The 67,791-nt window shown below is 35.6% G+C and overlaps 1 pseudogene; it reads right to left on the bottom strand.

The window, feature by feature from the left end:
• Positions 1-7,426: 7,426 nt before the first annotated feature.
• Positions 7,427-20,963, bottom strand: LOC147381494 (homeobox-leucine zipper protein MERISTEM L1-like; annotated as a pseudogene).
• Positions 20,964-67,791: the final 46,828 nt, after the last annotated feature.

Below are 67,791 nucleotides of genomic sequence, written 5' to 3'. Positions count from 1 at the left end.
ACACTCATTCACAACTCTCAACACCTAATGAAAATTTGACAAAAAATCCTCTAAAAAAGACAACTCACCTTACTACTCTCAACCCTCAACTTTCTACTCTTACTCTACTCTCAACTCATCTCAACCTTCAATCAAACAAGTCAAGAAAAGAAAAGAAGACTCATCAAGGGGACATCTTTGAAGATAAAAGAAGATCAAGATTAGGTTAAAGTGGATTTGAAAAAGGCACACCCCCCAACTTCCCTCTCCTACTCTCCCCTTCTCTACACATTTGCACACACTACGATGATTTAAATCACCAAAGGGCCCCTTCTTCATAAGGGTGCTCTCAATGATTTGAACCAATATTGAAAGTCCCTCACACTTGAGGGCACACATCAAATTTTTTTTCATTTTCATTTTTTTTTATTTCAAAAGATCGAATCCGAGGTTACCACATTACGTGGATGGAGTAGGGTGCCTAACACTTTCCCTACTCCATAAATGGACCCCCTTACCTTGAGTCAAAGGTTGGACCACGTGCATTATCCTACGAGAGTCATCACATAAAAAATGATATGATTTTCAAAAAAATGAGACATCGGGTGACCATTCACACCCTTTTACCAATTTGAATGGTGGCGACTCCAAAACACCCCAAAGTGGAGGGGTGTTTCAAAAGGATGAAAATCCCGTGTCCATAGTCTCCTTCTCCTCCAAGGGCTTCATTACAACACCTTTATCTTATTCCTCAAATCTTTTTTGGTCCCATCTTCTTCTCCCTTACTGTCTTTTCTTTTTCTCTATCAAATCTGCAGCTTCATCGTCTATTATAGCACCCTTGCTGTCCCACTTTCTTTTCCATTAAATCTGCAACCCCATTGTCCATTACAGCCCCCTTGTTATCTCATTCACGTCCTCCCTTTCCTGCACCATTAACAGCCCCAAACCACAACCCTTCTTCACCATTAATAACCACAAATAACACCCCCTTACTGTCCCATTCACGTCCTTCCTTTCCTGCAACATTAACAGTCCCAAACCACAACTCTTCTTCACCATTAACAACCCCAAACAGCACCCTCTTGCTATCCCATTCACGACCTCCCTTTTCTGGAGTATTGGCAGCCCCAAAATACAACCCTTCTTCATCATTAACAACCCAAAATAGCAGCCCTTTGCTGTCCCATTCATGCCCTCCATTTACCTTCTGTTAGCAGCCCCTACAACGGCCCCAAGCATTCTCTTTTAACTCCTTCTAACAGTAGCAACCACCACTCCTTTCACTCTCAGACGTCCTAACAGTAGCCATTACCTCCTTCATCCACTCTCTGACACCTTATAACATGCAGCCCAATACCTTCATCCTTTTCGCAGAGGTAATCGAGTATTTTTGAAGGAACCATCGCAACTACTGTTCATTCATAAGGGTAAATGAATTTTTTTTTATTTTGTTTATCTTTATTGTTATTTCTCTTTCTTTTCTCAAATTTTTATGTCGTGAATGATCATTCGACCTTCATTAGCATGTTTCTAACGTTTGCCGTGTGTCCTACATTTTTCTGAGAAAAAAGTTGCATTTATGTGCGGATGGTCGATTCAATGATTTACCTCGTGATCATGACTTTTATATATATGTGAATAGTTGATTCGCTAACTTGCAATGTGGCCAACTCACTGATTTCTATGCACGTTGAGAGTTTAGAGTCGAATTTTTCAACAAAATAGACATTGAGTTAACTTACTGATTTGTATATGTAGGAAACAAAAATCGATTTTTTGATGAAATGGGTATCGAGTTAACTCATTGATTTTGGTGTACATTGGGAATTTAAAGTTTTTTTACTGAATTGGACATCAAGTTAACTCACTGATTTTGGTGTACATTGGGAATTTAAAGTTTTTTTTTTAAAAACTAAATTGGATATCAAGTCAACTCACTGATTTCTATGTATATGGGAATTAATTTACCAATCAATTTATTAACGTTCGCCACGTGTCCCCTTTTTTAAAAAAGGAAAATTTGCATATATGTGTGAGTGGTTGATTCACTAATTTGCCCCATGTCCCTAATATTTTGATTGTTGAGGCGCCGATTTGTTGATCAACCACGTGTTCGTAATTTGAAAATTTCATGTTCACATTTCCCATTTTTGTAAGATTCACTTTTGGAACATTCTAATTTTGGAATTTTGTCATTTTTTAATTTGAGAAATTTTTTAATCATTAATTTCTTACTTCGAAAAATTCATATTTGTCAATTTCTAATTTAAAAATTCATTAAATTCATGATTTTCTGATTTGGATAATTTTCCGAATTAAAAATCTCATAAAGTGCCAATTTAGAAGTTCCATATTTATGATTTTCCAACTTAGAAAACTTTCACAAATTCCTATTTTAGTCGATTTGGGAAATCTTTGTACATGCGTGTTTGTGATTGAAATATCTTACCATGTGAGCTTTGAAGCATGATCTAGAATTTAGGCTTTTTCAAATATTTCCATTTTGTGCGGAATTCAAGAATCATGTGATATTTGGGAAAATATTGGCCGTAAGATTTGTTTAGCACATTCGATATAATCTGATAATGATGGAACCCTAGCTTGACTTTAGTCTCTACCCGTTGATCGTAGGATAGTTTAGATCGTAGTAGAGACCGATCATTTCGATCAGGTGGTTTCGGTGCCGAACACCTTTCGAAATTCGTAATCTGACCCCTTACCCATTTCTCTGATCCGTTGACCGACCCTATCCATTTTTTAGTTATTTATGGTTCCTAGACCTAAACTAGGTGGCGACTCTTTATTCTTTAGAAATCCCCAATTTATTAATCGGACCCCGATTCGCACTTTAGCGAAAAATGGGTTGAGGCGATTTCTGTGACGACTCTACTGGAGATTTTAGGGTCAAACTTGACCCGATCCAAGACTACCTTTAGGTTGGCTTTTGCTCGAGTCAACCTAGTTGACTCAAAGAGACTCTTAGATTAGGTTAGATTTTGTCTTGTCTTTCATTGGCTAGTGATTGAATGTAATTAATTATTGTATTCATTGTGATTGGTTTGATGATGGGATGTATATGACTTGTATGGTTGGATATTCACGAAAACACCCCAGGCACACTTTGTCCCTACGCACACACTCACGAGCAAGCATATTCATGTTTGCATCATTACATGTCCCTATAAACTTCGTAGTCGGATCCAAGCTAACTTGGTCCTTCTGGACACGGGGGATGACAGTGAACGCTACAATTTCAGTACAGTACCTTCGGGTATATCAAACTGGAGCATCACGTACTGCTTGACCAAGTAAAACTGGGATAGTATATCGGTGTTTCGGGCTGAAGTGACATAAGCTTTATCTTAACCTAGCCTCAATCATATAGTGAGCTTAGAATCATGAACTTAAGCCGATCCCATTAGGCCACGACTCAAATCGACCATGATTGCTCTCGGGTTGCTCTATTTAATTTAACCAAAAGGTAAGTGGGCGGACCGATCCACACCGTTCAAATTCAACCCACAATATCGGTTCGACCCAATTGGTAAAATGCTTCAATCAACTTGAACCAATTAAACCAGTTGGCAAATGGATATAATCGAACAACATCAAATCGATTGGACCAATTGGTTTTTAGGTTTAAAGACTAAACATAATTCACGCTAAGATGATACAATCAGGAGGTCAAATTAACTAATCTAACCCAAGGTTCAACCCCAGTCAAGGGTAAACCTATAATTAACTTCTTTCACCCTTGTGGTCTCTATAGACTTATAGTGCATTTGAACTCAATGTTTGCCACTGGATTTAGGTTAATTTATAAAAAATTTATCATGTGATTAAGAGTCAAACCTTTAGAGTCAATGGTTAATCTTAGTTTACTCTCAATCAGGTAATAATTGTTCCTAAGCGTTCTAAACCATCGTCCGTACCACTTTGGGTCTGTGAAAAGGATCGTCTTGCCAAAGTACCTTTGTCAAACCTAAGTAGTTTACCCTTGCCACAAGAAAAAAATAAGCACAATGGATTAAACAACACTCCATCAGATTTTGGACTCATTTTAAGCGCAGATTATTGCTTCTGTTCAGACACAAATTGAGGCCTTGCAAATTGAAAAGAAAAAGAATAAAGTTATAGAACCTTAGGCCGTGTTTGACCTTATTGAAGACCTAGAAGAGGATCATTTACCCGTCGACCTTGTCTTAGCACACCGAATAACTCAGGTGGAAACTGCATTGAAGAATATCAAGGATCCTGACGATCTCGACCTTGGATTAGGGGCAATGACATTATTTCCTACGGTCCGTCTGCTAGAAAAGTTCACAATGCCAAATATGGAGAAATTTGATGGGACTGGATGCCCTATGACTCACTTAAAAATATATGTCGGCATCATGCAGTCTCAGGGTCTGAGTAAAGAATAGATGGCCCAATTTTTTCAGAGAACCCTTACAGGTCCTGCATTACGCTGGTTAATGTCACTGGACTCGTCTCGGGCAAGAACATGGTACGAATTGATGAAAGAGTTCATTGGTCGATATTCTTTTAACACGGACATTGAACTCAGAGGAAGATATCTAGAAACGACTAAGCATAAGCCCGGTGAAACCTTCACAGAATTCATTGCTCGATGGAGAGATAAGGCCGCTCAGTTATGGGACCGACCTCAAGAAAAAGAGCAAGTTAAGATCATCCTCAGGAATCTTACTCCCAATTACGCCAAGTACTTGATGCCTCAATACTTTCCTACCTTTCAATCCCTTCTTGAAGTTGGAAATCAAGTCGATGATGCCTACTCTTCAGGACTCTTTGACAACTCGTGTGAGTCAAAACCTAAATACTTCTGTAGACACGTGATTTCGTCATTACGACGGCCACATCTACTATGATTTGGAGTCGCCACCATTCATATTGTAAGTGGGTGTGAATGGTCACCCGATATGCATTTTTGAAAAAGTGACATTTTGACATTTTAGTGACTCACGTGGATAAGGTACGGATCAAACCTTAAGATCCGGGGTAAGCGGCTCGGTTGGAGAAAAGGGAAGGTATTAGGCACCCTTTTCTCCCCACTAAATAGTGGTAACCTCAACTCAACTCGGTCATTTGATTAAAAAAATATGAAAAATGATGTGCCACGTGTTGTGCATTTGTACCCTAGATAGGGGTTCATTTTCGGCTTGATCATAGGGTCATTCCATTTATGGAAATGACCCTTATAGTCCTTTAGCCTTGGGGTCCATTCATCCTAAAAAATAAAATGAAGGGGAGAGGGGTGATAGAAGAGGGAGGAGGAGAGGATGTAGAAGAGGGAGGGGGGGGTTGCCTTGAACCCACCTTGTATCTTCTTTCTTTTTTTCTTCTTCTTCTTTGAGTCTTCTTGACTCCTTAGTATTTTAAGCAAATACAACTCTTTTTTTTTTTGGGTTGAAGGAGTAAAGAAGAGATGATGAGTATGTGATTTTTTTTATGAGACTTGGGGAGGATTAGTGTGAGGGAATTGATGAGGATTTTCTTAGTGAGAGGGGTGATAGTTGTTAGTAGAGAGAGAGTTGGGGAGAAACTTTGTGGTGAAAGTTGGGGGCCATTTTTGGGAAGAGGAGGAGGGTATTTATAGATGTTGAGGAGTTATTTTAGGGATATAATGGGGTGAAGTGAAGAAAAAGGGTAGAATGGTTATGAGTTTGAGAGAGAAGTAGGTGTAATTTAGAGGAGATTGGAGGGTATTTAGGGAAGGAGGGTTAAATGGGTAAGTTTTGACCCAATGGTTTGGATCCTACCCCACCAATTTGGGTGGAGTGTTTGGTGAGGTAAGTTTAAGATGGTGGTTGTGATTTGATTTAAGAGCATGGAGGATTTAAAGAGGTGGTTGATGATATTTTGGGAGGGTGAGGGAGATGATGCCATGTGTTAAGGTGGGTGGAAATGAAGGGTTGGGATAGGTTGATGGGAGAGGTTGAGTGTTTGACTTGAGGGGATGGTGTAGGTTTAGGTTGTAGATGTAGGTTTTGTAGGGAATGATGAGGGTAGATTAGGGGAGGTATAGGTTAGGGGTGTGGGTAGATGTGTTTGATTTGAGAGAAAAGGTGATGGGTTGATGTGTGGGTAGATGGGATTTAAAGCAAATTAATGGGGTAGGTAGTTGGGTGAGGGAGGTGAGATGGGGTGATGACATGTGTCATCTTTTGATGATAAAAGAGTGATTGGTTGATGTGGGTTGTGGTTTATGGGTTAGGGTTGTGGGTTGGATAATGAATTGGATATGGTTAATGATTTGTGGACTTTGTAGTGTTGGACTTGGGTTTTTAGAAATGGTTTTGGATTTTAGGGATTGGTTGAGGGTTGTTTTGAAATGGATTTTGAGGGTATAGGTTGGTTTTAGATTTTAGGTGATGTGGGATTAATTTTAGGCTAGGGGTAAGATGAGAAATCGATTTAGGAAAGTGTTGAGGGCTTGTGGGCCTTAGGTGGGCTTATGGTTTTTACGGATACGGAGGCGGAGCGGTGGTAGTAGAAGAGGGGTAGGCATCTCAAGTCTCACCTTTTTAATTTTTAATTTTTTTAGATTTTTGCAATCATTAATTTGATCAAAAATGCCACGTGTTGGCGAATCGGACTTTTTAGGCCCGTTGGTGAAATTTATCCAAAATTTGACGTTTTTTATTTTGGAAGCGGAGCGGTGAATGTTGGGAAAGCGTAAGGTTGGCCGAGTCCTTTTGGTGGCCTCCTAAACCATTGAGAGGTCTTAGGGGCCTCGGTTTGGTCAAAATGTTATTTTCAATGAGTTGGGCCCTTAAGGCCCGTTGGCCCATTTATTTAGAAAATCGATATTTTTGGGCCCTTTCGAGAAGTGGCCCGTTCAAATTGAGGTGTCTACAGCTGCCCTTCTTTGCAGGAATTGCGTGCAAAGAACTGCAAAGAATAGACTAAACCCCTATTTGTACGGGCCAGAAAAATTCTGTAAAAACACGATCTTGAATTATCGATTGTATTGAAGATTTTTGTGAAAAATGGTTACTCAAGCACGGGGTCTGACAGAGTTTTGCCTTATTAATTCATTGATCTCGATGGCGCGGAGCTCGTGTGAGATCTTTGATTTGATGAAAATTTGATGAGTTTTGAAATCCGACTATTTCTTCGATCGTGTTTTGACAAATCGGAATTGAGTGCAACTCGAAAGGTTTTTGAAATTCTTTTATTTATTTATTTATTTATTTTTTTTTGTTACCTTCTTTTGTTGATCTTGCTCTGTTTCTATCATAAGCTAATCTTCTCAATTCATGCATTGTCCTTTGATACCTTTGATCCTTTCAACGGCGTAAGCATTGAGGTTGTTAGCAGTCGCCACAAATCCAAGAGATAGTTTTGCAGTTGGAACACAAGCAATATGATTGTTAACAGCTGTCACAGATCTAAGAGAGTTTTGCAGTTGGAACCGAATCGATCAAGACCTGTTGCATTGGTTCTCTTGTAATATCAACATGTTGTTCTGACTGGAATTTGGAGTATTAACTCGCAGTAGAGAAACACAGTTCCCAGGATCTCTACCATTAGCAATATGTGCCATTTCTTGAACAGTACCGCCTTTAGAAAGAATGTCCCACTCACTTCTAAAGTTCTCATCGCGAAGGAAATTGAAAACTCCCTTTGGTGAGACTGGAAGCCAGAAAGAAGTAGCTGCACTTAGCACAATACCAGGAGGCCTGCCTGGATCATCTATGCTTTTTCCAATCATGGTCCTTACATCTTCAGCGCCACTTCCCGATAATGTTGTCCATGTGTGAGCAGTAGAAGCACTTACAACAGAACAAAAACTCATCACCATTCCTTCAGCTAACTTCAACATACTCTTTCGCCCTTCTTGACTTGTGATCACACCAACATCTCCAGCGGGCATATTACTAGCCATAACACTTGCAAGGCATTCATATTGTTTATCTAGGGTAGCAACCCAACGCTTTGCGCCAAATCCAAGGTCAGAGTTAACCAGTGTTCTATATGTACTGTGAACTGCTTTGTCATCCACTTCTACATGTTCGACCCATATGACCTTGGAGTGACCATTTGGCATTTCTTGGATTAAATAGCATGATGGCCTTCTTCAACATCTCGATATCGGACTAGGACACAAATGATCTAAGGAAACATCGACCACCGTCCAAATCCCCTTGACATGTTGTTTACAATACCTTACAAAGAAATTTTCTCAAGTCAAAATCAGAGGTGAAGGGACTTGAAATTCTGCTGTCATCACTTGAAGGGCTCCATTGTAGTTTTCTACTACGCCTATTGATATGACTTCAAGAGTTGTTGCTTTTGAAACAATGTTAGAGAACACGGTGGACCACTGATTCACATCCATAAGGATCTTAACAAGGTTAATGTGATTCATGATAACAACGGCAGTTTCTCGAGAAGCTTCTGATTTCGATAGTTTTGGTCCAATTCCCCTCGGGAATGTTTGTATGTACTCATCTTCACTTAGAATCTCATAAGCATCGTTAAGGCCACGCATCCATAAGGATTTCCCTAGTTAGGTCATTCTTATAAACTCTTCCATTGCTGCAACTGTAAGTTCGATGATCAATGGTTTATCTACCTCAGTAAGTCCGGAGAGTGATCTTAGGAGGGGCTTTCTTGCGGTCCCTTCTTCGATGCCTTCGCATCTTGTCTAGTGAGTCGTGATGACGAGTCAGGCTGGAAAATTGATGATGAGTCGAGCTGTCCAGATCCGTGCTTTGTAGGAACGCCTTGACTCTTTTTTCATGATGTTTGATTGATTTCTTTTTATTACAAAATGTTTGAAAGATTAATGCAAAGAAAATAGGTTTTGTACTTACTTGGCCTCAGGTGTATCTAATGCTTTGAAAACTTGAAGTTTGAATAAGTCCTAGAATCTTCATCATCGGCCAAAATAGTAGTTTTTCTTTTTTGAAATTTTATGAAATATCTTTATCAAATGAGTACGATAAATTCAAAGTTTGTAAAACCTTTGGTTGCGACGATCTTGGTGTTTTTGCCAATCACCGAGGATATAAATGTCAATTACTCTTTTGATTCCTTTAGAGTCATTCCCAGTGCTATGGTATTGGAAGACTGTTTTGGGTCTCGGGATTTTGGAAAGATTTTGCCGTTCACAGTTTATACTCTTGCGGGCCAGGAGTTGTTTTTTTTTTTTTTTTTTTTTTTTTTTAATAACCTTTATTGCCTCCGATGCCAATTACGGTTTTCATAAGACCCGGTTTCCACATTTTTACGCATCGACGTCCTTTTTGGGATTTTCATCGTGCTGGTGGCTTTGATCTTGCCATAGTCTGATTCTTTTACTCATAGCGCCATTTCAAGTTTTCACTATGCCCTTTCAGACCATGCTTGTATTTTTCTAGATTTTTCATTACAATTCTGCTCGGAATCTCTGTGTCTTTGTGGCTTGGTGACTTAAGTTGAGCTGCAAGATCGACGACTCTACTCTGTAGTAGTACTCTTTCTTGAGTAATAGATCTAGATTCCCCTCTCGAGCTTGCTGACGACTATTCGTAGTTTGACAACTCAAGTTGAGCCGCGAGATCGACTACTCTACACTTCGAGTACTCTTTTTTTTTCGAATAACCGATCTGGATTCCCCTCTCGAGTCTTCCAACGACTAATAAGACTTTGAGGTCCGGACCAAGTTGCAAGATCATTGGTGTTGTCACTGTCGTTATGTTGTCCTAGAACATTTCCTGATCAAAAAGGACTTTAAGTAGGACGAAACGTTGGCTTAGGCTTATGGTAGTGGAAGGTTACAAAAAGGTTAAGGTCTGAATCTTAGTTTATCTAAAGTGGAATAAACATGGGGTTCGTCTATTTTTGTTTCGGAAAAGTGATCTATGTCTCCTCCCAGCGTCTCTCGAACTTGTTTAGGCTGGAGATTTGGGTCGAGCCAAGATCAAGTGTTCGAGTTTTTGACTTTCTTGATTTTTTTGTATTTTTAGTCGTTCACAGTTTATCCTCATGCGGGCCAGGAGTACTTTTGATGCTTTTGATTTTTCTATTTTTTTCTGATCTTTTTTTTTTTTTTTTTGTAGTTGTTGACTTGTCCCAGTCTTAGGTTAAGAAATGAACGTGATGGCTCAAAAGGGTTGACTAGGGTGTGATGGTTTGTTTGGGATAACAAAAATGGCCTTTCGTCATCTCAGGGTCAGGTCTTAAGCGTAATATTTCTTAACAGTGTCGGCATTGATCGGTTGCGGGAAGACTTGAACTTGATAAATATTGGAATAGGAGAGTACACTTAAGAAGTGCAAACTGGTACTACATTATCCTTAAAAGAACATGAAAAAACGATGAATTCATTTAAGAAATTCAGTAGTGTTCTCACATGGTCTCATGAGGATATGTTGAATATGAATACAATTTTATCTTTCATCAGAACGGATTGCACCAAAATAGATCAGGACTTACAGCTGAGAGTGAACTTCAAAGTCAAAGATCATCAATAATGACGTAGTTGAAACCATCGACAAAGGGGCCAAGATTTGTAAGAAGGGATCCATCATAAAAGATAAAAGATTTTCTCCGAGTTCTAGAAGAAGTGAACAGTCGAATACAGAAAACTCAATCATATTCAATATTACAAAAGGAGATTAAAAGCGATTCATTCTCAAAAGAAGATCTCGCTTGACAAAGCAAACAAGACATCGAGTTCCCAAAACCTTGACCAAATCGAATAGCATTTCACCGAAGGAGGCCTTCTTTAAACGAACAATTCTCTCATCTTACCAAGAAAAATGTAATCTTCTTTAGCCCCTCGTAGCTTAAAAAAAAAAATATTTCAGTAGGCTCTTCTTTCTGAACCACACCAACTAACCTTGGGAGGGAAATCTTGTATGAACTACGTTTTGATCTGATCCCAAGAAAGAAAAAAAAGATTTGGGATACGTAGGCAACTTGAGAAGTTACTTCAGGCCCGGTCACAACAAAAAATAAAATATACATTCTCTTAAGAAAAGTGTCAAAAAAAATCTCTCCCAAAGAAAGGATAATGTCGAACTAGGGGCATTAAAAAAATGAGAATAAAAAAAATTGACAAAAAATGCCTAATTAGGGGTATTAGAGAAAAGATAAATTCAAAAGAATTGACGAAAGAAGAATAATGTCAGACTAGGGGCATTTTGGGAAGTTGAGCCTTATACATTTTCTTTTTAAACCATGTCCTAAGCCCACCTACTAAGTCCTCCTGAATGTTAATTGATTTGGTTAAGGTACAGAGAACCAAAGGTTGTCAAGTTGAGTATCTGAGATCATCAAAAAGAAAGAAGCCCGCTAAGTTGAAAACTCGAAAGGATGATTTAGGCAAAAGTTAGGGTATAACAAAAAAAAAAAAAGCAAGCCTGCTAGGTTGAAAACTTGAAAAGGCGACTTAGGCAAAAATCAAGGCATCTTCAGAAAAGAAAAAACAAAGCCCGTTAGATTGAAAACCTGAAGAGGCAATCTAAGCAAAAATTAGGGCATCATCAAATGGAAGGGAAAATCCTACCGAGAAGGAAAATTCAGAAGAAAAGCTTACACAGAAGCTGGAGAATGTAGAAAATCGTTCAAGTCAGAATATTCATTTTTCAGTTGAGAGCTCACATTTGACAATGACAATGTTGAAGTCAAAGGAACTCAGAAGCCTTTCTTTCAAACATTTCAAGATCTTTAGTGGTGTATGTTAATGGGAAATGTAGAATCATTGACCACTTTGAAGAGAAAGATCTTATATTCCAATATTTATCAAAGCCCAGCTCAAACATTTTTCAAAAAAAAAATTCAAAAGAGAATAATCAATTCCTTACTGCACATATGTTAATCTTAAGAGTTTTGAACATTTAGAGGATTGTCGATCTTTCTATCTGTCCAAGTCTGTAGCTTTTCATCCACTTTCCAAGTACAATCCATTCTATCAGTTTCATAGTTAAGTTGCAGATATAAGCCAACCTTGAAACTAGGGGCATTTTTGAGAATAACTTTGATTTTGAAGTTTTCATTCTTGATTCCATGATCAAAAAGTAAAATCTTGTTCAAAAGCTTAAAAGTTTGGCAAAGCTCAATGATAATTATGAATCCAAATGCATGATGAGCCAGTAAAGGCCCAATCTCTCAATCATCGAGCTCGATAATACTGAATCTTTAATTGATCCAAGCCCGAGAAGCGTGGCTCCATTGAGTTCGAGTTTGAGAAACGAGACTCCAACTTCTTTGAATCGTAGAATGAGTTAACAGGATTGTTTAAGCTCCTGCAAACCCAAGCCCGAGAAGCGTGGCTCCAACAAGCTTAAATCTGAAAAATGAGGCTCCAACCTTTTTTGAATTATAAAATGAATTAACAGCATTGTTTAAGTTCCTGCAAACCTTAGCCCGAGAAGCGTGGTTCCAGCAAGTTCGAGTCCGATAAGCGAGACTCCAACTATGACAGGATTGTTTAAGTTTTTGTAAACCTTAGCCAGAGTCCGAGAAACGATACTCCAGCTTTGTTTGAATCATATAATGAATTAACATGATTGTTAAAGTTCCTGTAAACCTCAGCCAGAGTCCCAGAAACAAGATTCCAACTTTGTTTGAATCATATAATGAATTAACAGGTTTGTTTAAGTTCCTATAAACCTTAGTCAGAGTCCAAGAAGCGAGACTCCAGCTTTGTTTAAATCATAGAATGAATTAACGGGATTGTTTAAGTTCCTGTAAACATCAGTTCGAGTCCGAGAAACGAGACTCTAACATTTTGAAATAGGATTTTTTAAGTTCTTATAAACCTCAACCTGAGAAACGTGGCTCCAATAAGCTCGAGTCCGATAAGCGAGACTCAAACTTTTTCGAACTCTAAAAAAAAGAATTTCGATAGGATTTAATGAAGTTCCAACATCACCTGATTTTGATAACATTATGATTTTAAGTATCCCGTTGTTCAGATTGTCATAATTCAATATCATATGAGTGTTTTGATTGCATATGTGCATTTCAATCTGAATCATCATCGTCAACGAGAGAAGATCTCTAGGACCTGATATTTGTTGTTATCGATGATGATTTATTCTCAATGATCCGATAGACTACTCTGTGAGCATCAAACCATTGCACACACGTGCACATTTGCATAAGTTAAGGATAATTTTTCAAAATTCGAGGATTTAACATTTTTAGTCTAAGGAGAACTTACCTTCAAAGATCTGGACGCCTCGACGAAATACCAAATCAGGCTGCTAAAATGACATGTCATTGACTTTGACATTCGGATGTCGCACTATCTATCAAAATAGATTTGCCATCTAGTTTGCTTCCACCCTCTGCCAAAGAGGAGCATCTGTTGACACCCCATTTTTGCATTCGCCTGACTTGACGATCCGTCACCCAGTTGCTGTGAATTCCTAATGATGAGCGCAAAGAACTTGAAAGCTTGTGAGAAGTCTCCTTCCAATTCCCTCTATCTTCTAATTTTACTCTACTCTTTCTCCTTGACACGCGACATAGAATTACGTACGCTTAGGATCGCTACACCATACACTTGACTTAGCAAGTACGAACGATTTGGTTCGCTACACATTTGGATAACTTACAGACCTCACTACGCTAGAAAAACATCACCCCGAGACTTAGAAATAATCACGTTGCGATTGAAAGAAACTTCACGCCAAAATTTACCAAAATTGATAAAATTTGATAAAATGACGAAAATACCACTCATAAATTTCGAAACCCCGAAAGACCTCGAAAATACCTCTATTGCACTCAGAACATGATTTCGAGTCAAAAGGGACCCAAATCGACGAAAACAGAGAAATTTAGAAAAAGTCATAAAAATGACCGAAATGCCCCTCAACCTCCAAATTCAATTTAGAGATCTCGATCCTTAAGAAAATGTAATAAAAATCGAAATCCAGTCAAAAATCCAATCTAAACTAAAAAATAAAACTCAAATTAAAAGTTAAACAATTCAAATTCAAATAATTAAAATTAAAAATAAAACTCAAATTAAAAATTAAACAATTAAAAAATTAAAATTAAAATCAAGCAGTAATTAAAATTAAACAATTAAAATTAAAATCAAGCAACAATTAAAAATTAAAAATTAAAATCAAACAACCGATAAGATTAAAATCAAAATGCAATCAAGAAATTAAATCCTATAAAAAAAATTCAATTAAATAAAAAATTCTAAAATTGATCGATCAAAATTCCAATTAATCAACCATTAAAATTAAAATCAAAATCTAATCAACAAATTTAAAATTCAATTAACTCAATCCAAAATCGAATTAATACTCAACCAATGGAAGTAAAGTTAAGTCAACCAATCACAACTCGGGGGTGGGTAACTATTGATACGCGAGTAGCGTGGGATCCCCACCTACATTCTCCCAAAAGAAAAGGAAAGAAAAAAGAAACGTGTGAGAAGCAAAGAGAAATAAGAATCTTTCAAAATAGAAAATTAGTTTCTATTTAAGCAGAAACGTTAAAACGAGAAGGGGGATCTCTCTCTCGTCTGTTTTGTCTCTCCCTCTTGGACGCTCGATTCCTCTCCTTCGGCTCTTCTCACTCTCACACCATTTTCTCTTTGACCTCCTCTCTTCATTACATACTCATCCTCTCCAGTTCTCTATCCCTGATTCATGTTTGACTGAAGAGAATCTCTACTCTTACACGGCAACAAGAGAGAAAATAAAAGAAAGGATTGAAGGGAGGGGAGTACGGTCTCCTTCTCCTCCAAGGGCTTCACTACAGCACATTTCTCTTATTCCTCAAATCTTTTTCAGTCCCATCTTCTTCTCCCTTGCTGTCTTTTCTTCCTCTCCATCAAATCTGTAGCTTCACCGTCTATTACATCACCCTTGCTGTCCAACTTTCTTTTCCATTAAATCTGCAACCCCATTGTCCATTACAGCCCCAAACAACCCCCTTGTTGTCTCATTCATGTCCTCCCTTTCCTGTACCATTAACAGCCCCAAACCACAGCCCTTCTTCACCTTTAACAGCCCCAAATAACACCCCCTTGCTGTCCCATTCACGTCCTCCCTTTCCTGCACCATTAATAGCCCCAAACCACAGCCCTTCTTCACCATTAACAGCCCAAAACAACACCCCCTTGCTGTCCCATTCACGACCTCCCTTTCCTGGACTATTGGCAGCCCCAAAATACAACCCTTCTTCATAATTAATAGTCCTAAACAGCAGCCCTTTGCTATCCCATTCATGACCTCCATTTACCTTCAGTTATCAGCCCCTGCAACGGCCCCAAGCATTCTCTTTTAACTCCTTCTAACAGTAGCAACCACCACTCCTTTTTCTCTCTGACGTCCTAACTGCAGCCATTACCTCCTTCATCCACTTTGTGACACCTCTTAACATGCAGCCCAATACCTTCATCCTTTTTGCAGAGGTAATCGAGTATTTTTGAAGGAACCATCGCAACTACTATTCATTCATAAGGGTAAGTGAAATTTTTTTTATTTTGTTTATCTTTATTGTTATTTCTCTTTCATTTCTCAAATTTTTATGTCGTGAATGATCATTCGACCTTCATTAGCATGTTTCTAACGTTTGCCGTGTGTCTTACATTTTTCGGATAAAAAAGTTGCATTTATGTGCAGATGGTCGATTCAATGATTTACCACGTGATCATGACTTTTATATATATGTGAATAGTTGATTCGCTAACTCGCAATGTGGTCAACTCACTGATTTCTATGCATGTTGAGAGTTTAGAGTCGAATTTTTCAACAAAATAGACATTGAGTTAACGTACTGATTTGTATGTGTGCATAGGAAACTAAAATCGATTTTTTGATGAAATGGGCATCGAGTTAACTCACTGATTTTGGTGTACATTGGGAATTTAAAGTTTTTTTTAAAACTAAATTGGACATCAAGTTAACTCACTGATTTTGGTGTACATTGGGAATTTAAAGTTTTTTTTAAAAACTAAATTGGACATCAAGTCAACTCATTGATTTCTATGTATATAGGAATTAATTTACCAATAAATTTATTAACGTTCGCCACGTGTCCCCTTTTCAAAAAAAGGAAAATTTGCATATATGTGTGAGTGGTTGATTCACTAATTTGCCCCATGTCCCTAATATTTTGATTGTTGAGGCGTCGATTTGTTGATCAACCACGTGTTCGTAATTTGAAAATTTTCATGTTCACATTTTCCATTTTTGTAAGATTCACTTTTAGAACATTTTAATTTTAGAATTTTGTCATTTTCTAATTTGAGAAATTTTTTAATCATAATTTTTTACTTCGAAAAATTCATATTTGTCAATTTCTAATTTAAAAATTCATTAAATTCATGATTTTATGATATGGATAATTTTTCGAGTTAGAAATCTCATAAAGTGCTAATTTAGAAGTTCCATATTTACGATTTTCCAACTTAGAAAACTTTCACAAATTCCTATTTTAGTCGATTTGGGAAATCTTTGTACATGCGGGTTTGTGATTAAAATATCTTGCCATGTGAGCTTTGAAGCATGATATAGAATTTAGGCTTTTTCAAGTATTTCCATTTTGTGTGGAATTCAAGAATTATGTGATATTTGAGAAAATATTGGTCGTAAGATTCATTTAGCACATTCGATATAATCTGATGATGAGGGAACCCTAGCTTGACTTTAGTTTCTACCCGTTGACCGTAGGATAGTTTGGATCATAGTAGAGACCGATCATTTCGATCGGGCGGGTTCGGTGCCTAACACCTTCCGAAATTCGTAATCTGACCCCTTACCCATTTCTCTGATCCGTGGATCGACCCGATCCATTTTGGAGTTATTTATGGTTCCTAGACCAATCGGACCCCAATTCGCTATTTAGCGAAAAATGGGTTGAGGCAATTTCACTTATCCATGTTGATAACAGGAGTAAACGGTTGGTCTGATGGATGAGTGGGGGGTGGACTGCTGATCTGGGCTGAAGAATCTATGATTGGGGCAGGGTTAAATTCTAAGGTAGCCCTAGCCTTTAGAAGTTTGTTAGGAGTCCGGTTAATGATAGCTATGGGGTTTCCCTGCTCATCTAGCTGAAAGGGGGAAATTCGCCCAAAGTGTCCGGTCTAGGGAATGTTCCTGATAGGAGACACCAGAGGGGCATCATCCAAATCCTCTTCGTCATCCCCTTCATCCTCCTCTCCTTCATACTGAAGACGAGCAGCCTCAAAGCCCTCGTGGTAACCTTTTTCCACTAGCCGAGAGTACTAGGCTTGCAATTGCCCTAGAAGCCTCCTGATTTTAGGCTCGTCTTCTTTAACCTGGGCAGTCTGGCTAAATCAACACGTGTTCTTAGGGAGCTTAGTTCGAGCTACTGTTATTGTACCTTCTCTTGGAGCTCCGTTAGCTCTACGTCTCTCCGTTGCACTCTTTCTTTGTAGTTCGCCCGCTTTAGTTGAAGAACACCCTAAAGATCTGTCAACTCCATGTTAGAAGCCTTCAAGGCTAAGTTGGCCTTGGAAAATTGGACCAGATTTGCCTCCATTTCCTCTTTAGCCTCACGAAAAAATTGACTAGAAGAGGCCAACTCAACTTAGAGTGTAGTTATTTTCTCTTCCTACTCTCTGGTCAGGGTGGCTGCCTGGTTCTCAGCCTCACACCACTTCAGGAAGGTCAGGGTCCCATAAACATGAGCCTACGAGAAAAAAAGAATAGTGCGAGTATGCAGAAATTGTGAAAGGAATATCATAGCAGAAAGAGCAGTAAATACTTGGTGAAGGCCATAGGCGAAGCGACCGAAGCCCAGGTCAGCATTAGCCCAATCAGCAACATCCCAGTCCATAGAAGAAATGGACTGGAAGAGCAGGGAAGCAGCGATTATTGAGTTTCTTACCCCGCATCCTTTATTGTAGACGTGACAGGGGACCGAAAAATGTTATTCTCATTCCTATCCAGAAAAAAAGCCACGCGTTCCATCCAGGCATAGGCAGCCTCTTCCAAATGAGTCTTGCGAGTACGAGGGCCCTCGTGTTGGGACTCCTTTGGAGGAAAAGGACTCTTTAAACTTTTCCTAACCAGCCGACGCCTTTTCTGTTGTTAGAAGTCAAAAATAGGACTGTCTGCCCTGGGCTGTACTGCTTACTTTTGAGTCTCTGTAGAAACAACAACGACACTAATAGTGGCATCGATAGCAACCGTAGTAGAAATAGAAGCATGAACAATAACAAGGGCAACAGGCTCCCCAGGCACCACAGCTAGTTAATCAGCCTCTAAAAAAAGTTAGAACCATAAGAAGTCTGGCTCCTCTTCTTGGCTGGGATAGTGGAAAGAGTAATGCTAATAGAAAGGGAATGTGAGAGTTAGAACTTTGAGAAGTTGATGTCCATCACGTCGGAGGACTCTGGTAGAATCCCAAGATGAGAAGAGTGCCACTCAAAATGGATCAAACGTCCTGAGTGCTCATTGGAGTGAGGAGCCAGATGACTGGATCCCACCATCGTGGAGGGGGCTGATGAAAGCACCCTCGATCCGCGGGGTGCGCGGATCCGCTTTTGACCCTTGAGGTTTGGGAATCGCCACCTAGTTGTTAAGGTCTAGGAACCAAACTGACTCTAAAAAAGGCAAACTAATCTACGAAAAAAAAAAGTGTCCGGGGATCACGTTACGGGGTTGGAAGGTGTTAGGCACCAACCCCCCCCCGGCCAAAGCCGATCTCTACTAACTTCCCAAATAAATTACATTGCTAAAAACCTAGATAATAATAAAAAAATAAAAAAAAGATTATACCTTTCTGATAGCAAAGACTTTGTTCCCTCAGATCCGACAAAAGTTGCTCATTGTACCGTACTTCTTGCTTCGTTCTGTCTTCGGATTTGATTTCCGATCTCCGAGGCAAGGTATATCTTTTTTTCTTGGATCTGAATTCTTCAAGTTTATTATGGATTTTAGGATGTTTTTGGAAGGCTTTTAGGTGTTTTTTAGGCTAAAATCGAAGGAGGGATGTTAGATAAGGAGTTAGGATTCCAAAATTAGGGTTTATGGGAGGCTAGGGTGCTTTTAGACCTACTTCTCTTAGGGTTTAAGATTTGATACGAAAATATGGTGTGAGCACCTCTATTTATAGATTTTTTTAGGGGTTGATTTTGATAGAGTTAGTATTTAATTAGAGTTCTTTTAATTAGAGTTGTGTTTTAGTTAGAATTGTTTTAGGTAGAATTGTATTTTAATTAGAATTAATTTAGGTAGAATTATTTTTTAGTTAGAACTCTATTAGATAGAGTTATTATTTAATTAGAACTCTATTATGATTTTGACTTTTGGTCTTATTTGATTGACTTTTAATATTTTGACTTTAGTCATAATTGATTGACTTTTAGTCTTGCTTAATTGACTTTAATTTTGACTTTTAGTCTTGCTTGATTGACTTTAATACCTTGACTTCAGTCTTGCTTGATTGGCTTTAAATTTTTGGAGAACCCCCCTCTATTATATCTTTAATTCTTTAGACCCCAAAATTGAGGGGTCCTTAAAGAAATATCTCACGAACCCTCAACAATTTTACTTGAAAGCCCGATTGATCGATTTTTTAATTCAAAATTTTAAATTAATTTCATTAATGTTTCACTTTAATTATTTAATATTTTATTTATTAATTTCAAAATTTTTAATTATGAAAATTGTGAAATTACCGTTTTGCCCCCAGAGAGGACTTTTCACATTTTAAGTCGGTTTTTTATGTTCTAGGATGTTTTAGAATCGATTTTTCGTAAAGAATTCAATGGAAATATTAGTTTGTGTCATTTATGAAATTTTTTGCGTGAAATGGTCGTGAACTTTATGAGGGGCATTTTCATAATTTTGTCGAATTCTGTTAAAATTGGTGAAATGATTTATTTAGTTCCGATTTGTTATTTTATGTGTTCGAAAGAGTTTTCCTAAGCGTAATGTAGGCTCTAGGGTTGTTTTGATGTTTGGGTATTTTGGTAATTTGATCAATTTTTAGTAATTTTTATCGTGAAGCTTCTTTTGGTCTGCAAGATGATGATTTCTATGTTTTTGGGGTCGTATTTTCTTAGCGTAGCGTGGTTTCTAAGGTTTTTTCAGTTCGAGATACCTCATCTGGATTTCTGAAACACATCTGGTAACAAAATAAAGCAATGGAATACACATCCATCATTGGGAATCATTGCGATCGGGTTGACGAGTTGATTAATCAGGCGAGTGCAAAAATGGGGTGTCTACAGCTGAATGGAAATAGAGTTGGGGTAGAAGGGGTAAAGGTCGTCTACGACACATCCAACTAGGCAAGAAGGAGCTTATCGTGAAAGTGGTCACGGAACGTCATCTAGGAGATCTTCTACTACCGCCTTCTCCACAGATCTGGTTTGGAGATCCACTGCTACTAGCCTCTGATCTTCGGATGCTCTGCGTCGTTTCTTCCTAACTTCCGTAGCCACCAAAAGCATAGGAATCTGTAAAAGAAGCAAAAAGTCTTTAAGAAAGTAAAGCGAACTTTAGATAGGATAAGAAGCAAAACATAGCCAGCAATATCAAGATAATATTATCTTGGAAGGTCCGAGGGACTTTGAATCCCTTATGAGGAGTGCCAGGGGCAAACTCCCAGTCTCTAAAATGTAAAGGGGGGTCCTTCTGCCACCCTTTGTCAGAACTAAGAAGAGAGGGAATTAGGGCCACCGCTGCACCCTTGGAGGATAGCAAGTAATATCCCGACCGTTGGGAGATGGCCTTTAGATTGTACCGGGAAAGAAAGGCATTGGGGGTAATGTCCATATTCTCCGCAGCCTCCACCAGACAGTAGAAGTTCTTGGATATTTGGTTAGGAGCCCGATTTATCTTACTTAGTACCTCTTTGGGCAAAACAGAAAGAGGAAAACTAAGGCCAGCCTTAATTTAGCTGGCATAAACAAAGATTTTCCTTTGGCGGCATTCACCAGGGGTATTAGAGTCCCCACCTACTCGGATGTCCACAAAGGCGGGAATGTACAGACTCCGTCGGAGTTGGGACACATTAACAGCCATAGCAAAAACAGAAATGTAGAAGAAAGTAGACTAAGGAAGAGAATATTACCTTAAAGTGAAGGAGGTAACAGTAACAGTAAAGTAGAAAAGGAAACAGATAAATTCTTCATAGAAAGCACAGTGACAAGTATGCAGGATTCCAACATAGTAGCAAATGAAGAATACACTAAGTTCTCAATTTATAGAAAAATGAAGCGAAGCAAATACGCCCGAGGGGACAACTTGAGCCCAGCTGAAGCATCGCAAGATTGGGGGTCGTGCAAAAGGCATCAAGACACATGGACAGACACATATGAAGAGTAATCCATCTAGGTCGTTAGAAAATATACAAAGCGACGTTGTATTAAATACGTCGATTCAAAAATAGTAGACGCAATTATGGAATATCAAAAGGCCAATAAGATAATAGACTTGTGTCTTGAGGAGAGGAAAAGACCTCACACCTCCTTGAGAGGGGGTAATTGTAGAGGAAAATAACTACACATTAGTTTAAGCCATACACGTGTCCTAGGTGGCAAAGTGGTATTTGACGAGGAACAGTTTACAGGGCACAACCCTGCCAACAAGGTAGGTCAAAACCAAGACTTCCCTAGCCTTGCTGGTAGAGTAGCATGGCAATAAGCCTAACCAGGCCTATCAAGCAGGGCAGGTAAGGTCTTAATGAGCCCAATCAGATCTGCCAAGAAGGGCAGGCCAAGTTGTACAATAATTGTAAAACTGTTACGTGCATGCCAATCCTTGAGATCTTAGAGTGGATCTTTGCAGATAAGCATAGTCGAACTAGAGGATCCCGATTAGGTAAGCAACCCCGCAGAATTAAAAATGATTCCATGATTACAGCCTATAGAGGGGGAAACCCTATAAAAGATTAGGGGGATTAATAATACTGTAAGCATTATTGGAGGGGATCTGGCGGGTGAAATCAGGGTCTAACACGTTAAGGAGACTAAGGGACTGTTCCTCTACTTAACTAACTTGAGCGTTGGAATGCTTTTGGCAGGTACCACGCCATTGCGGGGAAGGAGGCAATAGAAATGACTTCGGATCAGTGCGGTTGGGTCCATCATAGTCGTTCGCTGGATTCCGGCCACACACCTCATATCAATTATGAGGCCAATAAGAATATCAATGGGTACCTAATTACCCAATTATCTAATATATCTAGAATCAATTTGTCAATTTTGGGTATACCATTATGGATCTGCTCATTTTTCAATTTGATTCTAGGTGACCATCTTAGAGATCCATTAAAATCAGGTCTTTTCCAAATATTAGGGGTGCAACTTAATCCATTTCAAATCGAGAACCGAACCAAACCGTGAATTTTGAATTGGTTTGGTTCGATTTAGCTGAGTAACGGTTTGATTTCGAGTTTAAAAAATGAATTTTGAATTCGGTTCGATTCGATTCTCGATTCAAGCTTTATAAATAACTGAACCAATGTTATTTTAAAATAAAATATTAGGTTTCTAAAGAGTAAGATGTCTCACATACTCTTTCCTTCTTTCTCTCATCTACTCTTTCTCTCTTGTCTCTTGCAGCTAAGGTGCGGCTGTGGGCTCAACTTCGGCTGTTGGTGGTCATCCCTCCCTCCCCCCCTCTCTCTCTCTTGTCTCTTACAACTTGCAAGGCTGAGGCACGGCCATGTGGCTATGGGCTGCCTCTCAACTCCAACACCCGATGAGTCATCCTTCTCTATCTCTCTCGTCTTTTGCAAGGCTGAGGTACAACTGTTTGACTCTCTCTCACTCCAAAGTCCGAATGTAGATAGAGTTCCACTTGGACCAATTATTGTTTGGCCTAACTTTTGGTTAATTTATTAAAGTAGAAATTAGTCTAATTGGTGACTCTTAACCGCTGGATAGGAACAAAGATAAAAATCTCTTCTTATTGGACTAAACAACATATTTTGGTGCCCTAGTTCCTACTAATGTCCTAACAAATTTGTGAACTCAATTTATTGTGATTTTTTTTCAAGTTCACATTAAATTCAATTTAATATTTAGATTTTAGATGAATCAAAATATTTTAAAATTACTAAAAGTGCCCTCGATACGCATGTGCGCGGATCCCTTTGATTTTTGAGGTTTGGGAGTCGCCACCTAGTTATTACGATCTACAAACCGAACATTGACTATAAAATGCAAATAACACTAATCTACGAAAGAAAATACGGGTCTGGAGATTAGGTTACGGGGTTGGAAGGTGTTAGGCACCAACCTTGTCCGGCAAACGCCGGTCTCTACTATTCCCCAAAGAAGATTGCATTGCTAAAGAACCTAAAACAAATCAATAAAATAATAATAAAAAATAGAAAAGTTTACCTTGATGATCACAACAATGGTTCCCTTAGAACTGGCAGAAAGATTCCTTGCTTGTGATTCCTTTTTTCGTTTCCGTCATTAAATCCGCTTCTGATCTTTTAAGATGAAGTATCTTCTTCCTAAATCTGAGTGTTTTTTATTTTTAATGGATTTTTAGGTGTTTTAGAAGGGTTTTGGGTATTTTTTTGAACTAAAGTTAGGGTATGGATGTTAGGTAAGGAGTTATGACTTCAAAATTAGGGTTTTGGAAAGGTTGGGGAGACTTTTTGACCTACTTTTTCTAGGATTTTCCCTTTGATACGAAAATAGGTTGTAGGGACCCTTATTTATAGATTTTTTAAGTGTTTTTTAGATAGAGTTAGTATTTAATTAGAATTATTTTTGATAGAGTTAGTGTTTAATTAGAATTATATTAGGGTTTTGACTTTGGTCTTATTAGATTGATTAGGGTTTTGACTTTGGTCTTATTAGATTGATTAGGGTTTTGACTTAAGTCTCACTTGATTGACTAGAATTTAGAGTTTTGACTTAAGTCTTACTTGATTGACTTGACTTTAGGATTTTGACTTAAGTCTAAAAAATTCTTAATTAATTGACTTGAATTTTTATTAGGATTTCACTTTACATTAATTAATGTTTTAATTATTAATTTCAGAAGTTTTATTATTAAAATTGTAAAATTACCATTTTGCCATCGACAATGACTTTTTGCGTTTTAAGTCATTTTTCAATGTTCTAAGATGTTTTGAAATCATTTTTTCGTAAGGAATTTAATGGGAATATTGGTTTGTGTTATTTATGAAATTTTTTATGCGAAATGATCGTGAACTTTATGAGGGGTATTTTCTTAATTTTGTCGAATTTTGTGAAAATTGGCGAAATAATTTATTTGCTTTCGATTTGTTGTTTTATGTGTTTGAAAAGGGTTTTCCTAAGCATAATGTAGGCTCTAGGGATATTTTAAGATTAGGGGTATTTTGATAATTTGATCATTTTTTAGTGATTTTTATTGTAAAGATTCTTTTTGTCTGCAAGATGGTGTTTTCTATGTTTTTGGAGTTATATTTTCCTAGCGTAACGTGGTTTCTACAATTTTGTTAATTTGAGATACTTCATCTAAATTTTTGAAACATATCCAGTAACAAATAAAGCCTTGGAATAATCATCTATCATTGGGAATCGTTTCAATCAGGTTGACGAGTTGATTAATCAGGCAAGTGCAAAAATGGGGTGTCTACAGATGCCCTTCTTTGACAGAGGGTTGAAGCAAACTAGATAGCAAATCTATTTTGTTAGATAGTGCGATATCTGAATGCCAAAGCTAGTGACAATTCATTTTGCAGCATGATTTAGCAATTCGTCGAGGCATTCGGATCCTTGAGGGTAAAACTCTTTCCGAACAAAAATGTTGTTAGGTCCTCGAGCGAGAGCTCTCACTGATGGTGTCAGATCCTTGAATTTTAGAAAATTCTCATTGACAAAAATGTTCAAGTGTGTGCACTTGAAATTTGAGATAAATCTCAAAAGGTCTTAGCCAAACATAAAATTTAGGAAAACCTGAGAAAAAATGTGACTTTAAACAAAACTTGAGAAAAATTAGAGGTTTGAGAAAAATCTGAGCAAAAGTTGAGAAAAAGTTGAATGTTCTACTCTACATACCCTGGGTGAAAGAGTAATGAACTTATTTTTCTAGGAAGTTCTACTCTACCTACTCGGAGTGAAAGAGTAATGAACTAAGCTTTTTGGGACTCCTACTCTACCTGCCTATGGTGAAAGAGTAGTGAACTAGTTTTTTGGGAAGTTCTACTCTACCTACTCGGAGGAAAAGAGTAATGAACTAATTTTTTTAGGAATCCTACTTTACCTGCCTAGGGTGAAAGAGTAATAAACTAATTTTTTTGGAAGTCCTACTCTACCTGCCCAGGGTGAAAGAGTAATGAACTAATTTTTTTGAGAGTCCTACTCTACCTGTTCAGGGTGAAAGAGTAATGAACTAATTTTTTTTGGGAAGTTCTACTTTACCTACTCGAAATGAAAGAGTAATGAATTAAGATTTTTGGGAAGTTCTACTCTACCTACTCGGAGTGAAAAAGTAATGAACTAAGCTTTTTGGGAGTCCTACTCTACCTGTCCAGGTGAAAGTGCCCTCGATCCGCGGGGTGCGTGGATCCGCGGGGTGCTCGGATCCGCTTTTGGCCCTTGAGGTTTGGGAGTCGCCACCTAGTTATTATGGTCTAAGAACCAAACTGACTCTAAAACGGATAAAAAACTAATCTATTACAAAAAAACTGAATCCGGGGATCATATTACGGGGTTGGAAGGTGTTAGGTACCAACCCCGCCCGGCCAATGCCGGTCTTTACTTATCCCAAATATAACTACATCGCTAATGACAAAACCTAGATAAAAATAATAATAAAAATCTTACCTTCGATACGCAAAGTTTCTATTTCCCTCAGATCTGGTGAAAATGCTCCTTGTACCGTACTCCTTACTTCGTTCTTTCTCCGGATCTGATTTCTGATCTTCGAGGCAAGGTATCTCCTTCTTAGATCTGGGTGCTTTGAATTTGTTGTGGATTTTGGAGTGTTTTTGAAAGATTTCTTGGTGTTTTTTAGGCAAAATCGAAGCAGGGATGTTAGGTAAGGAGTTGGGGCTCCAAAATTAGGGTTTTGGAGAGGTTGTGGAGGCTTCTTCACCTACTTTTCCTAGGATTTTTTCTTTGATACGAAAATAAGGTGTGGAGGCTCCTATTTATAAAGTTTTTTAGAAGCATTAAGGTTTGATTAGGGTTTCTTTTAGGGTTTCAATTAGGGTTTTGACTTTAGTCTTATGAGATTGATTTAGTCTTTAGGGTTTTAATTTAGGGTTTTGACTTTAGTCTTATGAGATTGACTTGATTAGTTTAGATTAGGATTTTGATTTAGGGTTTTGACCTTAGTCTTATGAGATTGACTTGATTAGTTTAAATTAGAGTTTTGATTTAGGGTTTGGACCTTAGTCTTATGAGATTGACTTTAATACTTTGACTTTAGTCTTTCTTGTTGGCTTTTAATATCTTGACTTTAGTCTTACTTGATTGACTTTACTCTTGCTTGATTGACTTTAATGGTTCACTTTACATTATTTAATGATTTGTTTATTAATTTCAAAAATTTTAATTATTAAAGTTGTAAAATTATCGTTTTGCCCTCGGAGAGGATTTTTACGTTTTTAGTCATTTTTCAATGTTTCAGGGTGTTTTTGAATCAGTTTTTCGTAAGGAATTCAATGGGAATGTTGGTTTTTGTCATTTATGAAATTTTTTGTGTGAATGGTCGTGAATTTTATGAGGGGTATTTTCGTAATTTTATCGAATTTTGTGAAAATTGACGAAGTGGTTTATTTGGTTTCGATTTGTTGTTTTATGTGTTTGAATGAGTTTTCCTAATTGTAACGTAGGCTCTAGGGTTGTTTTGATGTTAGGGGTATTTTAGTAATTTGGTTATTTTTAGTGATTTTTATCGTGAAGCTTCTTTTTGTCTGTAAGATGATGATTTCTATGTTTCTGGGGTCGTATTTTCCTTACGTAGCGTGGTTTCTAAGTTTTGTCAGTTCGAGATACCTCATCCAGATTTCTAAAACATATCTGGTAACAAAATAAAGCATTGGAATAAACATCCATCATTGTGAACTATTGTGATCGAGTTGACGAGTTGACTAATCAGATGAGTGCAAAAATGAGGTGTCTACAGATGCCCCTTTTTGGCGGAGGGTTGAAGCAAACCAGATAGCAAATCTATTTTGATAGATAATGCGATATCCGAATGCCAAAGCTAGTGACAGTTCATTTTGCAGCCTTATTTAGCAATTCGTCGGGGTGTTCGGATCCATGAGGGTAAAACTCTCCCCGAACTAAAAAAATGTCAGGTCCTTGAGCGCGAACTCTCGCTGGCAGTGTCAGATCCTTGAATTTTAGAAAATTCTCCTTGACTGATGTAACAACTGTGCAAGTGTGTGGACTCAAAATCTGAGATAGATTTCAAAGAGTTTGAGTTGGAAATGAGTCAAATCTGATCATGAAGTGAATGTAAACTGAGCATAACTCCGAGAAACTCTCGGTGGTATCTGAGCATAATTCCGAGAAAACCTTCGACGGCATCTAAGCATAGTTCCGAGAAAACCCTCGGCGGTAACTGAGCATAATTCCAAGAAAACCCTTTGCGGCATCTGAGCATAATTCTGAGAAAATCCTCGGCGGTAACTAAGCATAATTCCGAGAAAACCCTCGGCGGCATCTGAGCATAATTCCAAGAAAACCCTTGGAGGCATCTGAGCATAGTTCTGAGAAAACCCTCAGCGGCATATGAGCATAATTCCAAGAAAACCCTTGGCGGCATCTGAGCATAGTTCCGAGAAAACCCTCGGCAGCATCTGAGCATAATTCCAAGAAAACCCTTGGCGGCATCTGAGAATAATTCCGAGAAAACCTTCGGCGGCATCTGAGCATAGTTCCGAGAAAATCCTCGGCGACATTTGAGCATAATTCCAAGAAAACCCTTGGCGGCATCTGAGCATAGTTCCAAGAAAATCCTCGGCGGCATCTGAGCATAATTCCAAGAAAACCCTTGACGACATCTGAGCATAGTTCCGAGATAACCCTCGGCGGCATCTGAGCATAATTCCAAGAAAACCCTTGGCGGCATCTGAGCATAGTTCCGAGAAAACCCTCGGTGGCATCTGAGCATAATTCCAAGAAAACCCTTGGCGGTATCTGAGCATAATTCCGAGAAAACCCTCGGCGGCATCTGAGCATAATCCAAGATAACCCTTAGCGGCATCTGAGAAAAAATTCCGAGAGAACCCTCGGCGGTAACTGGCTGAATAAAACTAAGAATGAAGGAATGCCCTATCTCCTATTCCAAATGTGAGATCCAAAATGCTTTTGATTGAACCTCAAGATTTTATTCAAAAGTTTTGTGAATTCAACACCTGAGTTTTTATTTCTTTTGATCCTTAAGGGTTTTTCGAAAAACTGTTATCAAGAGGGTAACCTTAAGTTTGGGGTTCCCATTATCTTTTAGGATTAACATTGCTCAAAAACAAAATGCCCCTGGTTTGACAATAAACATGGCATTGAAGATAATTGAATACATCATGCAAAAATAAAAAAAATGCCCCTAGTATAAGGGGAAACTACGTATTAGAGGAAAAAGAAAAATGCCCCTTGTATGAAGGTTCAAAATATTTGATTACCAAAAGCGCAATAAAGATCCAACTTTTAATTTTGATTAATTTTATTGAAGGTTTTGAGTTAGGCTCAAGAGAGTAAAATTATTTCCTTTTGAGACTCATCATATAATTCATTCTTCTGTCCCTTGGTTTTCTTGGGGAAGTAAGAATTTTCAGATTAATCGTAGACAAGATACTTGTGGCTTCCGAGTCTATGCCTGGTATAAGCTAAGTATTGACCTTGATTATTCGGACTTCTGATGTTTCAGCTCGGACCGCTCTCAGTTTGGGATTTTCTTCTGTTTTTCTTTGTTGCTCTAACTTTTGGCTAGATCGCCTTTTCAGGTTTTCAATCTATCGAGCTTGCTCTAGCTTTTGCCTAGATCACCTTTTCAGATTTTTGATCTAGCGAGCTTTTTCTTCTTTTCCTCTCGGCTCTGATTGTTGTCAAAGTTGTCCTTTCAGATTTTCAACCTTGCGAGCTTGTCTTAATTTTTGCCTAAGTCGCCCTTTTCGGGTTTTCAACTTAGCAGGCTTCATCATTTTTTTTATCTTTTTCTTCTCTTCTGGTCTTCTAGAGTTACTGTCTGATCATGCTTTGCTATCTTCCTTACTTTTCGTATGGCCTTAGGAGGACTTTCATGGGTAAGCTTAGGACGGGGTATAAAAAGAAAGGAATTTTGAGGCTCAAAAACCCAAATGCCCCTTGTGTGGCATTTCATTTAAAAAATTTTCTTGAATTTTCTTCCCCATTTTTGATGATATTTCTTTTTCTTTTGAATTTTTTTCTTTTTAGATTTTTTCTTTGTCGGGGAATCTATTATTTTATTTTGATGTGGTCGGGGCTGAAGTAACTTCTCAGGTTGCCTACGTACCCCAAAATTTTGGGGTTAGACTAAAACGTAGTTCAAATTTTTCCCTCCCCTGGGTTAGGTAATCAGGCTAAGAAGTAAAAGGCATATTTTTTCTCTTTTTTGAACAGGCTGCAAAGGGGTTGAGAAATGAGACAATGAACTGGGTAGTAGAAAAATTGATTCGACCAAAAATGGCCTCCTTAAATGTAGTACCGTTTGATTTGATCAAGGTTGGTTGGTTCTGGTAACTCGATTCCATCATGATCTTGGAGCTTGACAGCTTTTCTTGGTAATATCTCCTTGATGATGTACAGACCTCCCCAATTTGGTTTGAACTTCCCTCTAAGGTCAAAGATAGGTGCCCGATTCTCTTTGAGTACTAAATCCCCAACTTGTAAGTGACGGGCCTTGATCTTTTTGTCAAATGCACGAGCGACTCTTTTTTGATAAGCTTGCACGTGATACAAAGCTCTCAGTCATTTTTCTTCGATCAAATTCAATTCTTCATACCGCTGGCGAATCCAATCTGTTTCTGACAGCTGACTTTCCAACAAAACCCTGAGAGATGAAATTTCCATTTCAACTGGCAAGACCGCTTCCATGCCATACACTAAGGAGTAGGGAGTAGCTCCAGTAAAGGATCGAATTGAAGTTCGATATGCCCATAGTGCAAATGACAGTTTTTCAGACCAATCTCGATGTAATTGACACATTTTCCTGATGATAGTCTTAAGATTCTTATTAGCTGCTTCGACTGCTCCATTAGTCTGAGGGCGGTAAGGAGATGATTTGTGGTGTGAGATTTTGAACTTTGAACACAAAGTAATAACCTCAGCTTTTAAATGTGACCCGTTATCTGAAATCAGTTCTGAAGGCACCCCGTACCGGCTGATGATGTTCGTTTGGATAAACTTTGCAACTCGAGACGTAGTGAGGACAGCATAAGAGGCAGCTTCCACCCATTTAGTAACATAATCGATAGCAACTAAAATGTACTCATGCCCGTTTGATGCTTTAGGCGATATTTTACCAATAATGTCAATTCCCCAAACTGAGAATGGCCATGGTGACGTCAGACCAACTAATAGAGAAGGTGGCACATGTATGAGATTTGCATGTATTTGGCATTTGTGTCAGGTCTTGACCATGTGATGACAATCTGTTTCCATCGTAAGCCAGTAGTACCCTTGTCTTATAATTTTCTTAGCTAACATTTTCCCACACATGTGAGGGCCGCATTCTCCTGAATGACGTTCCAACCATTATCTGTTTAGCTTGATCTTCATCGATGCATGATAAATGAATCCCATCATAAGACCTTTTGCATAAACTTCCGGCGCACAGGATGAATTGAGATGCTAATCTTAATAGGGTTTGTCGTTTCTTCCTTGATACTTTTTCTGGGAATTCTTGTTTTACCAACACCTTTTTAATGTCTATGTACCACGACTTTCCATCAGGTAGTCGAGTAGCAATATTGATCTGACAGTAATATGCAGGTTTGTCTTTGACTTCAACAGTGATCGGCCTCAATTCCATGCTAGGGGGCAAATGGATCGTTGAAGATAGAGTGGCTAACGAGTCAGCAAATCTATTATCTTCCCTTGAAACGTGTTGGAACAGAATAGCTTCAAACTTACTCACTATGTTTAATAAATACTCATGATAAGGCTTCAGCTTTTCGTCCCTAGTCTTCCATTCTTCCAATGACTGGTGTATGACCAAGGCTGAATCCCCAAAAACTTCAATTTCTGTAATGCCCAGATTCAAAGCAGCTTCAAGTCCAGCGATGCATGCCTCATATTCTGCTGTGTTATTGGTGTTAGAAAAAGCTAACTTAATAGCAATCGGAATGTGGCATCCTTCCGGAGAAAACAGGACTGCCCCTATTCCATACCCATTCTGATTGGCGGCTCCATCAAAATACAACTGCCATGTTTGGTTCTGAGGCTCTTCTTCAACATGCAAGATGTTCTCATCTGGGAACTAATCAATAGGCCTTGTTCCTTCTACTACCGGGTGATCTGTTAAGTATTCTGCCACAACTCTCCCCTTGATGGATTTCTGTGTAACGTGCGTGATGTCAAACTCTGATAACAACAATAACCATCGTGCAGTTCTCCCTGTCAGTGCCGATTTCTCAAAAAGATACTTGAGAGGATCCATCCGAGATAACAAGACAATTGAGTGAGATAGCATATGGTGTCGAAGTCTCTGAGTAGTCTATACTAGTGCTAAGCAAGTTTTTTCCAGGGCTGAATATTTTCTTTCATACTCTAACATCTTCTTACTGATGTAGTAGATAGCCCTTTCTTTGTGAGTATCTTTGTCATACTGTGCAAGCATGGATCCCATAGCTTCTTCTATGACTGACAGATAAAGAAGAAGTGGTTCACCCGGTGTGGGTGGAACCAAAATAGGTGGGTTCAAGAGATATTCTTTGACTTGGTCGAAGGCCTTTTTACATTGCTAATTCCAAACTGTTGGTTCATTCTTCTTGAGAAGCTTGAAAATAGGTTCGCAGACGTTGGTGAGTTGAGCGATGAATCTACTGACATACTGGATTCTGCCTAAAAAACCTCGAATTTGCTTTTCAGTTTTCGACGGTGGCATATCTTGGATAGTTTTAATCTTCACAGGATTTACTTCGATCCCTCTTTGACTGACCACAAATCCCAACAATTTTTCAGAAGTTACTCCAAACACACATTTCTGAGGGTTGAGGCGGAGTTTGTACTTTTGAATCCTTGTGAGAAATTTCTCTAACGTCGCAACGTGCCCCAGTCGTTCTTTGGATTTGACTATCATATCATCTACATAGATTTCAACTTCCTTGTGTATCATGTCATGTAGTAGAGTCGTGGCTGCTCTTTGATAGGTGGCTCCGGCATTCTTCAAACCAAAAGGCATAACCTTGTAGCAAAAGGTTCCCCAGTGTGTGATGAACGACGTCTTTTGCATATCCCGATGATCCATTTTTATTTGATTGTACCCCGAAAAATCATCCATGAAGGACAATAAAGCGTGCCCTGCTGTACTATCTACTAGAACGTCTATGTGTGGTAAAGGAAAACTATTATTTGGGCTTGCTTTGTTTAGATCTCTAAAGTCCACACACATTCTGACTTTTCCATCCTTTTTTGACACCGGGACGACATTGGCGATCCACTCAGGGTATTCTACTACTTCCAAAAATCCAATGTTAATCTGCTTCGTAACTTCTTCTTTAATTTTCAGAGTCCATTCCGGCTTCATACGTCGAAGCTTCTGTTTAATGGGTCGAGCATCCGGATATAACGGAATCCGATGTTGAACAATGTCTGTGCTTATTCCCGGCATATCCTCGTAAGACCACGTGAACACGTCTTTGAACTTTCTGAGCAAGTCAACTATCGTTCATCGGGAGATAATGTGATCCCAATCCGAATCTCTTGAGGACTTTCTTTTGTTCCGAGATTGATAACCTCTACTTCCTCCATTGGAGGTTGAGCCCGACGTTCATTTTCTTGTTCAAGTAATTTGATTATTTCAGGGGGAGGTTCTTCATCAGAAGATTCTCCCTCCGAAGTCAGATTATTAGTTAAATTATTATTGCGCTCGGGGTAATCAAAAATTTCTTTCATTTCATTAAAAGGAGATGGGGTAACATGACTCATTGCCGACTTGACAGACTCACTAAACTTAGCAGAAATAATGGACTTACTTGACTCAGCAGAAACAAATGACTCATCTGGCATGTCAGACTGAACATGACTAAGGGGACTGACAGACCCAGTCTTGACATGCAATACATGACTAATTACATGATAGCTAGAGAGACACCCTACAGCGGGTTTGATTGCAGACTGAGGATTTGGGATCCTCTTCTCAGTTGACAACACCAAGACACTGTGATCTTCAATGAATAACTGATCGATGTTGAGGGAGTCTAGATTGAGCTGCCAGTCTTCAATTTTCTTCTCTTCAGCTTCTGTGCTTGCTTCCTTTTCAGGCCAATCCATACCAAAGAAGATCTCAAACCCCGGCAGACGAGTACTTGTGATATGGTCAATGAATGGCTCGGGGAACCCACAGTAACGGAAATCTTCTCCTTCCTTCACGAAATAGCCATTAAGGGTTTTACGATAAGACTTCATTTTGATGAGATCCGTGGTGCGTCTTTGCCTTTTCGCAATTGCCTTGTCCCATTTTGTCTTCCAGTATTGGGCCCAATATTCATTAGTAGGCTTATATCGAAGCCCGAATGTGCCGATGACCTCTTTAATCACTGGTGCCTCTTTAATACCTTACTGCTTACGACCTAAGCCCATTCCAGGGAAAAATCTCATGTTCTTGAATATATTGGCCATGTTGTAGTTAGAAGTATTTTCCATTGGAAAATATTCTTTCATGGCTTGATCCCATTGGACTGAGCATATTTTTTCAAACTCGAACCCACTGAGCTCTACTCCTTGTTGTTCTGGCTGGATCTCAAGCAACGGCTCATCCTTAACTTCAGTACTGTTTATAATCCCTACAATTTTAGCATCTCTATGGAGAGTAATCACTAGCCCATCCTTGATAAACTTGACCTTCTGATGCAGCGTGGAGGGTATGACTTTGATATGGTGTAGCCACGATCTTCCTAATAACAGATTAAAGGAGGACTGGATGTCTATGACCTGAAATTCTGCTAGAAATTCAACTATACCCATGGACAATCGAAGGTGTAGAATTCCCAATACATCCCTTTTGGTGTTATCATAGGCCCTAACCCCTTAATTAGTAGGCTTGAGATCTTCAGTTTTAAACCCAAGGTAAGTGGCAGTTTTCAAAGGGCAAACATTCAATGCACTCCCATTATCGATCAATACCAGAGGTACCCTCATCCCGTTACAGTCAACTGTGATGTGCAATGGCTTAATGTGACTTGCTCCTTCTTTTGGGAGATCGGAGTCTGAGAAGGATAAGATATTCTCAACATAAGTCTCCCCTACTATGTTGGCCAGCTGATCTGGAGAAGTATCAAGGGAGACTTGGACTGTACTTAATGCTTTGAGAACAGCCTCCCTATGGGCAGTGGAAGCCATAAGTAAACCCCAAATCGAGATGTTGGCCCCTGATTTCTTCAATTGTTTGATCACGGAGTTATCTTCTTCAATATTTTCTGTGATAGGATCTTTTCTTTTTTTTCTTGCTAGGGCTACCGGATTATCAACACAAAGTTATTGTGGCTTAAAAACTCTTCTCCCTCGAGTCATATGTCTAACTTCATCACAGGAGAGAGAGTAGGGCTCATCCTCTTCAGTCAGCAAGTATGGATCTTCATCTGTCAAAGATACAGGACTTTTCAAGTTCATCTGAGCCACCAAGTAACTGGTGAATGCGGGACTACTATATCGAGGCGGGGATAAATAATATGTATCATCTGAGGTTAAATCAAATGGTTCATAGTTTGTGGTGAAAACCTCATCAGTGAAGGCTATCCCGGCTAGGGGGTAACTAGGCGATTTGACTTGGATGGGATGGATAAGAGAGACAGGATCGAATGACAATGGCATATGAGAAATCATGTTCAGGGTCGGTGGAGGTTGATAGGTAGGTAGTGGATTAGTGGTGACATTTGGTGGGCTAGGGATTGTGACATAAGTTAGAATTGTGTCCAGCTGGCAAGGGATTAGGTAGAGGTCGGGGTTGGATAGGGGTAAGAAGTCCTTTTTTCACTAATTTGTGAAAAGCTACAGTGAGACTCATCCGCTGAGCTCGAGGTTGACTTGGGTGAGCCTGGTTATTAGTTCGGACTGGGGGTTGAGCTGGAGTAGCTGATGTGTTGGCTATGTAGACATGGTTGGTGCTAGGTTTAGAAACATAGGATTTCTTAAGCCTGTTATCCGAGGGATTATAAAGAACCCCAGAGGCAAAAGAGTCCTCGAGTTGACTTCCAGCTTGTAACAAATACTCGAAAGTAGGGAGATATTGGGCCACTAGGTGTTGAGCATATCCTTGTGAGAGGTTCTTTTGGGTAATTGCTACTTGTTCCTTCTCTGAAGGTCTATCCCACATTTGGGCAGCCTTGGCCCTTCAGCAACCAATGAAATCAATGAATGTCTCCCCATTCTTCTGCTTAGTTGCTTCCAAATCTCTTCTTGAAGTCTCAATCTCGGTACTGTACTTATATTGATGCCAGAAAGCCTTTGACATATTCTCCCATGTGCCCACAGTAATTGGATCTCGAGACATCAGCCAACGTAGTGCTGATCCTGATAAAATTCTCTGAAACAACGTCATATGTTCGTCGCTGAGCCCTATAGTGCGCATGTTAATAACATACACCTTAAGATGTGTTTTTGCACACCCTATACCACTAAACTTATCCATTTTCGGCATTACAAACTTCTCTGACAAATGGATTCTGGGGATGCAGTTCAAAGCTTCAATGCCTACTGCAATTTCATCGATACCCTTTATACTCTTCATAGCTGATTCTAACTGAGACATTCTGTTAGCTAACATTGGATTTTCATCAACATATTCTTCATTTCCGTCGAGTTCGAAGACTTCACGTGGACGTCTCTCTTCTACCTTCTTTCCTTTTGAATCATTTAGGGGATTGCCCGTTGATTCCGAGGTCTGTTCTAACACTTCCACTATGCCTTTTATACTGTTGATATCGTTGGCAAAGGCTGCCAAGATCTTACGGATCTCTGTAAGTTCAGATTCTGAAGCCATCTCTGCTTGCTGACTTGGTATTGTAGCTTGTTCTAACCGACTGGACTTACGACTCCAACTAGGAGGTGGACGCTTGAGTTTGGGCGCAATGATAATCCTATATGACCCCATCAAAGGTAAATTTAGTCAATTTCAGTATTACCCTCTGTATAACATTTTAAGGAATCATTTCATTGAGGTTTGTGCACCAATCCATTAATTAATCCTTTCACATAATGAACATTCAAAGAAGAAATCAATATTTATTTGAAAGAAAAATAGTTTTATTGAAAATGATTGACAAATAAATGTTCTTATTAAAAACATTTTTCAACAAATTTGACTTGAACTATTTTTACATGGACGCTTGGCTTTGTCTTAAAGGTCATCAGGATTGTTGTCAGGCTTGACCCTCTTGGCTCTATTAACTGGCTCTTTGAATTCTGCTGGTCCGTCTGGATACCCTAAGGTGCGCTTGTTCCAAACTTTCTCAATGAGGTGTACTAATTTTTTAGTCAAAGGCTCGAAGGGGAAGAAAGCTTTATGCTGAGGTAAAGATAACTCTGTAGGTACGTCGTACTATTCTGGGATCAAATTAAGATGGTAAAAAGATGTTTCTTCTAAATCGATCAGACGGACATAGTAGGATCCTTTGGTTCCTAGAACAGGGGGATCATTCATCCACCAAGGGCACCTAAAACTAATATGACAGGCAAGGCGAGAGTCTAACCATTTGCTCCAAGCTTTGACTGAGTTGTGACGCACTAACAAGTTTCTTTTGAAAAAGTGTTCTGGCCCATATTAGAAGTTTGAGGGAACATCTACAATTTTGAGACGATCACAAAGCCACATATAGAGTAAGTAGGGACTTCCTTTGAAGCTTTCCCGCTCACCATTTTTTATGGCATCTAAACCTGAGAACGTTTCAGCTAGGATGAGAGGTACCGGATTAGCTTTCCTTGAGAGTTGAGAGGCTATATCTATGAAGGACTTAGGAATAGTTTGGCCGTCACTATTGGAGGTTAGCATGTATTGGGCTAGGATTCCTAGGCACAAACGATAATCTCTAGTAGCTCGCCAGGCTTCAGGTTTTATATTGATAGGGTGACTGCGGGAGCGATATGGGCCTAGTAAAGGTACTAAGTCTAATCTCCCGTTATGAACTAAGGCCTTGGCTTCTTCCTTCGAAATGTTCAGTCCTATGGCGAGGTCACCAGAATACCCGGTCTTCAATGAGGGCCTGACTAGGGGTCCTGAAGTGGATATCCCCATGATGCCACAATAATCCTCGTGAGTGGGGCACAAATGCATATACCCCATATGGAATATATGAAGGTGGGGGTTCCATCGCTTAGCCATAGCGTGTAAGAGGTTCCAGTCTATCTCAAACTCGTGGAAGTAGAGAGCACTCCTCAACATGAATTTCCCAAAATTGATATTCTCAATAGGGTGCATCCCTACAACGGTTGTTTTGACTAACTGATCGATTGGGTTATCGCCTGCGACTAGCATCCTGGTTTGATACAAAATGGTATTTTAGTACTCTTCCAAGGTCCATGTAAAAATATCAATTTTTCTCTTTATTTTGAGAAAATATTTTCATTTTGGAAAATCATGTTCTTATGGAAAACATTTTTTTTCCTGAAATTTTTTTTTTTTTAGAAAATAACACTTTTTCTGGAAAACATTTTTTCTGGAAAATACTTTCCCTTTGTAAACCATTTTTCTTCTTTTGAAAATTTGATTTCTATTTAAATGGCCCGGTCCATCATGATTGTTGGATCGAGATGGACTGGGTCATTATTGAATTTTTGCAAGAAATGGATTCCTTATCGGGTTGGTGCACCCATTTTAATTTTCAAAAAAATAAAATTTCTGAATCTTGAGGACAATCACACACTCTGATTCATCATCCACATCATTCACATTAATCACAAAGTCTCATAAGATTTCATTCAATGAATAACCCGGGAACACCCATGATAAGTTCGAGTCGTGACATATAAGGAAGGTTTCTAGACTCTAAGCTGACTACGTGCAATGCGTTTTTATCTGGCCACCCTTGCTCAAGCACACCTATATACCTCTCGATACGTGGTGACTTGGTTTGATATACCATATAGGTGATAATCTAAAACCTCAATTCACTTCTCTGAAGCCAAAAATAGCCGGTTTGATCTCCAGTTGAGAGGTGGCGCACAATGCTGAGCAAGGGCCCACTTAAATACCTCTCATCTAGAATAGACGTAGTCTATCCCCCTCGTACAGTAGGGTACAGCGGGGCAAGATCTTGCTTAGGCACCGGTTTTGACTAAGAAGTGCAATTGATATACTTAGATTATCTTTTATACCTACGGGTACGAGTCAAGAGTTGTAGTTTTCATAAATGATTTGGCATCCCACGAGGGGACCGACCACGTACTAGTACTACGTTGGCAATCGGGACATGTGACCGTGTGGCTCACAAGAGGTCAATGGCTCAGGTCGCTCCAGCCTGAGTGCATCAATATACCTCTCAGAATCATTTGATCAGACAATATTGATGCCCCAGTTTGATATACCCTAAGGTACGTGACTAGAGTTGTGGTTTTCATGAATGACTTCGCATCTCCGAAGAGATCGGGCCACGCACTAGTGCCACGTTGGCTATATAGGACGTGTAAGTGTGCAAAAATAGTAAACGTACATGTGGTGTGTGCAACATAGGGTGAGATGTGCCCGGGGCCTTTTCCAAACACATGGGCCCATGGATCCAATCATTACAACATGAATTACATGAATATTTAATCGGAATAAAACACTATCCCAATCACATGAATATTTAATCGAGATCAACACTATTCGAATCACATGGTTGAAAATAAATATATCAAGCATATATCCATGTTAAAAGCAAACATTTAATCCGAAATATTTATTCATGTATTTCAATCAAGGGTCATTTTGGACGGTCCAAAATAATTTCGAATTTTAAGGTACATTGGATCGAAGATAAATGGATAATCGCTAGCATGGAGACTTTGAAATCAAATAACCCTTTTTTAAAAAAAACAAAAAAAAAAAAAACAAAGTCCTAAAAATTTGATCCATAAATGGATTGACATATCATTTTTTACTAGTGTCACCCCAATTTCCATGTAAATAAACAATCATTATAATTGAGGTGACATTATAATCGTTGGTATGTTTAAATCACATAAAACATATGTGCGAGATTTCATCTACCCATAACACGTGAAATCACATTTTTTTCTTCTTTTAAAAAAAAAAAAAATTATTAAATGGACGGCAAGCAAAAACAGCAAAAAAAAAAACTAATTAAAAAAAAAAAAAATAAAACAAAAGACCATTTGTTAGGAACCATCATATTCAATAAAAGGGGGTGCCCTTAGTAAAATGAAGATCTTATTTACCCTCACACCATCTTCTCCATCAGCCATGTTCACATTAAAAAAAAAAAAAAAACTGATCTAGATTCTCAACCCGATCGGTTGAAGTCAGTTTAATCGGTTTAGAACTCTTATCAATGATCTCCTGTGATTCAAACCTGGATTAAGTTCGATAAAACGCTGCCATTAATAGTTTGTTAAAGCTCCATGCTTAATCCTTGAAAGAAATCGATGGTTTTCCTAAGTTATAATCAGATCAACCATCGAACAAACCACGTCGATTAGTTTGAGAGAACGAAACTGGTTGTTCTTTGATCTAGTTCGGTTGAGAATGATGGACTAGTTCGATTTCTGATTTGATTTGGTTGAAAACGATGGAAATCGTTTTTTAATTTGGTTCAGTGAACCCCAATCGTTTAAGATGATGTGGGTTTTTAAAAAAAATGATTTTTTTGTTGATTTTTGATGGTTTCAAATGGCTGAACAGAGAGACCTAATCAGTCTCTATATGAACCAACGTGTTCTCTTAGAGAAGACAATGTGGGAATATGACAAATTAGATTCTACTCATCGCACACCAACATATCAATGCTGTTAATGGGTGTAAAAATAAATAAAAATAAATAACTACTCGGGGCCCCCAAAATTCCAGCACCTTGTGCTGTTGACAGAGCCTAGAAAAAACTCATTTTTTCTGTTTTTTTTTTTGAAATTTTTTTTTATTCTTTCTTGCTGTCAATGGACAGCACTACTTTTGGAAAAAATAAATTTATTTTACTAAAAAAAAGGTTAATTACATACTCTTTTTCCCTAATTTAAAAAAAAAAAAAAAAAAAAAACTAAGAAGATAAAACGCTATCCCATAATCAATCGCATACACCCTAAAAAAATAAAATAAAAAAAAGGAAAACCTACACACATAAAAGAATCAAGCATCATGATCCACCAATCATCATACCATTTTCAATAAAACCAATCATTCTGAAATCCTTCATTATTTAGGATCACGTTCGATAACCTTTGATTGACTCACAAGAATAGTATGTCGCAGCCAAATATTTAAAATCAAAACACATGCTCAATAATCGAAAAAATAAAATAAAATAAAAAAGTAACAAAAAACAAAGACGCAAATAATGAATAAACAAATAAACAAAGAACAAATAAAAAAATCTAGGTTATTTTAGCGATACTCCCATACTTAAGATTTTTCAAATTTGATCCTAAATGTCCCCAGTGGAGTCGCCACTAAAAGCGCCCTCGATCCGCGGGGTGCGCGGATCCGCTTTTGACCCTTAAGGTTTGGGAGTCGCCACCTAGTTATTATGGTCTAGGAACCAAACTGACTCTAAAACGGATAAAAAAACTAATCTATTACAGAAAAACTGAATCTGGGGATCATACTGCGGAGTTGGAAGGTGTCAGGCACCAACCCCGCCCGGCCAACGCCGGTTTCTACTTATCCCAGATATAACTACATCGCTAATGACAAAATCTAGATAAAAATAATAATAAAAATCTTACCTTCGATCTGCAAAGGTTCTATTCCCTCAGATCTGGTGAAAATGCTCCTTGTACCGTACTCCTTACTTCGTTCTGTCTCCAGATCTGATTTCTGATCTCCGAGGCAATGTATCTCCTTCTTGGATTTGGGTGCTTTGAATTTGTTGTGGATTTTGGGGTATTTTTGAAAGGTTTCTGGGTGTTTTTTATGCTAAAATCAAAGCAAGGATGTTAGGTAAGGAGTTGGGGCTCCAAAATTAGGATTTTGGAGAGGTTATGGAGGCTTCTTCACCTACTTTTCCTAGGGTTTTTTCTTTGATACGAAAATAGGGTGTGGAGGCTCCTATTTATAAAGTTTTTTAGAAGCATTAGGGTTTGATTATGGTTTCTTTTAGGGTTTTGACTTTAGTCTTATGAGATTGATTTAGTCTTTAGGGTTTTAATTTAGGGTTTTGACTTTAGTCTTATGAGATTGACTTGATTAGTTTAGATTAGGGTTTTGATTTAGAGTTTTGACCTTAGTCTTATGAGATTGACTTGATTAGTTTAAATTAGGGTTTTGATTTAGGGTTTTGACCTTAGTCTTATGAGATTGACTTTAATACTTTGACTTTAGTCTTTCTTAGTTGGCTTTTAATATCTTGACTTTAGTCTTACTTGATTGACTTTAAGATTGACTTTAGTCTTACTTGATTGACTTTAATGTTTTACTTTACATTATTTAATGATTTATTTATTAATTTCGAAAATTTTAATTATTAAAGTTGTAAAATTATCGTTTTGCCCTCGGAGAGGAGTTTTTACGTTTTAAGTCGTTTTTCAATGTTTCAGGGTGTTTTAGAATCAATTTTTCGTAAGGAATTCAATGGGAATGTCGGTTTTTTTCATTTATGAAATTTTTTGTGTGAATAATCATGAATTTTATGAAGGGTATTTTCGTAGTTTTGTCGAATTTTGTGAAAATTGGCGAAGTGGTTTATTTGGTTTCGATTTATTGTTTTATGTGTTTGAATGAGTTTTCTTAATTGTAACGTAGGCACTAGGGTTGTTTTGATGATTGGGGTATTTTAGTAATTTGGTCATTTTAGTGATTTTTATCGTGAAGCTTCTTTTTGTCTGCAAGATAATGATTTCTATGTTTCTAGGGTCGTATTTTCCTAGTGTAGCATGATTTCTAAGTTTTGTCAGTTCGAGATACCTCATCCGAATTTCTGAAACATATCTGGTAACAAAATAAAGCATTGGAATAAACATCCATCATTGGGAACCATTGCGATCGGGTTGACGAGTTGATTAATCAGACGAGTGCAAAAATGCGGTGTCTACACCAGGGTGAAAGAGTAATGCACTATTTTTTTGGAAGTTCTACTCTACCCACTCGAAGTGAAAGAGTAATGAACTAATTTTTTGGGAGTTCTACTCTACTTGCTTAGGGTGAAAGAGTAACGAACTAATTTTTTTTGGAAAGTTCTACTCTATCTACTCGGAGGGAAAGAGTAATGAACTAAGCTTTTTGGAAGTCCTATTCTACCTGCCCAGGGTGAAAGAGTAATGAACAAATTTTTTTGGAAGTTCTACTCTACCTACTCGAAGTGAAAGAGTAATGAACTAAGTTTTGTGGGAGTCCTACTCTACCTGCCTAGGGTGAAAGAGTAATGAACTATTTTTTTTTGGAAGTTCTACTCTACCTACTCGGAGTGAAAGAGTAATGAACTAAGCTTTTTGGGAAGTTTTACTCTACCTGCCCAGGGTGAAAGAGTAATAAACTAATTTTTTTAGGAAGTTCTACTCTACTTACTCGGAGTGAATGAGTAATAAACTAATTTTTTAGAGTTCTACTCTACTTGCCAAGGGTGAAAGAGTAATGAACTAATTTTTTTTGGAAAGTTCTACTCTACCTACTCGAAGTGAAAGAGTAATGAACTAATTTTTTGGGAAGTTCTAGTCTACCTACTCGGAGTGAAAGAGTAATGAACTAATTTTTTTGGAGTCCTACTCTACCTACCCAGGGTGAAAGTGTAATGAACTAATTTTTTTTTGGAATAAATGGGATATTTACACCGCATTTGATTTTTTTTTTAAATAAAAAATTAGATTTTATGAAGGGCCGGTAAACATTTTAACTCTCTTTGAATCTTAAGAGTTTTCAAAATTATTATCAATAGGGTAACCTATAATTTAAAGTTAACCTTATCCTTTAGGATTGAAATTGACCAGGCTTCAGAACCAAAATGCCCCTAGTTTGAGAGGGAACATTGCACTGGGGATAATTGAACATAATTTGAAAACGAATGCCCCTAGTGTAAGGGGGGAAACTGTACTCTTTAGAAAAAGGAAGTGTCATTGTTATGAAAGTTTGAAATTCTTGATTACCGCAAGCGCAATAAATGTTTAACTTTTAATTTTAACTTTTTATATTGAAGATTTTGAGTCAGGCTCAAAGAAATTGGAACAAAATATTTATTTCTGAAATTCATCATAGAATTTATTCTTTCTCCCCGTCGGTTCGCTTATAGACATGACACTCTTCAGATCAATCATAGACGAGATACTTGTATCCACTGAGTCTATATTTGGTTCAAACTGGGTATTGAAACTTGATAATTCGGACTTCTGATATTTCGGCTCGGACCTTCTTTTAGCTTCTTAACTCCATGGATTTTTTCTGTTGCTCTAATTTTTGTCTATATTGCCCTTTCAAGTTTTCAATCTAGCGAGGTTATATTTTTTTATTTTTGCTCTGATTGTTGCCAAGGTCGAGTTTTTGGATTTTCAACCATGCGATCTTACCTTAATTTTTGCCTAAGTTACCCGTTTGTGTTTTCAACCTAACAGGCCCCATTTTCTTTTTCGTCCCTTTTGAATTTCTAGAGATACTATTTGATCATTCTTTATTACCTTCCTTGACTTTTTCACACGGTACTTAGGAGGACTTTCATGGATAAGCTTAGAATTAGGCATAAAAAGAAAGGAATTTTGAGGCTTAAAAAACCCAAATGCCCCTTGTGTGGCATTTTCTTTTAAATTGTTTTCTTTTTTCCTTGAATTTTCCTCTCCATTTTGGATTATATTTCTTTTTCTTTTGAATTTTTTCTTTTTAGATTTTTTCTTTGTAGGAGAATCTATTTTTTTATTTTGATGTGGTCAGGCCTGAAGTAACTTCTCAGGTTGCCTACGTACCCCAGAATTTTGGGATCAGACCAAGACGTAGTTCGAATTTTCCCTCCCTTAGGTTAAGTGATCAAGCTAAGAAAGAAAATTTTATTTATTTATTTATTTATTAAAAAAGGCTGCAAAAGGCTAAGAAAGGAGATATTGAACTGGGTAATAGGAAATTGACTTGGCCGAAGATGGCCTCCTTAAATGTAGTACCGCTTGATCTGGTCAAGGTTGGTTGGTTATGGTAATTCGATTCCATCATGATCTTGAAGTCTGATAACTTTTTCCAGTAATATTTCTTTGATGATGAACGGACCTCCCTAATTTAGTTTGAACTTCTCTCTAGAGTCAAAGATAAGTGCCCGATTTTTTTTTGAGTATTAAATCCCCGATTTGTAAGTGATGAACTTTGAATTTCTTTTAAGTGACTCTTCTCTAATAAGTTTACACATGTTACAGAACCTCTAGGTTGTTTTTTTTCAATCTGTTTTAGCCCTTCGATCCCAATGACAAGCCTAATCTGTTTTTAGCGATTGACTTTCCATCAAGACTTTGAGATATGGGATTTCCATTTCAACTGATAAGACTATTTATGTATCATACACTAGACGGTATAAAGTAGTTCCAGTGAAAGACTGTATTGAAGTACGATATACCCATAATGCAACCGGTAACTTCTCTAAGCAATCTCGATTTGATTGACACATTTTCCTGATGATCATTTTGAGATTCTTATTAGCTGTTTTAACTACTCCATTGGTCTAAGGACAGTAGGAAAATGATTTGTAATATCGGATCTTGAACTTTGAACACAGAGTGATAATTTCGACTTTGAAGTATGACCCATTATCAGAGACTAATTCCAAAGGTACCCTGTATCGGCTTATGACATTTACTTTGATGAACTTTGCAATTTGAGATGCAATGAGGACAACATCGATACATTTTGTAACATCTTCTATCGATATTTTCATTTTATCAGACGAGTGTCTATTCTGTATTGAACAACACCTAAGCTTACACCTAACACATCCTCATAGGATCACGTGAACAAGTCTTTTGAAATTTCGGAGTAAATTCATTATCCCCTCGTGTTCCTCTAGGGATAGGATGATTTCTATTTGAATTTCTCTAGGAATTGTTTTCTGTTCCGAGGTCAATGACTTTTGCTTTTTCAATTAAAAGTTAAGCCCAACCTTTATCTTCTTGTTCAGGAAAGAAATCTATCCTTGAAGCCAGATTAGTAGTTAATTCGTTAATGCGCTCGAGGTATTCAAAAATTTCATTTATTCAAATGGGGCAACAGACGTCATTCTAAACTTGGCAAACAAACTCGACTCAACAGGGAAAGAGTAAACTTGATCTAAAGAGAACATGACATTGATAGATTGATAAAAAAATTAGACTCAAGTTAAACCACATGACTCATGAAAACTCAAGACAACTACCTATAACGGGCTTGATTTGGACTAAGGACTGGGACATTGCTTAAAACCAGCAGAATTGAGGCACAGTGATTTTCAGGGAACAACTGTGATATTGAGAAATTTTAAGGCCATTCAAACTATTGACTCTGTATGTTTATTCTAACTGACTGGACTTACAACCCTAGCTAGACGATGGACGATTGAGCTTATGTACAATGATAACCCTTAAACATCATTGATGGTGAATTTAATCAATTCCAGTATTACCCCTGTGATAATATTTTAAATGAACCTTGAGATTTTATTGAATTCTATGCACCAATCCATTAAACAATTTATTAATGTAATGATTATTCAGAAGGATAATAATTTTATTGCACTCTTGTAAAATATTAACAAATAATATTTTCATTGAATGATAACTTCCAACAAACATATTTCAACAATTTTTCATGCAAAAATAGATCTTTTGTAAATCATTTTTTTCATAAAAAATATTTTTCTTCATTTTCTTTTTTTTTGAAAAATATTTTCTTTTAGAAAACTTTTTTGGGAAAGTATTTCCTTTTGGAAAATCTTATTCTTTTGAAAAACATTTTACTTTTAGAAAGCATTTCTCTTCTGGAAAACATTTTACTTTTGCAAGACATTTTTCTACTTTTAAAATGGGTTAAAAATCCGAATTAGAAAAAAGTTTGAATTTCATTTTGATTCAAATGGCTCGGCCCATAATGATCGTTGGATCGAGATGGACTGGGTCAAGTTTAAAATGATTTTTTTATTGGGTTGGTGCACCTAGTGATATTGTAATTTCGAATCAAGTAAGCAAAAAAATTGATCCTTGAGGACAAAACCGTACATTCCTGATCTCCTCATTTCTAAGGTCCAATTCAACAAACAACCAGGGAACACCCACGATAAATTTGAGTCGTAACCTATAGGGAAGTTTCTAAACTCTAGGTTTACTACGTGCAATGCAATTTATCTGGCCACCCTTGCCTAAATACACTGATATACCTCTCGAGAATACTCAATCAGATAGTACGTGGTGACTTGGTTTGATATACCGTATAGGTGATAATCTAAAACTTTAACCCAATTCTCTAAAGCCAAAAGCAGCCAGTTTAATCCCCAGATCAGAGGTGGCATGCGATGCTTGAGCAAAGGCACTTTTAAATCACCTCTTTTCTAGAATAGACGTAGTCTATCCTCCTAGTACCGTAATACATCGGAGCAGGATCTCGCTTAGGTACTGGTTTTGACCAAGAAGTACAATTGATGTACTTATATTATCTTTGATATACTTATGGGTACTAGCCAAGAGTTGTAGCTTTCATAAATGGTTTGGCATCCCACGAGAGGACCAACCACGTACTAGTAATACGTTGGCAAACGGGACATGTGATTGTACGATTTACAATAGGTCAAGGGCTCAAGTTGCTGCAGCCTGGGTGCATCGATATACCTTTCAGAGTCACCTGATCAGACGGTACTGATGCCCCAGTTTGATATACCCTAAGGTACATGACTGGAGTTGTGATTTTCATGAATGGCGTTGCATCTACCAAGAGACCGGACCACACACTAGTGCCACGTTGGCTATTAGGGACATGCAAGCGTGCAATGCAATAAATAAATGTGCTAGTGGTATGTGCAGAGTAAGGTGGGGTGTGCCCGAGCCCTTTTTCAAACAAATGGGCCCATGGGCCAGATCAAACCAATCAAAATATGGACATCACATAAAATCCATAGCATTGAGATCCACATCAAGACATGCACATCAAAGTGTATAACAATCAGGATCATGACATATCTAATAGCAATCAATTTATGAAGTGAAACAAAGAGCTATGATGATCAATCAATTAGAATAACATTGAAATAATATAAATCATTGATCAAACATTGAGATAGGCACAAAATTTTTCCTTATGGTCCAATTGGGAATCACTTTGGGTGACTCAAAATAACTAGAGATTTCTGTAAACATAAAATTGATGGTAAATTGATAATTGTAGAGATGAGAAGTTATGACTTGTTTTTTTAACGTTTTTTTATTAAATTTTTTTTTAAGTTTTTTTTTAATGTTTTTATTTATTTGTTTGTGTTTTTTTTGTTTTTTTTTTCATTTTTTTTTAAAGTTTTTTTTATTTTTACGCTTTTTTTATTTTTAACTTTTTTATGTTTTAAAGTTTTTTTTGTTTGTTTTTTTTTTAATTTTCTTTTTTTTAACGTTTTTTTTTAAGTTTTTTTTATATTTTTTATTACGTTTTTTTAAAAAAAATTTAACGTTTTTTTTTTTAAATTTTAATTTTATTTTTACATTTTTTTTTGTTTGTTTTTTTTTTTTTTTTTTTTTTAATTTTCTTTTTTTTAACGCTTTTTAAAAAAAATTTACATTTTTTTAAAGTTTTTTTTTTAATTTTTTTAACGTTTTTGTTTTTTAAAAATATTTTTTTTATTTTAAACTTTTTTTTTAATGTTTTTTTTATTTTTTTGAATTCCCTATCATCACGAATAACATTAAAAAAGGCAATTTTTTTATTTCCTACCACACCACTCAAAAATAATTTATTTTCACAACTCGTCGCTTATGCCTAGTAACGTGTTACAAAAATTCATCCAAAACTAAAAAAAAAAAAAATCTATAACTCACATCCCAACCATCATCATTCTATCATCAATTTATGTTAATTTGAATCTTTCATTATTTAGGGTCTCCTAAAATGACCCTATATTGAATCATAAAAAGTGATACTCCAAAATGACATACCCAAAATCAATCCAAATAATGTCAAGAAAAGATAATACAACCCAAAAATATAAAATAAACCAAATAATGAGAATGGTTTAACAACTATTTTTTTCACACTATTATCCTCTTGACATCCTGCATTATTTACGGTCATTCCGAATGATTATAGATTGCACCATGAAAATGTGCCAAAACAAAGTATTCGAAATCCAAACAAATGATCTATAATTAAACAAAAAATAATGATAAAAAAATAAAATAAACAAATAAACAATAACTAAAAATCAAAATAAAAAATGTCCTACAGGCAATGCATCCCACACTTGGGGCTTTTCAAGTCAGATCCTCAATAATCCCCAGTGGAGTCGCCACTGAAAGCGCCCTCGATCCACGGGGTGCGCGGATCCGCTTTTGATTTTTGAGGTTTGGGAGTCGCCACCTAGTTATTACGGTCTAGGAACCAAACATTGACTCTAAAGGGTAAATAACACTAATCTACAAAAGAAAATACGGATCCGGGGATTATGTTACGAGATTGGTAAGTGTTAGGCACCAATCCCGCCCAACAAACGTCGGTCTCTACTATTCCCCAAAGAAGATTGCATTGCTAAAGGACCTAAAATAAATAAATAAAATAATAATAAAAAAATAAAAAAGTTTACCTTGATGATCGCAACAATGGTTCCCTCAGAACTGGCGAAGAGATTCCTTGCTTGTGAATCCTTGCGTCATTTTCGTCACTAGATCCGCTTCTGATATTTTAAGGTGAAGTATCTTTTTCCTAGACCTGAGTATTTTTTATTTTTTGATAGATTTTTAGGCGTTTTATAAGGGTTTTTGAGTGTTTTTTGAGCTAAAGTTGGGGTATGGATGTTAGGTAAGGAGTTAGGACTTCAAAATTAGGGTTTTGGAAAGGTTGGGGAGGCTTCTTGACCTACTTTTTCTAGGATTTTCCCTTGGATACGAAAATAGGTTGTAGGGACCTTTATTTATAGATTTTTTTAAGTGTTTTTTAGATAGAGTTAGTGTTTAATTAGAATTATTTTTAGATAGAGTTAGTGTTTAATTATAATTATATTAGGGTTTTGACTTTAGTCTTATTAGATTGATTAGGGTTTTGACTTAAGTTTCACTTGATTGACTAAAATTTAGAGTTTTGACTTATGTCTTACTTGATTGACTAGAATTTAGGGTTTTGACTTAAGTCTTACTTAATTGACTTGACTTTAGGATTTTCACTTAAGTCTTACTTGATTGACTTGACTTTAGGATTTTAACTTAAGTCTTAAAAAGTCTTAATTGATTGACTTGAATTTTAATTAGGATTTCACTTTACATTAATTAATGTTTTAATTATTAATTTCAGAATTTTTAATTATTAAAATTATAAAATTATCATTTTGCCATCGGAAATGACTTTTTGTGTTTTAAGTCATTTTTCAATGTTCTAAGATGTTGTGGAATTGATTTTTTATAAGGAATTCAATGGGAATATTGGTTTGTGTCATTTATGAAATTTTTTGTGCGAAATGGTCGTGAACTTTATGAGGGACATTTTCGTAATTTTATCAAATTTTGTAAAAATTGGCGAAATGGTTTATTTGATTTTGATTTGTTGTTTTATGTGTTTAAAAAGGGTTTTCCTAAGCGTAATGTAGGCTCTAGGAATGTTTTGAGGTTAGGGGTATTTTGATAATTTGATTATTTTTTAGTGATTTTTATCATAAAGCTTCTTTTTGTCTGCAAGATGATGATTTCTATGTTTTTGGAGTTATACTTTCCTAGCGTAGCGTGGTTTCTACAGTTTTATTAGTTTGAGATACCTCCTCTGAATTTCTGAAACATATCTAGTAACGAATAAAGCCTTCGAATAATCATCTATCATTGGGAACCGTTTCAATCGGGTTGACGAGTTGATTAATCAGGCAAGTGCAAAAATGGGGTGTCTACAATTACATATTATTTGCTTGAAAATTTTCATTACATTTAATTTTAGCTTCTTTTTTAGTGCAAAAGTCATCATCAATGAAGATTATTTAATTTTCATCATCTTTTAATTCAAATTTTAAATGTTTACATTTAAAAATTCATTTTAAAATGCATTAAGAGAAACTTATCTTTTTTCCTTAATTAATTGATGAAGTTTTTTGGCAACCCATGAAATCGATCGAACCAAACCGAATTAAGGTTGGTTTGAGTTCGTTCGGTTCTAGACCAATTCAGTTCAGTTCTCGTTCCCATATAATGGAACCAACCTTGATCGGTTTGATTCTGATTTCGCTCTAAACTGAACAAACCCGAACCAAGTTGCACCCCTACCAAGTACCTATTGGGTAGACATGTAAGTAGTGAATCATTTTACTTATAACGTGTTTTATAATAATACTAAGTAATCTAATTAAATATTAATCAATGAGATTTCCTAGAAGTAAATGTACTTTAACCATGACTATCATTTAGTTTGACGACTAAATTCAATGCTCAGTACCATGCTAATGACTTAAAATGTACTGTTTATTTAGCTAAAACATAAATGTAACATTCACTTCATTGAGTTCAATCAAACACATAGTCGTATTTAAAAATAAGATTATTTAGCTAAATAATAAGTTTACTTCAACTATAAATATCATTTACTTTTATGGTTGAATTTAATATGAAACTCGCATTTTAGATAGTCAATTAAGTTGTGCCATTTTTAGTATTTCAACGTGATGGTTTCCTCATAAGGAAATAAATTAATAACTTGAATAAGTCAGTTGAGAGTTTCTAATTTGTGAAAAATCTCTAGTATAAAAATATTGAAATTATATGATGGGTAGACTTCTAATCTTGGAGAGGATCTAGGCCCTCTATTTGTGGCTCCCCGTCAAACGCTAACACAAATCCCAAGGCCGCCTCGAGACACTAGGTAGCGCCTCGAAAATTCGGCATGGTCTCCTCTGTTTATGTTAGCATTTCACGGAACTCAAACCTGATAAACCAAATCCAAACAATCCTGTATAAAATAACATATCCACAATGAATAAGAAACGGAAGACGAAAAATTTTGTGAACAACATAAAGCGAAGTCAGAGTTGCATAAAAAGGAATAAAGATATATAGGATTACAAAATTTTCCTCACTCTAACATAGACCTAGCACTCGGCCCCAAAAATATAGACCTTTCCTAGGACGAACAGACTCCTAGTAGAAGTAGTCATGATGGTCACCAGGTAACGGACTCTAATCGTCGATCTGACCGACCAGATGTTCCTCGGCTAATGGCTCAACACCCGCTTCACCAACTGTAGGATCTGCAACTATAAAAAAAACATGGAAGGAATTGGTGAGTAACAATGATTACTCAGTAAGTCCACAAACAATTCTTACTAATAACCTACCCTAACGTGATCGAATAATCATACTGCATCATTCCAAAACATGCAACGTTTACAATTGAAACTACGATTAACTGGTACATATAGTCAGGGATAAGCAACTAAACAGTTTAAAAATTACACATAGTGTCAATCATCCAAACTCATTATACATTTTCCATTTAATGCAAATACAGTTGACAACATTGAAATAGTAGACATGCTTTTCAGTTTATAATTCAAAATATAACACAGATACATAGTACAAGTGGTAGAGTAATGGAATTTGAGCGTTGGGATTCACGACTGGATCGCTCCCAGTGTGGACATGATGTTACAATATAAATCTGACTTTTAGTTCCTGATTTTGTGGTTGGTCGCTGCGCTTACCACACTGGTGACCATTTATCCGACTCAAGCGGGCCGTTTGACGTGACCGTAAGCAATGGATCTCTTTTCGATGTGTCAGAACGTTCGACTACTACTAGATTGTTAGTGATCACTGACCAATCATCTTCGTCTATGCCTATCAGACGTGCATGTGATTCCCAAAATAACACTCTACTCGTATACGACTACCTTTACAATACACGTTCACTGGTAAAGATAAGAAAAGAATGGACCTGGATTCCAGTTGAAACTCCACTCTCATACGCGTCCCATACCACGTATGAGCTTGGTGGTCCCTACCGTACATCCTAGGATAGTGCACCCCACTGGAAGATGTGACGCACTATCCCTTCAGGCATTCACAAAACTTTAAACAGCTCACAAAATAGCTACGTATATATATATGATTTTTCATTTAAAACAAAAGATAAATTAATAGAATAGGGTTGAAAATGGATATCCAGTTCCTACCATGCAACTGTGGTCCCCTGGCCTAAAATAAATAACAGTACTCAGCGCACGCGTTAACATAATCTTAAATAAACATGCAACCCTTTCATCAATAACCTGGATATCCTTTCACCAACCTACACACAACATACAATGTAAAATGCAGACATCACCCCTCGGGTGTGATTCTGACATTTTTACCGTTCATTCTCTCGACATTCTCACTTTTCATTTCTTCAAGTCAAACCATTCATTTTCAATCTTTCAAAGTCATTTTTTATCTTTCCAATAAAAAACATCAGGATTTATTCAAAACGAGGTCCCGACGATGCACGGGACCAAAGCTATTAAAAATAAGGAAAGCTGGTGAAAATTTGACTAAGTGTCAAAAACTCAATTTTTCAAAATTCTCGAAATTGAAAATGAATTTTTGAAAATGAAAGCCTCGATCACGAGATTCGACACCATATAGTTTTTGTAATCTAATTCAAAGTAATGCGAAAGTTATTACATTCTGAAAATTTGTCGAAAACGTCGAAATCTACGTTTTGCTCTTGAAACCAAAATTTGAATTTTTATCCTTTGAGATTCGGATCTCGAAACCATTTTCATTGTTCCGAAATGGGGGGTAAAGTTTAATTTTATTAAGAAAATTAAAATAAATGGAAATTAAAAATTAAAGAGGACATTTATTTAAATATTTTTGATGAAATAAAGGGTTGGAAATCATGTGCAAGTCATAAGGATCACAGTCCAAGAGTCAGAATCAGAAGCTGTTTGAAAACAGTTCTGTCGGCGACAGAAGGTTGTTCTGTCGGTGGAACCGATGGTTCCTGCCTATAGAAGATAATTATCAGCGATAGAAGCTTCATCGATGGGACCGACGGTCCTGTCGACAGCACTGAACTTTCTTGGGAATTTTGAGTTTTTCGATCCTTTCTTTGGATTTTTGTTCCGTTCTCCAAACCTTTCAACCTACCCACAAATTCAACATTTAAAATTGATAAAACAACATCAAATCTCTAATCTTAATCATGGATTGAAAGTTTAGCAAATATTTCTACGATTTACAAATAATTAACAAGTTTTGTAAAACTTAAATGCACATTTCGAAATCTAAAGTTACCAATAGGAATTGAAAGTCCCCTACTTGATTTGTAGACGTCGAAAGTGATGAACTCGCACAATAATCAAGGTTGGTGGCAAAAGAGTCGATGTTGGGTTGAGTTTGGTGCAAAGTGGACGAGGGTTTGCAATTCCTTTGACGACGGCACTCTCCTTTACTTCTACGCTAGAAGACGAGTCTCTACTAACAAGTTGAAGCTCTGAGTTTGATGATAACCTAATTTGTTTACTGATTTTTTATGGAGGGTGGGGAAAACGAATGTGAATGGGTTAATAAGGGGGGTGAGGTTGTAGCAATTGTCGTAGCCGACAACTTTATCTTCTTCGTCGGGTTTCAACGGTCTTTCCTTCTCAACGGATCTTGAGGTGAAGAGAGGAGAACCCTAGGTTGAGAAAATAGTTGATGTGTGGGTTCTTTAGAGAAGAGGGAAACAAATAGGAAAGAAATAAACTTTGCTTTATTTTATAAGAAGTTGAGGGCATACTTGTAATTTTTTCATCATTTCTAGTTTCGATCGTAACTTAACTATCCAGACTCGGAAAATGACAAACGAGTATACCATTTCGAATAATTTTTCGTTACGATCCTAATGGTGTGGTCGAATCTTCTTGATTCTCCCTCTAATGAAAATTTTCTATTTTGGGTCCCGTTCAACATGAAATTCGATGATTGGTTAACTTTTCTACTCGAACTTGAATTCTAACTTACTTACAGGCTAAAGTATTTATTACGATCGTTGCAAAACTAATGGCGAAGTCGATTTTCAACAAAAATGAATATAGCATAATTCGGGTACTTTACTCTAAGTTATCTTTGCAGAATATTCCTAGAATTAACACTATCTGATCTCTTCAAGATACGAGTTAAAACACGGGGTGTTACACTATTCCTATCTATAAAAGACATGGATCGACTCTCCTATTTGGTGTGATTTTCTAATCAAGAAATCCAAGAAATCATATGGTTAACACGTCCAAGCCGTGGAAAGATACAAGGTTATTGGATATCGAAATTCCACCAAGAAAGGCACATAATCCAAGAAATGAAAGATTAATGAGGAGAAGGTAAGTCTAGAAATCAAATATCATTATCAAAGGGGATCAAATCATCGCATTATAAGATATCAATAGCTACCGCAATGATTCCAGATAGGTACCATAAAACGCAAATTGATTCTTGAGTCAATGGCTATTAATCCATTTTTGATCCTAAAACATTCAATATCGTTCATGGTTTGAATTTCCACATCTTGATTTATAAGATTATGTAGGCACGTGAATGTTGAATCAAAATAATGCTTACACTTAATACTCAAAATTTAAAACTAAAATAATATTATCTAGTGAAACATTTTGGTTTTCAAAAGTATGATTTTATATTTGCTAAGTCAACGATGTGGCATGTGTGTTTTGGATGTATTTCAAAAATTAAGCAAACACAGTCCGTACGTAGAAACCAAAAGATTATCTATATTGTGGTTCAATAGGTATTGGGTATTTGTAAGGCCAGTCCAAGTTTCAAATATTTCATATAATGATATAGAATTAGAACCAATGTTTTATTTAGGTTTTGGTTCTGAGTTACGTAGTAAAGAACAAAAATCGATTTGTTAAAACCCCTAGTTGACTCTTGGGAGTACATTTTTAGTGTATTAATTCTCACACCCATATACTTTGATCATTGTGGAGGTGCCAGCTAGCTATGCTAGTTAAAATATGTAAGTATTAATACCACTACTTAGATTTAAAACATTCCTTTAACTACTAATTATTGACCATTAATATTGCTTGTTTAGAGATAATTTGTTCCTAAATATGATTTCTAGTCAGAATTTCTATCACTTTTACAAGATAATAAAGGGTCGCTTGTTTTTCACTTTTTTCAGCTCTTATTACTAAACAAAAAAAATTGGTGCTTTGCTTCCATTTAGTGTATTTGCTTTTACAAAATTTTCAGCAAATACAGTTGAAATATTGGTACAAATTGTCAGCATTTTCTTTAAGCTTGATGCTTATTGCTTCTTCTTCTAAGCACTGTAACCTTAACACTTGACAAGTATGCCCTTAACAAATTACAAATGTTACAACACGTATCCATGATTATTATTTTTATTAGTTTGCATCTCCTCCTTTTATCAGACCTCTCTTCTATCTGTAATGTCTTTTCCTCCATCGACCAAATCTCTCATCTTCTCCTTCATATAAATGCAATTTCATTTTCTAAAGAGAAGGGTTTATGAGATTTCAAAGGTGTAGTGCCCCCAAATCTTAACATGAATCCCCATGATTCCGTATCAAAATCAGAGGCACTAAATAATAATTACCATAGATGATAACAATATAAAATGTTAACGCAAGATTAAAACAATAAGCAGTATCAAAACATAATAAATTAAGTATAAGATGACAATAACCCACAAAATATCTAAGTGCATGAGTACTCAAATACTAAAACTCAAAAAATATTAACGATAACTACAAGACCTCTATTGCTTTATTGCTCTTACAAGAATATTAACGATAACTACAAGACCTTTATATTCTACTTCTTGGAAAAATTAGGTAAAAATATCCACCATATTTCATAAGTGTTAGAAACATAAGGTAAATACTAAATAGTTTCATTTTTTTCCTTCAACCATAAAATAATTCTATTCACAGCATCATTTGGGCTTTCGCCATCCTCTTCAAAGACACATGGATTCCTTATAAGAAAGATTTCCCAACATATTGTCATGACACCACTGCTCCAAATACATTAAATTGAGTCTTTCTATTAAACATTAACCATTTTTAGACCATACTCCTGATGGGCAAACTATCCCAATATTAGATAAGATAAATTTGCATTTGATATACATGGGATGATACATCGTTTAAGGATTTGGACAAACACTATGTTGTATTTAGGTTACAACTCAAGTCATCCTCAACGAGGATTTAGTGGTCAAATAAATCAATTGAACAACTTATTTAAAAGAAAAAAAAATTATGAAATCCACATTGAGAATAATTACAAGCTCATATGATCTATTAAGTATATCACACTTGAAGCCAAAAATCTTTATATATGGAATAAAAGACGTTAGTAGCAATCTTCAATTACCACATAAAAAGAAAAAGAAAAAACCCTACCGAAAAAATAAATAAAAAAAGATTAAGTTGAACAAAAAGAAAATTAGTCTTACTAGGAAACTTCAATCATGAAAGAGCTTAGTAGAAGCTTCATCATGAATATGCATTAGTTTGTTAAATATTATTCCCAACATTTTTAGTTAATAATACACTTAAATTCATAGAAAACACTTTAGCAATATCTTTTGATATTGATCGTTAGATTGTTAAATATGCATTATTATTAATACTAGGTGATTTTTAGACTGTTAGAAAAACATTGTTCATTGTAGACTGAACATCTTCATGTGTAAAATGTTTTTCAACTTCTTTTATTTGATGAATGCCTCAGTGTCCTCATGTTTGACTTGGTCAGAGTTGTGTTCTGATTTTTCAAATTGCTTTGCAAGCATACTAATATTGTGGGTATTCTTTTGTTTAGATTGAGATACTTCTTTAAAAGAAATATAACTTTGATTGGTTGATGGCTGCTATGGAGAGAAGAGAAAAGAGAGAAGAGAAAAGTTTATGATGGTAAGGAACAAAAATGGAGGGAGACTAAGTTTCTTGGGCATCGGGTATGTGGATCCTAATGTGACAATATTGGTCAATTCCCTATAGCAATCCATCTTCGATTATAGATGATGGAGTAATCGTGGCTATTAGGGTGACCTTACAAAGAGTTTAGTAGATATGATCATATTTTGGTAGTAGCTTATATAACAAAAGTCATGTTATTCATATTCAATTTTGTTATTTTCCCTTCGTCTATGTCCTTTGTTCTAAACACGTTAAATTGTTTAGTAAAAGGAATCCACCCCATCAGACATCAATGATAATAGGCCTTAGGACGATTATCTTCTTCATAATTTTAACATTTCCATTGGACTTAGTTATGTAAATTTTGTAAGAAGATGTGAACTTGAGAATTTGTTTTCATTAATTTTTAATAGTAGTACTTTCATGTGTAATATTTTATTGAGTTCCATATGATGAGTTTCACACTTTTAATTCCACTTGAGCTACTAACGTTTTGATTTTTGCCCCCTTATTGTTTGCCCCTACAGGTTCTATGACTCGTGGAAAATGACTCTTTAAAAAACACGTGAGTCCACAAGTCTTTAAAAAAAAAACATGATCCCGATATTACATATATCAAAGATATTTATTGGGAGGGATGAACCGAATCATTTTTGTGTTTACAGAATTAGGATCATGTGTTTCTATATGAGTCATTTTTCTCATGGATCACCAGAATCCAAACTTTTAACTTACAATTTACTTTTCTTGACTTGTGAAATGTAAAATACCTCAAAACTTAGGCTTCGTCTTTTGTTATTCTAAACAATATATTCAAAAAAATTAAAAATAAATTTTACTTACAATTTACATTTCCTAACTTAAACAATTTTTCCAAATCATGGGCTTATTCCTTAGCTCTTATATTCAAATAATCTAGAAACTATTTCTTCTTAAAGTTATTTCCAATGGATTTTTCTCTAATAAGTGTTCTTTTATAATATATTATATAAAAATATTTTACTTACAATTTAGATTTCCTAACTTGTAATAATTTCTCTAAGTCATGGGTTTGGTCCTTGATTCTTCTATTCAAATAATCTAGAAATTATTTTTTCTTAAAATTATTTGTAATAGATTTTTTTCTAAGTGTTATTTTCTATTTTGTATCTATCTAGAAAGTATTGAGAGTTTTCATCTTTAGAATTCTAATTTTCATTAAAACTTCAAAAAAGAATTTAGTCATCTCAGAAATTTAGTTTTAAAAAAAAATAAAAATAAGCATCAACAAGATCTGTGAATTGGAGTTGTATGTAAATAAAAAATGTTTTCAAAGAATGGTTTGCATCAGTATCATTAGATTTGCAATAAGAAAGTCCGCAATATTTATTACGTATATTAAAAAAAAGAAGATGAAGACAACAAGAAATCCCTCATATGTACAATATATCTCTCAAGTAATGTTATATACTCTTAATTATTTCAAAATCCTTAATTTTATTGTTTCCTTCCATACTTATTTTGAATTTACTTATTTTTGGTTTCAACAACTAAACTTGTATTATTTGCAAATACCTTGTCAAAATTATTAATGATTTAAAATACCTCACGTTGATCGGATTTTCAAACTTGAACTTTAAATTTTAGATTTTTTTCTTCCTTCTTGTGCATCGTTTTAATATATTGGACCAAAACACACAAAATAAAAATATGGTTTTAATCAATGTGTTAAATAATAATTGACTAATCAATGGGATTTTTCAATGGGTTCAATGGATTTTTCAAAATATATCGATGTTAAACTTGCAATAAAAAAGCATATCAAATAATGAAAAATTTTGAATGTAAAAAATGTGGCAAAATAAGTTTTGGTATCGCCTATTATTGAAAAAGATATTTTCTTTCAATTTTTATTCATTTACAATAATTTACTTCTAGATTAACAAATATATGCTACATTTAGAGATTGATCACACGACTATCACAATATAGGCCAATACCATAATGAGGTTGAAAAATAATTTCTATACACTTATAAATTAAAAAAAAAATCAATATAATGTTGATGACCTTCAGAAATTGAAGGTAAATTATAAAAATTAAAAAAAAAATTAAAAATATCTTATGACAACAATGAGCTATAGGTCTAAGCCCCTGAATACTTGGATACTTACACATATATTTATTATACATTTTAATTTTTATTATAAAATAGTATAGAATAAATTTAAGACTAAGAACATAATGACTTTTAAATGAAGCATTAATTCCTATATCTTATTGTGAACCAACTCAACTTCTCTAATGATAGCAAACATAAAAAATATGTACATTAAATACAAATTAACAGATGATTTTGTTTGTAAACAAAAGGTCTGCATTCTTGTCCCCTTCCTTGTGATACATAATCTCCAATAAAAAGGGATCTTATGAAATCCTTTCCTAAATTAAATACAACCATTCATAATGACTCTAGAAGGAATTCTCTGCAAAATAGGAGAAACTGAAGTACTCTTTAACTTCATTTCACCTCCCACTTTTGGACAAGTTGAATTACTAATAAATTTGATTCAATCAAAAGAACACAACTCGAGTTTGTAAATAAAAAAAAATAATTTAAAAAAATAAAATAAGATATTAAAAACCCAAAATTACAAATAAAAATAAAAAATTTTGAGGAAACATTAATAAAAAATTATTGTTCAGATGTTCCTAAAGCCTTTTGGTATAGGAAATCTCATCAAGTTGTTTTTCCATATATTTCAAACTTTAATGAAAAAGATATTTCGACAAAAGCTAGACTAATCCAAATGAATTCTAAATATCTATAATTATGCCAAAAAGAAATTCAAGACCTCCTCGATAAAAAAATTAATAAGAAAATTAAAATCACCTTTGAGTTGTGCTGTTTTTTCTGTAGAAAACACAACAGAACTGGAAAGAGGAGCTCCTAGACTTGTAATAAATTGTAAGCCCACATAATAAGGTCTTACAATAAATAAGATACCATATTTCAAACAAACAAGACTTTATTGATTGTCTCACAAGTGCAAATGCATTTTCAAAATTTGATTTAAAATCAGGATTCTACCAAATTCAAATACAAGAAAATGACAATTACAATATTGCATTTACAGTCCCATTTGGACATTACAAATGGAATGTAATGCATTTTAGACTAAAAAATGCTCTAAGTGAATTTCAAAATATCATGAACGATATATTTTCAAATTACTCAAAGTTTATCTTTGTTTATATAAGTAAAACCCTAAATTTTGGATTCGTATCTCGAGAAAAAATAAATAGTGGAATTTTGAGAAAATCCTGAAAGTGAGACTTAGGGATAAAACTTTAGGATGTTTTTGATAATTTTTTTTATGAAATCTGACCTCACTATTGAATTCAAAATAATCAAAAAACATATTTTAACTTGTAAGCACGCTCAAATGCGAGTCCGAACATAAAAGTTGCAAAATCCTCGATTACCGAGTCGGATCAGATTAAAATAATGACTTTTTGCTAAAGTAAGAATTTTAAAATTTGATAATACCATTAGATTCATAATAAAAAATTATAGAAAATAGACTATTTATTTATCATTTTTAGAGCACAGAAAGTCGAATTATCATCAAAAACGAAAATAACGTCAATTTTAGGATCCCATTAGGCCAAAAAAATAATTTTTTGTTAGAGATAGAATTTGTAGAAATTGATCATACCATTAGATCTAGAATAAAAAAATAGATGAAATAGAGTATTCATTCGTCACTTTTAGAGTCCGGATGGTCAAATTATCCTTGATCAAAATAATAGGCAAATATCGATTTCGTCCCAAGACTTTATATAAATAAAATTTTTAATTTTTTTTATTCATCATCATCCTCACATGTCCAAAATCAGTGAAGGTTTTTTTTTAATTTTTTTTACTTATTTTTCTTCCGATTTTCTAACTTCGATTCATCTCGAACGGTCCGTCTTCGACCGCCGACGCAAAAGGGAGAAATGTCTACATCCTTATTCTCTACAAAACCCACCAAATTTTCTTCTATTTTGTCGTCTTTTTCACCCCATATCATCAAAAATCATTCGTATACATATATATATGGGAAATGTTCAACACCCTAAGCTTTACCCTACACTTTAACAAATGTGTTTTGTCCTACATCGGTTAGAAGTTTTGGAATGAAATGATTTTTGGTGAGGATGATCTCTATGATTAGTAGATCATCCTCACCAAAAATCAGCCCATTCCAAAAATTTTAGCCTCATGTTTATAAGTTGAAAAATCGTGGACCGTCCATTTTTTGTAAATCATTTTTTATGGGGTTAGAAGTTTTGGAATGGGCTGATTTTTGGTGAGGATGATCTCCTCACCATAGAGATCATCCTCACAAAAAATCAGCCTATTCCAAAACTTCTAACCCATGTAGGACAAAACACGTTTGTTAAAGTGTAGAGTAAAGCTTAGGGTGCTGAACGGGACCCTATATATATATAAGGGTTTTACAGCTTCGACATCGAATTTTATCTGTTTCGGAATCAAACCGTCCTCCGTCGTAGAAGGGAGAAAGGACGATGGCGTCGAGATCTTCAAAACCATCTAGTTAGGTTCAAAAATCAATTATCTCGATGTTCGAACCACCTTGATTTCCATGTCAATTGCCTCGATTTCCACCCGTGCACTTCAATTCCGTTGCCTAGAGATTATAATGAACTCTCAATTTCTATTAGTAATCGTAGATTGTGAAAATTACATTTATGATTTTATTAAAAAATTTTGTTATGTTTTCAAAAGCATAGAATTCAATTGGTTATTTCAAATTCACATCAGAACTTGCATATTTGATATGTTTAATTTTATTTTATACCAAATTATACGTGGATAGGATATTTCAACGAGTTATTTTCGTCAATTGGGTCCTGTGTACCGCTCGGACCCCGTTTTGATCTAAATTTTGTATTTTTTCAATGTTATTGATAAAAATGAATTTCATAGTTAGAAAAATGATATAATATATTCAATGAACTCATATTGAGTTGAATAATATCAGAAAGTGGATATTTTATTTGAGAGATTGAAAATTGTAAAAATAAAAAAAAATAAAAAAATGATATGAAACGGTAAAATGTCAGAGTCACACCCGAGGGGTGATGTTAGCATTTTACATTGTTGTGTTGTGTGTAGGTTGATGAACGGATATCCAGGGATAATGTTACTAGTTGCATGTTTATTTACTTTCTATTAGTACGAGGTGTTGTTTACTTTTCCGTTTCGTTATTTATTTTAGGCCGAGTGGGCACAATTACATGATAGGAAGTTGGATATCCATTCTCAACCTTGTATTATTAATTTTTCTTTTGTTTTCAAATGAAAATAGTATATATATATTAAAGAATCTGTGAATGCCTGAAGGGATAGTACGTCATATCATCCGGAGTGGTTTACTATCCTGGGATGTATGGTAGGGACCACCAAGCTCATACGTGGCATGAGACGCGTATGAGAGTGAAGTCACAACTAGAATCCGGGTTTATTCCTCTCTATCTTTACCAATAAACTTGTAATGTAAAGGTGGTCGTACACGAATGATTTGTATATTTGAGGATCACATGCACGCCTGATAGAAGAAGATAACTAGTCAATGATTACTAACAATCTTTAGTATTCGAACGTTCTGACACATCGAAAAGAGAACCATTGCTTACAGTCACGTCAAACGGCCAGCCTGAACCGGATAAATGGTCCCGTAAGTGTGGTAAACAGTGACCAACCATAAAATCAGGAACTAATACTTTATTATGAAACATCATGTCCCGACTGGGAACGATCCAGTTGTGAATCTCAACTCTCTAATTCCACTACTCCACCATTGTATATTATGTATATGTTGTCTTATTTTGATATATAAAATGAAATGCATGTTTAATGTTTCAATTTGGTCAATTAGATTTGTATAGAAAGAAAATGCTATATTGGGTACTATTGATTGATGTAATGTGACTTTTAAAATGTTTAGTTGCTCATCCCTGACTATATGTACCAGTTAATCGTAATTTTTTTTGTAAAATTTTTCATATTTTAAAATGTTTCAGTATGTTTATTCGTTCATGTTAAGAGAGGTTATTGGCAGAAATTGTTTATTTCCCTGCTGGGTAACCATTATTACTCACCATTACCTTTTCCATTTTTTTAGTTTCAGATTCAAAGCTTGGCGAGGCAGGTGTCGAAAATGAGTGAGAATCATCTGGTGGGTCAGATAGACAGCTAGAATTCGTAACTTGGTGAGTATTGGGGTTATACCCCCTAGTGGTGTCGATTTGTCCAAGAGTATTATAGATTTTGTTCTGAGCGATAAGACTTTTGTTAGAGTGAGAAAATTTTGTATAATCCCATATATAAATTTCTTATTCCGCACTCTGATCTATCGTACGTTATTAGATGTATATAGGCTTCCGCTAGTATTTTATTTTTGTATGTATATATGCAGAATTGTATGTTGTTTATTAGGTGCAGGTTAAACGTCTTGGGATGCTAACATAAACAGAGGAGATCATGTCGAAATTTTGAAGGACCACCTTGTACCTCGAGATCTGACATGGGGCTTTATGTTAGCGTTTGGCGGGGCGCCACAATATAGATAATATACTAATATTCTCCCAAAACATAGATTCTCATTGGAAACATTTATATATATTTAAAAAGGCAATATTACAAAATGGACTAGTTTTGTCTAAAAGAAAAATCAAATTGTTTCAAACAAAAATCTAATTTCTAGGATTTTCCTTAGAAAATAAAACATATACATCAGTAAATCGTGTTATCCAATTTTCTGATGAAATCACAGATAAAAAATAATTAAAAAGATTCTTAGAATGATTTAATTATGTTATCAATTTTATAAAAAATCTTAAAGAATAACGAAAATTTCTTTTTGATTTCCTTAAAAAATCTAAGAAAAATGAAGTCAAAAAAATATGGACTCAAAATCATACTCAAGCTGTCCAAAAAATTAAACAAACTGTCAAAGTTTTACCTTGTTTACTTATTCCAAATCCAGAACTTCCAAAAATAATCTAAACTGACGCCTCAGAAAAATGATAAGGAGGAATATTATTACAAAAATCAGCAAACGAAGAACAAATAATAAGATATACCACAAGAATTTAAAATCCCTGTCAACAAAATTTCTCAACAATCAAAAAAGATATTTTAGCAATTGTTTTAACAATTTTAAAATTTTAGAGTAATATTTTAAATCAAAAGTTTTTATTAAAAATTGATTGCAAATCTAGAAAAAACATTTTAGAACAAGATATAAAAAACCTTGTATCAAAACAAATTTTTGCTAAATGACAAACTTTACGCTTTATTTTTGAATTTGATATTGAATTTATTCTTGCTTCTCAAAATAGTTTCCCTAATTTTTTAACTAGAGAATTTCTTCAAAAACCACAATGAGCTCTTCAAAAAATCAACAAAAGTCAAAAGAAAATGAGAAAATTCTTGTTGAGATCCAGATTTCTTCTTCTCGTTTTTTTCCAATATCTCCAAAGTCTGAATACCTCCATAAAATAAGTTAAGTCCTATTTTCATTATCTTAAAAGCAATTCAAATCTTTAATGATTCCTCAAATTCAAAAATAATTATTCTTTGACAATAATCTTTTCAATCCTAAACAACCCAATCTATCTTCTAAATATTATGAAGCAATTCTTTCTCAATCTTAAAGTGCAATTATTTCTCATAATCTTGATCAAGAAGAAGAAATAGCATATTCAAAATTGAAAATCCAAAGAATAATACCTTATCAAGAATGAGATTCGTCTTTCTGAAACTCAAAATATGTCAAATCTCCAACTAATCAGTAAATTTCATATACCTATTGGGACTATCAAAATGCATGGGAATACGTTCTCCTCATTCAAAATATGAAAGGATCTTATTCATGGTTAATCCAATTCTGCGAAAAGTTTAATAATCAAATTCCTTATTGGTTCTTCAATCAATGGTGGTAAAATTATGGTTTTATCCCTCAAATTCTCCCTTATGAATTTTTTTTTTAAAGAAATTTGTCAACAATAACAAATTCAAAAATGATGATTTAAATTATCAAAATTTGTTGTTCTCTGCATAAGTTACCCCTGGATACTTAAGTGGAATCACTCAATAGAATTATTAGACAGCTTTCCCACATTTTTCAAAAATACCTATGTTAAATGGTGGGATAAATATGATCACACTAAAGTGACACCTGAAACATCTCAAAAGACCCAAAAGACTTTGTCTTTTAACAATTTTTCAAAATCACTAAAAGTCTCAACAAAATCTGCAAAATCTTATGCTTAAGCAGTTGCTTCAACAATAATTACACCTACAATATCTTCTGCAAAAATTTATGCCCAAGATTTTGTATTAGCCATATAGCAAATGCAAAAGATATCCAAATAACTCAAAAGCCTCAAAGATGCAATGTCAGTCCAAGGTTCTGCTGCTACAAAATCATCCTCATCAAATACTCCTCAAAATATTTCTAATAATGACGAAGAATAACAATTTTTGTTCTAAAAGATATATGTTTGAAGGTCAATAGAATTGTCTGTAAATATAAGTTCGTATAAATTTGTAAAATTACTACGTAAAAGAGTCTGAAATTGCTATGTAAAAGAGTCTGTATATGTATGCAATAATTCAGTTCGTCAAAAAATCGTGATTTAAATAGTAGTAAAATACAATTTGAAAGTGCGTATCAAAAATCAATTAGAATAGTAAAACACTGTTCAAAAGTCAAAATTACTAATCATCAAATAATATTTTAGCCGTCAACACCGTCAAAAGTCATCAAAGTCGTAAACACTCAAGATTACTGTAATTGCTACATGTACTACAACTATAGCACTTCGGTCAAATAGTAAGTTGTCACGTGTACACTTCACGTATATTCATATGCTCAAAATGTCAGCAAAATCCTAACCATACGCATGTCCTTTTTCGAACCTTCTTAAATATTTATAAAACACCTGTCCTTTCTACACACTTCCAAGACCTCTATAAATACCCTACCCATTTATTTGAGGAGACACTCGAAAATAAAAAATTCTCCCAACAACTTCCAACCAACTTTTCCGACCAACTTCTGACCTTCTCCTAACAACTTTCGATCACCTTCTCCGACCAACTTTCGATCTTCTCCTACCATCAAAAGTTTGAAAGATAAAGTTGATCCTGTATTTTGGTATTAGAGTCAAGTTTTCAAAAGTTTTCAGAAAAAATTGTATTACTCTTGTAAAAGTTTAATACTCAAAGGTATATATTTTTCAAATTATTATATTCATTTCAAACTCAAACTATCCTTAATTTTCTAAAGTCAAAGGTAGATAACACAAGGCTCCATCACCATTGGACCGAAGCTGGCTTTCATCGATTGTCTATAAGATAATTTGTCGAAGCCTCTTGGTTTATCCCCTTGATTCTACAAAAAATAATTTTATATAGTTTATATTTGTTTTTGCTTACTGTATTTTCTTATACTATTTTATTTTCAGTTTCATTAAAATCAAATTCGATTTTAAAATTTTTAGATCTAAGTTCGAGGCTTCCTAGTCGAGTAGTAAAACTCGCAGTTTGTATTTCAATGAAACGAATAGTAAATCCTTGACCAACTACTGGAAATAAAACATTTTAAATCCTTATTTGGTTTAAATGGAAATGATTTTAAAATCTTTTAAAAGAAAAATACAAATAGGCAATACCTTTTCTCAAACAGAACCAATAAGAACAATATCTATTAAACAAAACGATGAAGTATCATATGAAAATATATAACAATCTATAAAAAAAAATTGGACTATTCCAAAAGGGCCTACAAAAGAAATTTATAAGGATAAATTAAAATTTAAAAATGATTATATTATAAATACAATAGAACAATCCATGTATATTTCTACAAAATTAGAAAATATATCTTTACTTCCTCATGATCTGATAGAAAAACTTCAAAACTTCGAAATATAATTATATTCATTTTGGCCTGATTCAGGTTGCAATAGTTCCTTTAACTAGAATAGCTAGGGCTAAAGATATTCACTCTAGCTCATGTCAGAGATATAAGACATCTTAAATTTTCTGATCAGTTAATAAGTATAATACATGCACTATTAAATGATAGTCCTGTATTCTTTAACTGTTTCCCAAACTTTTTTGTCTCTTTGACAGACCCAACCATAACAAAATCCTTAACTTTAGGAGTACAAACCAAAGGGTTTAATATGCCAAATTTAAAAAATATTACTATAATTTATAGAATTTATTACAAATTTATGATGTTCCTAATGTAAAATGTTGCTTATCAAAGTCAAACCAAAGGTCTAACCACTATGTTTCAAACAAATTTTAGAAACATGATTATAACGCCAAAACAAATTCAATGGGATACCATTGATTTAAATAGCTCTTGAAAAATAGAAGAGCCCAATAACCAGTACCAAAAGAAAAATATCAAGTAGAAAACATAATAGAGCACTCTAACAGTACTTTTGAGATTAATTTCGACACTGTTAGTCAAA

Source organism: Akebia trifoliata, unplaced genomic scaffold, assembly GCF_017979445.1.
Source record: "Akebia trifoliata isolate Shusen 1 unplaced genomic scaffold, ASM1797944v1 Contig00392, whole genome shotgun sequence".
NCBI lineage: Eukaryota > Viridiplantae > Streptophyta > Magnoliopsida > Ranunculales > Lardizabalaceae > Akebia > Akebia trifoliata.
The sequence above is the reverse complement of the archived record's forward strand: the minus strand, read 5'-3'. Positions and strand labels throughout refer to the sequence as shown.